Raw genomic sequence first — 72,089 nt, forward strand, 5'->3', positions numbered from 1 at the left:
CGTTGGAAAGGATTATGAAGCCCCTTCTAGGGCACCAGAAGAGCTCCCCTGTGGTTAATAATGTTTACCTTGTGTCAAGCATGGAGGGTTGATAAATTTGCTAAATCAGGAACTGTAACTCTAATTTATTTGGTCCAATTTTCTGATATACAGATCAGAAGTAAGACACCGTTTGGATATTCATCATAGTTTTATAGGAGGATAGAAGTGTCAGGAAAAGCCAATCTACATTCAGATTCCTTAAATGAAAGATGTGGACTTTGAAACCAGGTTTCAAAATCCAGTGCATTCAAGCAGAAACATCAGACTCCCTCATTTCTCTAAACTGTTCTCAGATTTCACACGCACTCCTTCCTTCCAAGTTTGTCTGGGACTGGCTTGTAAACTCATTTGAACTTTACACTAAAAAAATATAAACAAAGTTTGCACCACTAGTCAAGATTGGTTGTCTGATTTTTTTTTTCCAGCAAATAGAAATACTCTTCTGGGATCAAAAAGCTTTCAAAATGTACTCCGTTAAGTGATAAAGTGAAGGCGGATGGTAGGGAGAGAAGACAGTAATGGTATTTCTACACGTAGAGAAGTCTCCGCAGGTGCGGCAGGGCAGGTGGCATTGCTGTGGGAACACACTGCCTGTAGTGTCAGCTCCTATCAATGATGCAAATACTGGTTAGTGGTCCCAGGAAGAGGGCAGGGTGCGGTTGGGACAGCAACCCTCTCATGTGCTTCGGTGCCTCAATGTAAACTGGAGATAGAAATTAGTTACAGGAAAGAGAATCAAAAGGCCCGTTATTTCATTAGAAATAGTTGACAAGGAATAGAAATATTCATCTATTTCTTGAGTGTAATTAACTTTTTGATTGGCATTGTTGGAACTAATTTCTGTTGTCAATAGTTGCATTCTTGTTTTCTATACTTGTGTTATAAAATTCCTCTGCTATTATGTAGTGCATTGTTCATGTGAAGCTGTTTTTAAAGGAAACACAGTTCTGTCTTGATAACTATCAGGAAACTACCAGATGTTTCCTACTGTCTAAGCCAAACCAGTCAACACCATGATCATGCTTTCACCGACAGTCATAAACTACATACCTCCCACAGCCTGCTTTAGAATATGGAATCCTCTGCTTTAAGCACACAGCAAAATATGCTATTTTAGTAATTAGAAAAATAAATAAATAAATAAAAATAAAACAAAAGGCCCTGGCCGGTTGGCTCAGTGGTAGAGTGTTGGCCTGGCGTGCAGAAGTCCCGGGTTCGATTCCCGGCCAGGGCACACAGGAGAAGCGCCCATCTGCTTCTCCACCCCTCCCCCTCTCCTTCCTCTCTGTATCTCTCTTCCCCTCCCGCAGCGAGGCTCCATTGGAGCAAAGAGGGCCTGGGCGCTGGGGATGGCTCCTTGGCCTCTGCCCCAGGCACTGGAGTGGCTCTGGTCGCGACAGAGTGACACCCCGGAGGGGCAGAGCATCGCCCCCTGGTGGGCAGAGCATCGCCCCCTGGTGGGCGTGCCGGGTGGATCCCGGTCGGGCGCATGCGGGAGTCTGTCTGGCTGTCTCTCCCCGTTTCCAGCTTCGGAAAAGTACAAAAAAAAAAAAAAAAATGAGGAACATCATTCTAGTATTTTACTTTCTTACAAGAAAGAAGGGAGTAGTCATATTCAAACTCTTAATCCAAAAAAGGAACACACTTGCTTTCTAGTATCGTGTGACACTTCTATAGGTAGAACAGTATTTACAAGTTTTCTCTTCCTAAAGTAGAGGATTATTTAAGGGATTGGAGAGAAAATAATTTGTTGTTTAAGAATAATACATTAATGTTTATGATATTTATTGTGCAGATAGGGGTCTTGTCTTTATCTAGTCAATTTATTAATCTTTCTTACCAATCTTTGCTTTTGGTGTTCACACTTAGAAATATCTTTCCTACCCCAAGAATATATCTCTGGATAACATTTTAAGGAAGGCTAGTTGCTCAGCAAGTTTCTTATTTGAATAACCCAGAAATAGCTGTAGTGCTCAGTGAGCAGTCGACCCTCGGGCCACCTGGCGAGGGGAGAGGCAGGGAGGGAAGAACGGTTTTAGACTGAGTGTCTGGCTTGTGCAATACAATGATTTGGAGGCTGAAATACTTAGGGCTCACTTAGCTACCAACCAGCAGTCCCCTGGATGGGTTTATGCAGAAGATAAATGGGAGACAACTCTAACAGGGTAGATTCAAAGTGTGTGGTATAGAACCTTGAAGCCTCTCTGCGTAGTTTATACTCATATCAGTTAGCAGGCAAGGTAGGCCAATGAGGTTTTATGAAAGGGGAAGTGTAGTTCTGGACCAATAGTGAGAGTCCTCATGGGAGGGGTCAAGAGAGAAGTGTGAAGGGTAGGGGTCATGGCAAGTCTGTGCAGAAGAGCCTGGGAGGTGTTGCTATCAAACAAGTTGGAAAAGCTCCAGGAGGCCAAGGCAGGCAGAGAAGCCTGGTAGGTGAAGTTTCAAAGCCAAAGTAGAAAAGAGCTTAGAGTGGAAGACAGCTTCCAAGAGGTCCCAAGTGAAGGAGGATTTCAATGCACCGGGTTTGACAGTTGGAAAGTCATGCAGAGAAAGTTAGTGAGAGGGGAAGGGACGTGAGACTGCAGGGTTTCAGAGGGTGAGTAGTTAGTAGGGAATGGAGTCGGGCAACAGACGCGGCCGTGCTCTGTGAAGTGGGAACAGGCTGAGTAACAGCATGGAGGGCATTGCACCGTGCAGAGCAGGGACAAGGGAAACTTCCCTTCTGTTTCTCTGTTATGACTCTTGTTATTACTGATTTGAGTAGAGAGCGCAAGTCACATTTTTAGGCAGAAAAGAGAATACCAATCAAGGGTGAGAATTAGCAAATCTAAGGGATCTAGCATAACCTGTAGCCTTATGTTCCAGGAGATCCTGGGCTACAAGAGCTGAAGGAGACAGGCGTAGCCAAAGGAAACAAAAACGTTTGCTTCTCAAAAAGAAAAGAGAGAGAGATCAGGGAAGAAAGATGAACATTTGACACATTCTCATGTAGAAAGGAGAAAAAAGAAAGCGTACATCTGATATTTCAAACTTCTGTACTGAGTAAAAAGGTATGGCATTTCAGCCAGCAAGATGTCAGGCTGGGCCCTGGCTGGTTGGCTTAGCGGTAGAGCGTTGGCCTGGCGTGTGGGGGACCAGGGTTCGATTCCCGGCCAGGGCACATAGGAGAAGCGCCCATTTGCTTCTCCACCCCCCTCCCCTCCTTCCTCTCTGTCTCTCTCTTCCCCTCCCGCAGCCAAGGCTCCATTGGAGCAAAGATGGCCCGGGCGCTGGGAATGGCTCTGTGGCCTCTGCCCCAGGCGCTAGAGTGGCTCTGGTCGTGGCAGAGCGATGCCCTGGAGGGGCAGAGCGTCGCCCCCTGGTGGGCGTGCCGGGTGGATCCCGGTCGGGCGCATGCGGGAGTTTGTCTGACTGTCTCTCCCTGTTTCCAGCTTCAGAAAAGTACAAAAAAAAAAAAAAAAAAAAGATGTCAGGCTGAAGCAAGACTGAACTTTTGAAGAGAAGAGAGGAAGTTGGTAACTGATCCAAAGGAGAGTTCCAGACAGAAGTAAAAGACAGGTGAAGTGACAAGGAAAACAACCCCAGCGCAGCGTAGGGCCTGGACAAGGCCAGTCGAGTTCCCTTCGTACCTGGTCAACATCCCCGAAGCAGATGAACTAGACTACCACGGCAGAAAGACTAATTTTAATTAAAAATTAACTGGAACTTGGAGGTGAACTAGAACAGAAAATAGAGGAAGGGGAAGAGAAATGTTGACTGAAGACTGGATAGCGAAACGTGGGCAGAAGTTACCTGAGATGACTGATTCTCATCTGGAGGTTGTTTCCTCTTCTGCCTCGTAAACTTCTTAAACTTCTTTCACTCAAGTGAAGAATATTTGCTCCATATGGACATGCCCGATGCAAAGAGTTTTGGGGAAATGAAGGAAAAGCTTGGGGAACATAATAGTGGCAGGAGAGGATGTGCGAGTGGGCTGGAGGGATGAGTTGTGTAGATTTAGAACCCAAGGTGACCTTGAAAACGTTTCAGGGATTCACACACAGAATTCAGGTTTTCACGGGACCTAACAACAGAAGTGCTGAGTGATTCTGCCATACTCTTCAGGGGTGGTGTGAAATGATTTGATTTGATACAGGGATGATGTCAAAATACTGACTACCTGGTCCAGGCTGGATAGAGGCAAAGAAAATCAGAATGAGGGGGAAATTAGAGAGTGGAGGGATCATGAAGGGGGATGTTCACAAGTTTGTGTTTGAAGATGAATTTTAAGATAAAACAGTGCTGACCGAAGTAAAGAGAGAAGAAAGATAATGAAACACAGTAGCAACTGCAATACTGAAGCAGATGAAGAAACTGATATTTTGATATTTAAGTTGGTAATTCATCACAAAGCAGGACGTGGTTGTCATAGTCTACATTCTGCCCCGGGTGCTGCTCCCCCTGAAAAAGGGTCAGGGTCCATGCCTGAAGTGCTTTTGACCTTCTGGCTCCGATGAGCCAGGAAAAAGGCCTTGGTTTAAATAAATCATCTAAGAGCACAGGGGTCAGGTCCCTGACAACTTGTCAGGCTTAGAATAAGAAGCGGAGGAGAGTGAAGTGCATGAGTAATCAGCCTGCAGAGAGAGTCTGGGAATTGGACCAGGTAGTAACCTCTGACCTTTCATTACTGTCTTCTATTCCCACAGTCCCCTTACCCCACACTCTCCTATCCTCCATTGTCCCACACCTCCTCCCCTGCAACAAACACACACGATTTTTAAGATCTTATCATAAACCTCAGAAAGTGCAGAACAAACTGGCTTTTGGGGAAATTACAAATGACTAAAATATAAGAGGCTCAAGTTCATTAGTAACCTGGGGAATTAAAATTAAAACAGGACACTATATCGCTTCAAAGGGGATAAAGAAAGTAGAATATCTTCTATGTGGCAGCAAGCAGTGTATGTATCATAAAAGCATACAGCACAAGGAATTTCACAAACTAAACACAATTGTAGAATTGGGGACCACCCCCAAGACCAAACATTACCAGCCCCCAGAAGCCCCATTCCTATTCTCTTTTGTCACACTGCACACTGAAGAGCAGCCACAGTCTTGACTTCTAACACCATGGATTTGTTTGGCATTAAAAAGTTTACTGTCATTTTGTTCACATTTTTAATAGCCTCTGGGCACAGCTCAAGATAGAAATGATTACTATCCCAAATTGGCAATACAAAAATACAAGTATTCTAACACTTTACATAGCACCTAATAAAATAGCGAGGTATAGTGGAATAGTAGGATGAGTAAAGTTACTATTGTAATCACCTGGGTTAAGGAGACTGAGAAATTCTAAGGTTGAAGCATTAAGAGTCATTTTATTATTTTAGAAGTTCTCGGGAGATTAGAGGCAAGGGTGGAGCCCAGTCTCGGATGTCCTCAAGGAAGCAAGGTTAATAGATGGCGACATCCAAGGAGAGAGGAGGGCAGGAGGAGGCAGCGTGAACTCTGGGGGTGTTCTGGAGGCATCCTTACATAGATGATCGATTAAATCATTGGCCATTGGCAACTGATTCGGCCTCCAACCCCTCTTCTCCCCAGAGGTCAGTGGGTGAAACTGAAAGTTTCCACTCTCATCACAGGGTGGGTTCTCCTGGCATCCCGCCTCCATCCTTAGGTGCAGGCTAAAGGTCACTTCATTAACATACAAAAGATACTTTTGTGGCTCTTCTCACTTAGGAAATTCCAAAGGTTTTAAGAGCCCTGTGCCAGAAATGGGCAGGAACAAAGACCAAATATATATTTATTAATATAAATCACAATATCCCAGGAGGTTTAACACTTCTATTGCTTACCCCTCAGGATCAAATGAAATAACGTGATGGGGCACAGAAAATGTCAAAGGACCATACAATTAGAAGTCATTATTAGTGTTAATGCTAATCAATTATTGTTGGTTTACTCATCCCCAAAATCAAGCTTTTTCTAGAATATTGAACACATGAGGAGCAGGAAAATATCCTTCTTGTTCCCACTGGTAAATAAACAAGGGAATCTCCTCATCTGTAATCTGTAATCGGAGTTGGCAAAAAGAAAATAAGTACATTTTTAAAAGGAGAAAATAAGATTCAAAAGGAAAATTTTTCTTTAGAAATTTTTAGTGGCCTGAATTATGAATTAGATAGTCAAAAGAGTTGTATTTCAGTTTTAGGCACATTACAAATGATACTAATATGAATTATACAGTGCCTATTTTTCCATTGCTTTTTAACTTCAGATTTCATTTTCTAGATACCCTGACTCTAAGTGTCTGAAGAAAAAAAAAAAAAGATAAATTTGGAATCCATTGTGCAGTAAACAGCTGTAAAACACTGTTATAGAAGTATTATAGCAAACATCTATTTATGCAAAGTCCAACCAAATCACCCATCTAACTGCAATTTTGTCTTAACTCAGTGTTTAAGAAATATAGGAGGTTAAGATTAGTCTATTTAGGTTTTGAGAAGAAGGAGGAGGAGAAAGAGGAGAAGGAGAAGAAGAAAGAAGGAAGGAGAAGGAGAAAGAAGAAAGGAGAAGAAGAAGAGAGAAGAAAATGAGGAAAGAGAAAAAGAGAGAGGAGAAAGAGGAAAAGATGCAGAAGAAAGCCAATAGGTTAACAGTGTGGAAAACCAAGGTCCATAGAATTCTAATCCAGCACCCTATCTCTTTTATTATTAATCATTATCAACCTCTGTTAAGGGTTAACTATGCCCTGTGCTGAGAGGAATGTGAAAGATGTATCCAATTCTTTGTTATATACAAGCATTTCAGATCACCTGGAGGATCCTCATGAAAGGCATTAAGATCAGCTTCTCCAGAGAATGAATGTACAACAGCCAAGAAATAATATTCAGCAATGAGAAAATGAGGTTCATGTAGAATCAGACTTTTGTTTCAAATCCTGGTTGTATCATTTAAAACCGGTATGAACCTGGGAAATTTATCTAATAATCCAAACCTCAGTTTGTCACAGTAAAATGGCAATAATATTAGTCTAAATTTTATAGGGGCCTTGTGAGGGTAAAAGAAGGTAACATATACAAAGCCCATGGTACAAAGTCAGTTAAACAACAAATGTTAGCAAGAAGCAGGAATAGGAACAGGAGGAGGAAGAAGCTTCTAAGTAAGGAGACTACACACCTGATAGTCTCACTGTGGCTTTGCCACTGATTTGCTGCACAACCTTCATAAATACTGCTGGCCATGGTTTCTTCACCTGAGAAGTTAGAAGGATGCAGTCCCCCAAATGTGCTTCACTTATGAACCAATTACAGGGTCAGGGGTCTTCAAGACCATCCTTAGAGTCAATAATGTGCTTGAAAGACTCACAGAACTCCTTGACAGCTGTTTTGATAACCATGACAGTTCATTAAGCTAAAAGAGACATTAAAGTCAGCCAGGGGACTTAATGCACAGGGTGGAGTCCAGGCAAGTTCCAATGAAGTTGTCAATTGCCCTTTCCTGAAGGATGGCATCAGGGACAGCACTACTCTCTCAGAAAAACTGTGTTACAATGTGCGTGGAGTGTTGCCAAGCAGGGAAACTCAAAGAAGCCTTGATATCCAAACTCTTTCCTGGGACTCCATGGTCAGTGGCCCACATGGCTTGCCTCAGTACAGCCTCTGCAGAGGGTCTTGATCCCCCAGGACTCAAAAACTCACCAGAAGTCACAGTGAAATACTTTGTCATGACCCAAAGTCTTCCAGTCAACAAAGGCACTCTTATCAAGGAGAGTCAAAGGTGTAGGGATGACCTCCCAGAGGTAGGTAGGAAAAGGCCAGTCCTCTCTATGCACAAAGGTTACGTTCTTCACTAAATACTATCAAAAGCTGGGCTTCCAGCTCTGACACTCTAGATCAGGAGCCTTTATACTTTTACTGACTGGAACCGATAAAAAAAAATGAATTTTACATATTGACTTGAACACATATTTGTTTTATAAGACAAATATCCTTTTAGTATATGGAATATATGCTGATAATTTAGATTAGTTGATTTGAATAAAAATATTGGTAACATTCCACTAAATTGACCACGAACATTCAGTTTGAAAACACTGATCTAGAGCAGGGCCCCGTGAGCCAAATCCAGCCTGCAGCTTGTTTTTATGAAAACGGTCTCATTGGAACACAGCTATACCACTTGTTTATGTATTCTAGTGTCTGTGGCTGCTTTCGTATTGGAGTGGTTGCCTCAGACATACCCAGCCTGCAGACACTAACGTCTTTACTATTTGGTTTACAGAAAAAGTTTGACAATCCCTGATCTAGTGTATCATTAGGATTTATGAGCTCAGGAAAATTCATGTATAATATTGCCTATATCCCTTCCAATTTATGACAAATGCATAACCTTACACTTACCTTTTTTTTTTCCTTTTTGTTTTATACAAATGCATACTAGTGACACAAATTTTAGATTCCGGACTCCTAAGTAAATTTTGTGAAGAAGACTCTCTACTCTTGTTTTGGGAAATGTTCTTTTTAAAAAAGGATAAAAGAATCATGTATTTCCAGGGTCAGCTACAAAATTAAGGGATGCATCTAGGCTGTGTAATAATACTTTAAGCTCATGATATGTGTGCCCTCCAACTTGTGATTATGTTACTAATTCATCAAAAAGTATTCGCAAATTTCTTACTTTCCAGATAAGCGGCACCCTTTCAGCTATAGCAAAGTATAAGGAATTATGTGAGAAACTTCTTGCCTAGTAAGAAATCAGAAGCCTGAGAAATAGTGATTAGGATTAAGGAGAAAGAGAAATGTACTCTGTCCTAAGAAAAAGACTTCCAACACAGATATGCACCTGAAGATATATCAACTGGAGTCCTTTTAAAGTCCAAAATCAGACAGAAGGTTGAAAGGCATTAAAACACGAGCAAATTTGGGTGGTGAGGAATAAATTAAAGAGCAAACCCAAATTCTCTGGACATTTTTCATCTCAGCCATCTAAGGCAAAATGCAAGGAAAAGACTAGAAAATAAGGGCTGCCCCAGAGGGTGAGTCAGGAGTGATATAATATATCGGTGTCTGAAATATTGACAGATTGGCTTATTATAGCTTTCAACCTCACTAGACCAAGTGACCAGTGTGGGAAACAGAAAGAAAAGCTTGCGACTTCACGGACTCCGGATTTATTGAAAATGAATCCTGCGTGAAGAGGCGACCCAGCTGTAGGAATCCGTTCTGTTCGACAACACAGGTAAAGGACATCATCAGACCCCGCAGTCTTCTGCGTCCCAGACATTGAGGTGTCTGGAAACTGAGTTAGTCAAGTTACTTTTCAAGAGGCTGCTCCTTTTCTCCTCGGTGCCATTGGCTTTCCATACTCACTGTGAGGGTTTGTCAGGTCGCTGACGCCCTCGCACATTCATCTCGATGCTTCTCTTCTCACAACAGATTCTAATGCCCCCCCACTTCACCTCTGTGAATTACAATCTGAGCGTGTGTCATGACCACCCCCACAGTTTGCCTTTAGAATCAGAATCTTCTGGATTATTCTAATGGAGATTCTTTTCTCACGGATCCCCAGTTTATTTCTATCGGCTTCCCCTGCCTAAGGTTGAAATCAAAGGCCTCATCCGATGACATGGATAGATTGTAAAATGTAAATGTTCTCAACTTTGTACCCTTTTTGCCTTGTGACTTTGTAGCTCCCTCACTCAAGAGGGGGCATTATTTTTCTCCCCTTTGATTCTGGGTTGGCCTTGTGTCTTGCTTTGCAGAATTAAATGCAGTGGAAGGGACGGTATCTACTCTCTTTTATGTTTTTACTCCAGGGGTCCCCAAACTACAGCCAGAGGGCTGCATGTGGCCCCCTGAGGCCATTTATCCAGCCTCCGCCACACTTCCAGAAGGGGCACCTCTTTCATTAGTGGTCAGTGAGAGGAGCAAAGTTCCCATTGAAATACTGGTCAGTTTGTTGATTTAAATTTACTTGTTCTTTATTTTAAATATTGCATTTGTTCCCGTTTTGTTTTTTTACTTTAAAATAAAATATGTGCAGTGTGCATAGGGATTTGTTCATAGTTTTTTTTATAGTCCGGCCCTCCAACGGTCTGAGGGACAGTGAACTGGCCCCCTATGTAAAAAGTTTGGGGACCCCTGTTCTACTCTCTTTGTAGACCTTGCCACCCTATGAAAACAGGTCCAGGCAAGACTTAAAAGATGAAAGACATAGATATAGCCCAGTCACCAACTTTGCCCCAGCCAGCAAACAGCCAGGCTCTTCTAATGCATTAGGCTGCAGATGAATCGTAAAACCAGCCAACATCAACAGAGCCACTCCCAGATACACCAACTGAGACTCATAAGCAATAAAACATGCATTGTTCTAAGTCACTGAATTTGGGGTAGTCTGTTACCCATAATAGCTGAAAAAATATTTCAAAGACTTTATACCAGAGACAAGAGACTGTGTTATCTATAGGTTCCCTAAGCTTTTGTCACATTAATTTAATAAATGCTTTCTAGGTCTGCCAAGACCAAGGAAATTTTTTCCTCTAAGGTTAATATTTCACAAATTATTTTCTTTCACTTAAGCTACGTTGTCTCCTTCCCTGAAATGTTCCATAAAAAAGGTGGGAAATGTCCTAGTCTTACTTGAATTATTCATTTATTACCCTTCCTTCTCCAAAATTCTTTTTTTTTTCAGAGACAGAGCGAGAGATAGGAACGGAGAGAGATGAGAAGCGTTAATCATCAGTTTTTCGTTGTGACACCTTAGTTGTTCATTGATTGTTCTCTCATATGTGCCTTGACCGCAGACCTTCAGCAGACCGAGGAACCCCTTGCTTGAGCCAGCGACCTTGGGTCCAAGTCGGTGAGCTTTGCTCAAACCCAATGAGCCCGCTCTCAAGCTGGCAACCTCGGGGTCTCAAACCTGGGTCCTCCGAATCCCAGTCCGATGCTCTATCCACTGCACCACCGCCTGGTCAGGCGTGTCTCCCAAACTCTTAATCCACTTATACTTTGTACACAAACATGGCTTAATTAATTGGACTTGATTAATGTTACTACCATTTGTTTTGACTGCCAGTTCCTAGAATGAGTAAAAATATTGGCTGAACTTGTCCATAGACTGTCATGTTTACAAGCTCCTAGTCCATTTGAAGAGTCAAATAAAAAAAAAAAAAAAAAAGGTTTCTAAATGTCTAAATCAGTCCTGGCCCCAAGTTGAAAAACCCAAATATTAATAAATATGAATTTATTCTAATTTATATATGCTTTTATATTAAAATAATATATGCAAATAACAGGTGAAAACCCAATTGCATACACTTTTTCAGATTAATTAAAACAAAAGAAGAGATAAGGTGATCCAGATATTGGCAATTAAAGAGCTTGCACATACAAGCTGTGATGTTTCTCATTAACATTTAACTTTAGTTATAAGAGGAAACATTTAGGAACAATTGCCTTTGAATGTTTTAAGTAATCAGTGAACTATATTAGTATTATAGTTTTTAGATTATGTTTTCAAATTATTTAATTGTTTCTCTTTTTTCTCTTTCTCTTAGATTGAGAAACATACAGTTTTTAATACTGTTTCAAAACACTCAGTAAGGCAAAACCATCTCTTTTTCTTTACTTCCCTACATTGTGCCAAATTGAGCTGTGAAAATTTGGGTGACTACACTGATTCTGTAGAATAGATATAGTTATATAGTTTTCATGTATTTCTATTTCATCTGATTACTTCCAAAAGGGATTTGAAGGTGTTCATTGATAAATATTGATCAGTGCCAATACACAAGGACTTTTTATGGATTTATGGAGCTCTACTCATAGCCTAGATAATCAACCCCGTTAATTCCCAAACCATCTCTGTGATGTAGGTTATTAACATCATATGCCTCAGGCTGACTATAAGAAAAAGTTGAGATGACACAAAAAGAAGTGTAGCCTGTGGTTACACTTTTTAGATAAAACATTTAGGTTTTTACAGAGACTGAGTTTGATCACTTCCTAGAAACCTTTGGTTAGTGCTTCAGGCAATTCTCTAGAACTGACTGTCACTTAATACTTTTGATATTTTCAAGACAGTTCTTACGGAGTCTGATTCATTTCTTCTAGGCATTCCACCATCATTCGTGTAGCTTCTAACAGATAAAATTCTGGTACTAAACTGAGAGATTGTATTATTCAGCAAATGAGCAAAAGCTATTTGATAGATGTTTAAAGTTCATCACTGTTATAATAATTTAGAGCTGTGATATAATTTTCATCAAGAAAGCAAAATTCATCCATCTGGTATAGGTTAAAAATGTGATATTAAGCTGTGATTATAGAAAATCAACCAACAAAAACAACTAAAATAAACAACTATAAAGCTCTATGTCATACAGCAGGGCTAAAAATTTCTGAGGCTAAAGTAGCAGGCTTATTTTACTTTATACCAAAGCCACTTCAGGAAATTGTTAATAGTTCTTTTAACTCTGCATACATGTTGGCTTCTAGAAGAGAGGTAGTAGTGCATAATGTTTAAGGCACAGTCTCAGTCTTGCCAGCTCTACTAGCTATATGACTATGTAAATCTTTTACCCAATACCTAAGGTACTTGTGAGACTTTAAGGACAAAAATCTACGTAAAAATCTTACTCCAGTGTCAGAAAAATGTTAAGCACTTTATATGCATAAGCTATCATCATCATCATCAAAAAATACAAAGAACACTTTCCTATTTATCCCAATATATGTATCATAACACATTCTATACTTTCCACTGATATGTGATTAATTATAATTTCTATAAATTCCATGAGGTGAAGGAATTGGTCTAATCCATCACTATATCCTTGAAGACTAAACATGTGCCTAGGACATACTGGGAGCTCTAGATATTTTTGTTGTCAAATGGTCTTCCCATTAAGATAGCCCTATGCACAGACTAAGGTATCAGAGTACATCCTAACAGGAGAGCTCCCAAAGCACTATTCTCCTGTCACTGTCCCACTCTCTCTATTAAATCAAAGACATCTCAGTAGTCCCTGTTCTTCTAGACTGTTATATTCAAAGTAGGAGCTTATTTCTTCTTGATTATCATCCTTCTAAGACTCAGTTAGAAGGGATAATGTGAAACATAACTATTGCTGACTCGATATATTTGTCTTACTCAGTAGGATAAGCTTAACAGAACAAAATATACTGCTAGTCAAATCGTGTGGACCATACAAACTTATTTGTGATTCATAGGACATTAATACCAAAATAAACTTACTCTCAGAAAGCTTAAACATAGCAATATAAATTTGTTTTTATTTTTTATTTTAAAATTAATTTTACTTTTAAAACCAGATAATATATTCCCAGAGTCCAAAGACTAAAACTTAATAGAAAAATATACAATGAGAAATTTCAGTCTCATTCTTTCCCACCTGGTTATACCCAACATTGGTCCTAACGGGTAGTGATTTTGATTAGTTTCCTGTATAACCTTCCAATCTTTCTTTAAACAAATAAAAGCAGACGCACAGAGGTACAGAAAAAGGTGCTTAACAACACTAGTCATCAGGGAAATACAAATCAAAACTACAAGAAGATATCACCTCACACCTACTATACCTTTTACATTATTATGTTATTTTACTGTTGCTGTTATGGCTATTTTTAAAAAGACAAGAAATGAAAAGTATTGGTGAGGATTTGGAGAAAAGAGAATTCTTGTGTACTGTCAGTAGGAACGTAAATTGATGCACCTACTGTACTATGAAAAACAGCATACAGCTTCCTCAGAAAATTAACAATAGAACTACCAAATGATCTGGCAATTCCACTTCTGAGAATTTATCAGAAGAAAACAAAACCACTAACTTGAAGAGATATATACACCTCCCTGTCCATTGCAGCATTATTTACAATAACTGAGATATGGAAAAAACCGAACTGTTCCTTGATTGATGAATGGATAAAGAAAATGTGAGATATATATATATCTCCACAATCGAACATTATTCCCTCACAACAAAAGAAGGAAATCTTGCCATTGCAGCAGCATGAATGGTTCTTGAAGGGCATTATGCTAAGTTAATTACTGTGTGATTTCACTTATACGTGGAATCTAAAGAAAAAGAAGGAGGAGAAGGAAGAGAGGAGGAGGAGGAGGAAGAGGAGGAGGGTGAGGGGGAGGAGAAGAAAAAGAAACCAAACTCATACATACAGAGTGGTAAGGGTAAAATAGGGGAAGTTGGTCAAAAACTACATGAAAATGTGACTGTAAAAATCACAGGAAATCAAGAAAATGCAAATATAGACAATAATGAGATAGCAGTTTGCGTGCAACATTCAAAATAAGCATCCTTAAAAGTATGGGTGAGCTTGTATAATTCTGCCTACAAATAGAAAATTCAGTTTTGCTAATATGAATTCCTGGAATCTACGTCTCAATATGCAAAGCACAGTAATTATTTTATCAGTTACCAAATGATTGCACAACTACTGTGTCTACTAGGAAGAAACTGAACACGTGGTTTAAATTGTGCTTAACAAATTCTCACTTAGTAAAGTTTACTTTTATAATATATCCCAATGTATAATGGGATTATAAAATTATAATATAATTTTTTTCATTTTCTTCATAATGCAAGCTAATAAACTTTTAGTAGAACATCAAAAGAATTTTATTAGACTTCTGTAGTTTGCTCAGTGAATATGATAAAACAGTAAGAAAGAGAATAGAATTAGATTTAGTAGAAACAGCTACACGAGTGGCTATTTATTAAAGAAAAACCGGAAGTGGGCTAATTTGTCATATAGTGGAAAGTACACGAAAAGGAAAAGACAGGACTCAGAGGTGCTCATGAATGGATAGCTGAATGTGGCTAATGGAAGTTCAGAGTACAGCCGTGTAACCCTCAACCCTCAAAAAGTTAGAGGATAAATGTATTGACTTGGCCCTCCATGCAGGAAGCACATGATTTAATCTGCTTTACCAAGAACCACAATTAACGTTTGCTTTCTTACACAACAGAAGAAAACTTTATGACTTGAAAGATATGGAACAGCTCATTCAAGTAAAACTCAACGAGCACAAAAGTATGGAAATCTCATGCCACCGAAATGTGAAATGACTCATACTAGCTGTTGGATAAAATGCACGTACCTTTACTGCCCTTAAACCTCATCATGCTCTGGGCTAAAATTATCCTGGGGCTCTCAGTAATTCCTATTGACGTCAGCACTTGGAAAAAGGCAGGAAACTGAAGGAAATAATCCCTGTTCTCATTTTGCTATAATCTGCTCTTTCAAATGCCGGAGTAGCCTGCTCTCTTAGGGAAAGAAGAAAGTAATTTCAGAGTGAGAGCGCTGATATAGCATAGGAAGCTGCTAGAGGTTCCAGGTGCCTCTTTGGCTTGATAAGGTATGCCACTCAGCCAATCGGGAGAAAAGACCTAATCAAGGAGAAGCCTGGGCTTCTGCTTCCACATTTAGAATTGCAGGATGAGTGAGTAACTAAGCCCATTTGAGCTGAAACTAACTTGCAAGGATTTTTGCTTGTCTTTCTTCTGGTTCAAACCCAGAGCAGACAGCATCCAAAAATCAGAGAAAGAGGGGTGAAATGCTCAAGGAAAGAAAGAGAGGCCCCTTTCTTTGAAGCCCAACCTGCAGATGCCTTCATAAAGGATCCCAACAGACCACACACTCTGGCTAAAACCATGGGAGCTGTGATCCGTGGTGAAAAGTTAAGCCACGCAGACTGGGAAAAAGGTTATTTGCAACACCTATTATCGACAAAGGATGATCAGAAGAAATGAAAAATTCCTACAAGTCAATAAGGAAAAAAGGCAAGCTAATTTTAGAAATGGGCAAAAGATTAACTGGTCCCTTTGGAGAAGAAGGAAAAGAGGCATGTTTGGCGCAGGCGTGCTGGACAAGGCTGGCAGGAGTGGGTGCAGAGCCAAGAGCCTGTGCCAGCACCACACAACTGGAGGATTGCTTTGCCCCAAACCTGAGATCATGTGAGAGATGCAGCTGAGCATACCAAGCTGGCCCCGAGGGTGAGCCTCCTGATCCCCAACCCCCTGCTTCGTCGAGGCCACCAGGCGACACTTGGAACAAGATCCGCGGGATGATAAACCAAGGAAGTGCCTCGTTCCTTCCTGACTCAGATCATCAGGCTCCTGCCCACATCAGCGATGCCATGCACTCAGTTCCCTGATAGTTAATGTTAGATCGAAACCAGCTGAAGTCTAGGCGGCTCAGCAATGTCAAGTTGCTGAAAGGATTGAAGCAGAGAGGACTGATTGGAGACCTGGTCTACCAAATCCCCTCAGCTTTTGATACATGTCCCAAACACCCAAAATAGTTATGCGAAGAAATATAAAAGTAAATGGAGGCCCTGGCCAGTTGGCTCAGCGGTAGAGCGTCGGCCTGGCGTGCAGGGGACCCGGGTTCGATTCCTGGCCAGGGCACATAGGAGAAGCGCCCATTTGCTTCTCCACCTCCCTCCCCCCTCCTTCCTCTCTGTCTCTCTCTTCCCCTCCCGCAGCCAAGGCTCCATTGGAGCAGAGATGGCCCGGGCGCTGGGGATGGCTCCTTGGCCTCTGCCCCAGGCGCTAGAGTGGCTCTGGTCGTGGCAGAGCGACACCCCGGAGGGGCAGAGCATCCCCCCCTAGTGGGCGTGCCGGGTGAATCCCGGTCGGGCGCATGCGGGAGTCTGTCTGACTATCTCTCCCCATTTCCAGCTTCAGAAAAATACAAAAAAAAAAAAAAAGTAAATGGAAAAAGAAAAGAAAGAAAGGGAGCCTTCTTAAATTGCCAACACTCATTTTCCAGAGGTAAAACTTTATTTGAGACATTGAGAAATATACTGAGAGGTGAGTCATGCACAAGTAATGTTCTTATTTCCATAATTGTACATTTAATACTCTCTGCCCTCTTAAAAGGGGTGGGTAGTGAGCAAAGATGAGAAGCATACAGCTTTTATACAAGACCATATCTATATAAGTGCTTAAGAAAGTCCGCTTAAATTTAGTTTTTCCTTCTATAAAAGGCATGTCGGTTTCATTTTGGAGAACTCTAACAAGCTAGTTCTTCCACTGAGGATCAAGTTTCTCCCCAGAGTTTTTTAAGAAATAATGCAGCTGCCTTTTTCTTTAAAGGGATTCTTGTCTTCTGGAATTCCTTTCACCAGAGGATCCTCTCCAGAACGTTCTTCAATGTAGTTTTTTATTTCTTCAGAACATTTAGACACCTTAAGGGAGGAAAAAAGATAAATTGGGTGAGGATTGTTCAAACTTTATTATTATCTTTTATGGAAATTAATATAACTGGGTACAACCAGCATATATGAGCCTAAAAATATTAGAGGGCAGCATGAAGCATATATGATGTAATAAATGATACCGTCTATGGAAAATATATTTCTAACTGACCACAGTCAAAGAGTTGGAAAGTCACTGTATTAAATAAATTACCATCAGCAATTTCTATCCCTTGTGCCACATGTGATTTCCTTCCTCTGCCAGAACAGTTATGACGTGTCCACAACATTTTAGGAACTAAACCATACCCTTTCAATTTTACATGCTGATGAACAGGTGCAGTAGTAAATGCCCAAGTGCCCTGGGTGTGTGCCATGTTCTGCAATTTCACAAAATGACAGAAGCCTGGGAGGAAGTCTGACTCTGGAAAGGCAGAAGGCGCTCAGAATTTCTTCTTGTTAGCTGTTTGAGGGCAATGATTATAATAAAAGAAGCTTCTTGTGCTAATCTGAGACTCTTGTGTGGATGTAATCATTTTAAACTTTGTCTGAAATGGAGAAAGAATGAAATAGTTTCTTTTAAAAAGTTTCTCCTTAAGAGACAGGTTGCAAGAATGAGTAAAAAAAAGGGGGGGGGACTAAAAAGGAAAGGAAAAAAGGACTTGTGTCTTAATGAAGGCTTCTATTACTAGTAAGAAATTAAAAGTGACAATTATAGAACTCATGCAAACTCCAATGGAGACCACTTAAAACTAGACAAAAACGTTCCCACTGAGTTTGTAATCTAGATTAGTAATCTTCACACTGTTTTAATGATGATCATTAAAACATGTTTGCATGTGTATCCCAAAATGTATATAATTATTTACTTATTAATAAGAGCAGCTACTACTGTGTCAGTATAGCATTTGTAATTATAAAACACAACCTGGAAATTATTTAAAAATAGAGATTTAAAACTAAGCAAAAATAGAAATTTTAATAATTTACTCCCACACCCCAAAGATAAGGCCATTGATCTAAAATTTAAAACTGGGTGATGTAGGCTGACCTGTGGTGGCACAGTGGATAAAGTGTCCACCTGGAATGCTGAGGTCTACAGTTTGAAACCCTGGGCTTGCCTGGTCAAGACACATACAAGAAGCAACTAATACAAGTTGATGCTTCCCACTCCTCCCTCCCTTTATATCTATCTCTCTTTCTCTTTCTCTCTCTCTCTCTCTCTCTCTCTCTCTCTCTGTGTCTCTCCCCCCACCCCTGCTTAAAATCAATAAATAAAATCTTTTAAAACTATTTTAAAACTAGGTGATGTAATTATATGCCTTAAAATGTGTCAAAATAAAATCTTTCAAGTACCATTCTTTCAGGTAACATCTGCTGCCCATTGCTGCCGATATTCTAAGTGTCTAAGTGAATTCTCAGAAGTGATGTTGCAAGTATTCATAACTCGGGGTCTGTGGCCCCAGAGAAGTTTATGGATCAGATATAAGTCTCCCTAAATTATATATGTTCTTAATGGGGCTTCTTCATTAGATTTCCAAAGAGATCTGTCATCTCCAAAGTACTCCCTGGTGCATTTCCTGCCATAATCAAGGGGAAATGTTTGAACAATAATTAGCTGGAGCCAGAATCCAGCCTGTGAATTTTGTGTCTTTGGCCTGAGCAGAGCACACAGTTCAGACATAAACAACTGATTGACAGAATAACAAACCGACATCAGAAGATGTCTTAGTAACTGCCCCAGCAGTATCTAGGGCCCTTAATGAGGAGCTAGTCAGCCTCTTTGGGGTTCAGGATTTTTGTTTTGTTTTTTTAATTCTTAAAAATAAGAGGGTTGAGTGATCTCTAAACGCCACAGTATTTATCTAGCACTAATACTCTATAATTCAAAGAGTATTATAAAATATGTTTGACTATTATTATTAGAACTTTGATGGCTCTCCCTCCAGCTCCTAAGCCCGCCCTTGAAATTTCCTCTCCCTGCGGCCTATAGTTGGAGTTTCCGACGTTGGAAAGTCGATCTAGCAGGGTGTGTCCTAGACATGGATGTTAGGGAACTGGCAGAGAGGACTTGCTAATGAATGATATTTCCATGGTCAGCTGTGTCCAGGCCCTGCCCAATTTCTAATTGGAAACTTTAAATAACTAGAAAACATTTGTCTCTCTTTCCCCCTATAACTTCTACATAGTGATACCAGATATTAAGATGTTCCAACTTTTCAGACAACGCTTTACTTCAGTATATGCAACTCTGTTTCGTATGTAATCTCTAAAGGTTATTGTGTGAAAAAAACTAAGAGGCCAGCACAGGCTCTACTGCTGGGCTTTGCCACCCACAAAGTGGGTCCCTTCAAGTTTCAAAAACAAGAAACATTGGGTCTCATAACTTTGTTTTTGCCTTTAAACACAGCAGTGTTTTTAAAGTCACAAAAACTTTCAACATGGATAGAAAGAACTTTGCACTCCAAAATCTAGAAAGTGTAGGGTTTGGGAAGGGAAAGATTAAATTTGAGAAACGTGTTAAGAATAAACCTCAAAAAAGTCTGCACTATTTCCAAACATCGCTCAAAATCTGTATCCTGAGTAACAAGACTCTTGGCATGAAGAAACTATACTTAGCAGGGTGGTAAGTGAGCATTTTTACCATACCTCCTTAATTTTTGTTTTTCTTCATTTTTTTTCTAAAAATAAACCACAGAGAAATAAAGTCAGTTTAATTTTTTTTTCTCCTGTATTGGAAAGACTAGATCTTTTCCCTGAAAAAAAAAATCACCAATTCAAAAACAACCTATTCCCAGACTTTGTTGGTTGCCTGATTGAGGAAAAAAGGAAAAAACAAAGTTCCCCTATTACTGTAAGAAAATGAAGTAAAAATTACAAAATCTCCAACAAATTTCAGTGTAGACTTCTGAACACTGGGGTACTCTCACTGAATCTGTCATCCATTCTGGGGGCCTCTACACTATTTCATCACGATCACCAAAAAGAACTTTCATATGCACCTCAGGATATGTGTAATTATTTATAAATAAATAGATACTATCGTATTAGTTCATTTCTTATAAAACATAAAGGGGTGAGAGATACAAATAAATATAGAAATTGTAATGTTTTGCTTCCAAGCCCCCAATGATACGTTCGTTGCACAGCTCTGGAGAGTCCTGGTGAAATTCCAAACTAGGTATTTCAGGACTTTAAATTATGATTAAAAAAAAAAATCTTTTTGATACCATTCTTGCCATAATGAAAAAGATCAAGGAACTTTCTGCCTTCTTCCTATAGCTTGAGTTTTTAAAACCAACTGTCTTAACAGCAGCCAAAATTTCTTGCGTGTTTTCCCCAGCTTGGGCCCCTCAGGTGTTCTGACAGTTAGCTTTAAATTACATTGCTGATCAGATCCTGCCTCTCCTTTACCTCCTAGGACTTCCCCACATCAACTGGAAGTTCCCAGGCACCACCAAATCCCTACTTTAAGGGAAGCTGCAAAAACAAAACAACCACAGCAAAACGACTTGTTATAGGGCCACAAACCCAGAAAAGCTGGCCCCGGTTTATTTCACCGAAGGAAATGTTCTGGGACCGCCAACTTACCTGTTGTCTCTGCAACTTCACTTCTTTGCGAAGTTGCTCAACTTCCATCTTCAGCTTTTCCTTTTCTGGCAAATCTTCGATGTGCAGGGCAGGCATCTTCGCCCCAGAACTGGGCCCAGGGACAGCTCTGGAAGTGGAGCGGCTGGAAATGCTGAGAAGCAGGGCGCGTCCCCAAAATAACTGCGGTGCCTGCGCACCCCGCCCGCGCGCCCGCGCAGCACGGACCGCCTCCCCACGCGGTGGTCCCCAGCGCCCCGTGCACTCAGCTGCCTCCCGGCGGTCCCTTCAGGCCAGCCCTGCCCAGCGTCCCGGAGTCTGAGAACCCTGACCTCTCTGAGTCCCCACAGCCCAGGAGGCCTGTCCCAGGGACCTGGGGAGGGGTCAGCCCAGGGACCCTGGAAAACTGCGCTGCCGGGTCTCCCGTGGGGATGTTGGCCCCGGCCCCACTCCCGACCCCGCCACGCCCGCGCGTTACAGCCCTGTGCTGGGGTCTAAGGATCGGGTTGCCTTAGCTAGCCCTCTTCCCAGGAGAAAGAACAAGTTTTACTTTTTGTTCCTTTTTTTTTTTTCTTCTTTCCCAAGTCATATCCGGGTTTTGTTTGTGAAACAAGAAAAGGAGGACACTACTCGGCAGGAAATAACGGACCTTCACTTCTCCAAGAGTTTCAAAAATATACAGCATGGAACTTTCCCCCAGTTACACGCGCATTTATTGTGGAAACTGTGGACGCTTTAAGAAAAGAGCCAGATGGAAAATAAAACTGAGCTGTGATCTCACAAACACCCTCCACATCTCCTGATTTCAGCCATCCAGTGTTACGCTTGGGAAGGAGTCACACACATTCTGGGATAAAACAGAGATCAGGGTATGAATACAGTGTTATTGACAACTCGCAGGGGCATTTTCTGAGATGAAATAATCGTCTGCATCCTCAACAGCAGAGTTCGTGTTTTTTCTTCAGGGGAGTGTTTTGCAATAACTGCAGAATAAGCGGATGAGGATACCAGAGATGCGAGAGCAGGAATCTTAACATTTTTCCCCAAAAGATTTTCTCCGTCTTCCAATGTTTGGGTGACGCTTGACACCAAGGAGTTTGAGTTCCTTATTCACATAGTAGTGGTTGCTCCACTTTCTGGAAAGCACTGTTCATCTAGCGGACTCTGTAAAGCCAGAAAAAGTGAGGTGAAGAAAGTTGTGTGCAATATACACTTTCCCTTGGACTATAAAGTAAAACCTTGGTAGTGATGTTTACGAAAAATAAAGCATGAATGCAAGAAACCTTCCCGAGTAGTCAGATATTTCTCTTTCTCTCAGGGCGTTACCTACTGCTTACAGAGTCAAATTGAGGTTCAGAGTGGAGGCACTAACTGAATATTTCAGGGCACTTGCCCTTAGACACCCTACTTGCCCCCCATTTTGTAAGCAGGGATGTTGTTTGTCCAAAAAACAAAACAGTGATCTACTTGCTGAGTACTCCTGGGTTCTAGTCCCAGCTCTGACACTGGCCATCACTGAAAAACTTAGCTATTTTTTCTAACTTGTAAAATATGTAATGGGGTAGGGGAGAGGTGAATTAGCCAAGGTAGGTTTTGTTTCTAATCATGTTTATGTGTCTACATCTGAAAAAATCACTTTCACAAAGAAAAATTTTAGGAGGTTCTTTTTCTGTATTGGAAATATCAAACATTTCAGGGTCTCCCAGGCTCAAAGAAGTTAGATCAGCTACTGGAGTTTTCCTTGTTGGTAAGCAGTGAACCAAGACAAAAACTCGCATGTTTTCAGAACCCATGCAGTTTTGTTTATTTCTTATTCTCCATTGCTTGAATTTGAATTGGTTAAAAATAGCTTTAAAAATTAGTGAAATAGTTAATGTGGCCTAAAATAAGTTCAGCATCCAAATTAAATCAGTTGGTTAAGTAAATGAATGTAAATGTGTCTGTTCCAAATCATCAAAATAGAATTATTTGGGTCTGGAAATTTCTTTCCTGTGAAATCATCTAATTGCATGTAGGGAAAAATATTTATAAATGTATAATGGTTCTTTAATTTCTTCCACAGTGTTATGAGACTTAGAGATGAAATAAATATTATTCTATTTTCTTTTAGGTTTTATCCTTACCAAATAATTCACATGCTAATGTCATATTTAAGTAAGTTGATTGAATTAAAATAAACTGGGAAATGCTAAAATCTCATGATCACACAGCATTTTGAAAAATATTTAGTTAATTAGTTTTAAATGGTAAAATGATAGTATACACTTAAACACACACACACACACACACACACACACACACACATGCAGTTCCCTATTCCTAAGCATGGAATTTACCTTCTAGAGAGCAACCATCGTAAGCAATTTTTCATGTATTTTTGCAGAAATATTACATCAACAAATTTTTTCAACAAACTTAAAAATTTATGTCAATTATCCAAATGTACTTTTAGCATCTTATGCAGCTAGTGCTTGACTTACGACCATGATCATTCCAACAGACCAATCGTAACACAATTTGGTCGTAAATTGAGTAGGCTATGTGTACAGTACTGTAAAATGATGTTATAAAAATCTTTAAGTCATATTTTATCATAATTTTCTTTGTGTATAAGTGCATGCTGGCATTCATTTCCAAAATAATTCAGTTTCATCAACATTGAAAATCTGTTCTGCTAGATATCCTTCACTGTAATTAATTCATCCAGACTATCAACAAACTTTCGTGCTCCTTCCTCATCCGCACTCGCTGCTTCTCCAGTCACTCGAACACTATGCATTTGGAATCTTTTCTTGAATCTCTGGAACCAGCCAGTGCATGCTACAAATTCTTGACTGTAATCTTCTCCAGCCCGCTCCTTCAGCCTATTTCAGAGTCTGAAATAGACTTCTCGCCTTCATCTGCACAGTAAAAAGACTTAATGGTGTCAGTTTTTAAATTTGATCTTCCATCCAAATATATAGCAATTTCTCCATTTCGTGGATGGGCCCGCTTTGTTGCACTGTTATAACTGTTGATGGCATGGGTGCAGAACCTTTCACAGCTTCACGAATTCTTTCTTTATCTTACAAAATCTTCAACACAGTCAAGTGTGATAACTTTGTATCACGTGCATGCGATCACATTCACTTTCCTTCCTCCTTCGTACTGCTTAATTATCTTCGTTTCCGTGTTGAGATCGAAGGCCTTTCTTTCCTTCTTGGCAGGCTGAGGTGTACACAAAGACAATTTCCTCTTGGTAGACATCTTGGGAGGGGTTTGACGAAAAATATCCAAGACACAAAACACGAATTGCTGTACCGAGTCTGGGATAACAGTTGAAATGGTGCACACGGAGATGGTAGTGCTGCCGGAAGCTGGTCCGCACTGTCATTCGCCCACCCGCACTATCATTCGCCCACCCGGGCAATGCTTGCGCTGCCAGACGCAGAGCAGTTGTGGCTAGCGATTGTGGTCGTAAAGTCGAATGGTCATAAGTTGAATAGGTTGTAAGTCGATCAATACCTGTATATAGTCTACATATTACCCCTGATAAAAATTAGTGTGCAAAATAATATGTGTAGAAACTATTCTGCAGTGAAAATGACAGGTGTAATCAGAAATGAACTTTCATTATCCCACCATCTTGTGACAAATGTTTTAAAGAAATTGCTAGTTATAAAAGCAGTCACGGGGATATAAAGTACAGCATAGGGAACATACCAATAAAGTTGTAATAATTACGTATGGTGTCAGATGGATACTGACTTATCAAAGTTATCACTTCATAAGTTATATAAATGTTTAATTACTATGTTGTACACCTGAAACTAATATAATATTGTATGTCAACTATAAATGAAAAAAAAATTTAATCATTGGTTATATAATTTTTTTACAAAAGAAGTAATCTGATTAATAAAAATAATATTAACTATATGATTATTTTCACTTTTCAAATACAAAGGAGCAAAAACCATGAAATATTTACCTTGAATGCAAAGAAAAAGAAAGAAAAAGAAAAACAATTCTTTGACTATTTGATGTATTAAATATGTTGTTAAAAATCCACATAAAGAAAACTATAAAAGAAATTTGAACCAGTTTTATCAGTTTTGATTTTATACTAACTAGAACTCAAAAAGACCTGGGTTCTTATTTTATCTTGTAATTTTTCAAGTCATAGATTGTTTTCTGCCTCTGTTTTGTTAATGTTAATAAATTAGGTTACCTCCCAAATTATGCTCCTCTAAAATTTATAAAGTAAAAATGGTGACTGTTTAGGCCATTAAAATGATGGTTTTTTAAGGAAAGTTTTTAACACACATTTTATGCACTCTTGGTTCATTTGATATTTGGTTCAATTTATTAAAACAACCACATGGAAATTTGTGGAGATAATGAGAAATCACAGATGACAGGTATCTGATGCTTCAGTTACCTTAACGGCTCATAATTCATGATATCAAAATGATTTATTTTATCAATTATATTTGTACAAGACTTTAATTTTCATGGAATATAATTGGTCATTCTTATTATTCAATTTATTGTTTTCGTCTTGTTAACATATTCTTTTAGGAATTTAGAAAGCTTGATATTAGCCTTGTTTTGAAATGTTGTTAACATCAATCAATCCAAAAGATAACAATGGTGAGTTGTTTTATTATTTTTTTTACCGAAACTTAAACTCACCTATGTATACAGAACACCCTGAAAGTGTGAGTATCTCAAATGATATAGTAAGTATGGATAGGTTACACAGTCTCACTAATGATATCAGGAAGTTTTGTTGAACAGCCAAATGCTAAGGCTATGCCTAAAGTATTTTTTGTTTCCCTATAACTTTACCTCATTCCATTTAACCTAGTAGTCAATGTCCCTGAAATAACAACTTCTGGGGAATAAAAGAGTCATTCTCTGCCACTTGTAGCTGTGTAGGCAGTGAGATGGTCATGATTTCATTTCCTTCCTCCTGGACCATCTTTCTTTATACTTCCTTCCTATGATTTTGATCTTATTCAAAATCTTTCTGACAATCTGTATTTTTAAGCAAGAGGAATTTTACTCTACTGCTGACTTCACTAATAAGACAATAAGTATTCTGAATTATTCAATATAAAAGTACTGCTTTGCCTCCTTTTAATTGAATCAAACACATAGAATCAATTAAATTGTAGAGACAATTTATTGGTATGGCAGTTTCAAAGACAAACAGAACTTCTGGCTTGGGAAATTTATAATATACTATCAAAATTAAGACAACTATACCAATTAGAGAGAGCACAGTAATGTTAAATGACTTATGAGATATACAGTACTCTTGGGATGGAGTGAGAGACAGAGGAGATCATTTTTACTAAGCCTCCAAAGAGAGAATTTTTTAAAACTTTATTGATTTTAGAGAGACAGAGAAAGAGGAGAGAGAAGAGTAGAAAGCATTCATTTGTTGTTCCACTTAGTTGTGTACTCACTGGTTGTTTCCTGTATATGCCCTGACTGGGGATTGAACCTGCAACCTTTGGGTTTCAGGACAACACTTTAATCTAACACTTCCATCTAACCAGCTGAACTAACTGGCCAGGGTGAAATAGAATTTCAAAAGGCTGAAATGAGATGGAGTGGAGGAACATATCAGGTAAAGAGAATGGTATGACTAAACTCTAAAAGATGGGAAGTGGAAGTGTCATGTCAGGGATTATTTAAGTTTGTTGACTACAGAAAGTCTACAGTGTTTATAATAATAGAGAATATCTATTAGGTTTTCTTCTATATGCTCATATCTTTGATCTAGTGATTTTAAATATTCATACAATGGTTCATCCTAATCCCCCATTTTATACATGAAAAATAAAACTGATGTTCAAAGAGCTGAAATTACTTGTTCAAAGCCCTTAACTAGAATGTATGTGAGCCCGGGTATTAATTTAGAATAGTCTGGTTCCAAAACGAAAGGGAGAAGTGTTAGTTAGGACTATATATGTGTCTAAATTCCATAACTAAAACTTTGTATTTTTTTTTAGTTAGAAAAAAAAGATATGGAACATTTAATTAACACTAAATTGCACATGGAAAACCCCTAGAGACAGACCACAATTAAACAAACAAATACAGTGGTACCTCGAGATACGAGCAGACCAACATACGTTTTTTTTGGTTTTTTTACATACGAGCTGCAACTTGGTCCGTATTTTTGTTCGAGATCCAAGCAAAATTCTGAGATACATGTCATGATTCGGGAAGCTGCTGCTAGTTGGCGCATTGGTGCACGGGTCCAGTATCAGCAGCACAACACAGCATCTCGTTCTTTCTCATGTGTTACCCACAGAATCAAGTCAAATCTTGTGCACTGTACTCGTTCTTGCATCATTTTTGCATTTTTTACTAACTTTTTTTGTGTGCTATCATGGGGCCAAAGAAAGTGAGTGTAAAGGACAGTGGTGAGAAGAAGAAGAGAATGATATCAATAGAAGTAAAGCAAGAAATAATAGAAAAACATGAGCATGTTGTATGAGAGACTGAACTGGCAAGGCTGTATGACTGCAATACATCTACAATTTGTACCATCCTTAAACAAAAGGATGCTATCAAAAGCACAAATCCAGCGAAAGGAACTACAATTTTGTCCCAATTAAGAACGAATATCCATGAAGAAATGGAGAAGCTTCTGCTGATGTGGGTGAAAGAGAAAGAGCTGGCAGGAGATACAGTGATGGAGACTGTAATATGCGAAAAGGAATGTATTATTTACAGCGACTTGAAGAAGAAAGAACCATCAACCTCAAAAGAGGCAGCAGAAGATATGTTTAAGGCAAGTCACGGCTGGTTTGAAAATTTCAAGAAGAGATCTGGCATCCACTCGGTGGTGAGGCATGGTGAAGCTGTGAGTGCTGACGTTAAGGCAGCTGAGGAGTACATCGCACGTTTTGCTGTGCTTATTGCAAAGGAAGGCTACATCCCCCAACAAGTGTTCAACTGTGACAAAACAGGATTGTTTTGGAAAAAAATGCCCTGGAGGACTTTCATCACTGCAGAGGAGAAGAAGCTGCCAGGCCATAAACCCATGAAGGACGTCTGACCCTTGCATTGTGTGCAAATGCTAGCAGTGACTGTAAAGTAAAGCCACAGCTAGTGTATCATTCCAAAAATCCTCGAGCCTTTAAGACTCACATGATTCTTAAAGAAAAACTGCCAGTTATGTGGCGTGCCAATACTAGGACATGGGATACGTGGCAGTTTTTTATTGAATGGGTAAATCTCATCTTTGGTCCTGCAGTAAAAAAATATCTTCAAGAAAATAAACTCCTAAAGAAAGCGTTACTAATCCTTGAAAATGCTCCAGCTCACCCACCTGGTCTTGAAGATGACATTCTCGATGAGTTCAAATTCATGAAAGTCCTCTACCTCCCACTCAACACGACTTCAATCTTGCAACCTATGGATCAGCAGGTCATTTCCAACTTTAAAAAGTTTTACACAAAGCACTTGTTCCACTGCTGCTTTGAGGTGACTGAGAATACAAATCTAACCCTTCAAGAGTTTTAGAAAGATCACTACAACATCGTGATATGTTTACACATTATTGACTTGGCATGGCAAGAAGTTACAAGAAGAACCTTGAACTCAGCATGGAAAAGTTATGGTCTGATGTTGTTGCAGACAGGGACATCAAAGGATTCGAACCAGAGACTGAGACTTAGGTAGAAGCATTGGAGGAGATTGTGTCCCTCAGAAAGTTGATGGGTCTGGAGGTAGATGAGGGTGACATAAACATGCTCGTTGAGGAACATGAGGAGGAACTCTCAACTGAGGAGTTGAAGGAGCTACAGATGATGCAACATACGGAGCTTCTGTAAGAGATTAGTAGTGAGGAGGAGGTGGAGTCGGAGGAAGTGATTTCTACAAGTGAAATTAAAGACATGCTGGCAATGTGGGAGAAGCTTTCAAGTTTCATAGAAAAGAAACACCCAGAAAAGTTTCAACTGGTCGTGCTTCAGCACTTTTTAATGACACTTGTTTGTCACATTTCTGTAATATTTTAAAAGGCAGGCAAAAGCAAACCTCTTTGGATAGATTTTTATTCAAAAGTCCTGCAAGTGAAAGTGCCGAAAGTGCAGCCAAAAAGGCAAAAACAGGTGATGATTAAATGAAAAATATGTAATGTTAAGCTTAGGTTAAGTTTAAAATTAAGAAAGTGCATTTTTTTACAATTAAGTTTTTGTGGTTTCACTTTAACTAAAGAAAGTGCAGGTTTGGTTTTGTTTAAAGTAAAGAAAATGCAGTTTTAGTTTACATTTAGTGTTAAGAAAGTGCAGTTTTAGTTTACGTGTCTACAGTGCCTGCATCCCTTCCTCCCTCCCTCCTTTTCCGCCATTCACCTCCATTAGCCGCACTCGTCTGTCTCCAAGGTAAGAATACAGTACTAAATAACACTTTTTCTTTTATTTCATATATTTTGTTATGCATTAGTAAAGTATACATATGCGTTTCTTAATTAAAAATGTCTTTTTTTATAATTTAGGATGGTTTGGGGATGTTTCGCAGGGCTGGAACAGATGAAATCTATTTCAGTTTATTTTAAATGGAGAAATTTGTTTGATATATGAGTTGACTGACTTACGAGCTCGGTTACAAAATGAATTAACTCGTATCTCAAGGTGCCACTGTAAATAAAACATCTAGTATGCTAGATAGTGGTGGGCGCTATGGAGGAAAACAGAGGAAAGGGAGATAGGAAGGACTGGAATGGGTGGGGGTTAGAGAGGGTGTTTGTAATTTTAAACAGTGGAAAAAGAGCCTTTCCTAAGGAAAAACAGATGGGATTCTGGTAGTATACCCTAGAATAGGGGTCCCCAAACTACGGCCCGCGGGCCGCATGCGGCCCCCTGAGACCATTTATCCGGCCCCTGCTGCACTTCCGGAAAAGGCACCTCTTTCATTGGTGGTCAGTGAGAGGAACACATTGACCATCTCATTAGCCAAAAGCAGGCCCATAGTTCCCATTGAAATACTGGTCAGTTTGTTGATTTAAATTTACTTGTTCTTTATTTTAAATATTGTATTTGTTCCCGTTTTGTTTTTTTTATTTTAAAATAAGATATGTGCAGTGTGCATAGGGATTTGTTCATAGTTTTTTTTATAGTCTGGTCCTCCAATGGTCTGAGGGACAGTGAACTGGCCCCCTGTGTAAAAAGTTTGGGGACCCCTGTCCTAGAAATCCTTACTACTCAAGCATGTCTGATATGTGGTAGTGTGTGGCTCACCATTCAGCCAGAGATCCAGAGCCTGATCTGAGAAATTCACCAGTTCCTCTCTCTGAGCCTTGATTTTCTTCATTCCAGAATGAGATAGTTGGACAATAGTCAATAGATTTTTGTTGAGCATTTACTAAAGCCAGAGTGTGAGAGAACTGTGACAGGAGCCAAACTTGGGATGACAAATCTTCCTAGTCCCTTCCGGGCCAAATAATAGATCATTCTTATTCTTTTTTTAAGATTGATAATCAATTAGCATTTCTGATCGCAGATATCCAAAAATAGCACTGTAAATGGGCCAGAGAAGCAAGGAAACACTAACAACAAAAATAATTGCCCACTTGGGGTCATGAACACTTGTCATTTGTTACAGAAGCAGAGGTTATTAGTCATTAGCACTGTAGTGAAATTTGGCTTAGGCAACTCAGTGTAATGCAGGATGATGAAGATGATAGCTATTTTTCTATCGTCTTGCGTTTACACTGCTACAGAAAAAAGAACGGTGCTGGTGAGAGTCATCATGGGGATGGGATGGAATAGCAGATATTTTATTAAAGGATTCTAGACATTGTGTCTAGTTCTATTATCATTCCTGCAATAATGCTAACACTTAATAGGTCTTACTATGTATGTGCCAGGTATAATAGTTCATCCTCATGAAAACTGGGATAGTGCCATTATTATCCTTATCCTACAGTCGATGAAACTGAGATTCAGAGAGATTACATAATGTATCCAAAATCCATTAGGCAGTCAAGTGCCACAGCCAGAACTCTCTGGCTCTCATGACCTTTATTCTGCTGCTGCTGCTGGTTAAACCTACTGTGCTCTGTGACCAGAGACTGAACCTTTAATCTAGTTGGCATTCTGGGAAAAAGTCACATCATTGGTGACAACTAGAACTGCTAAGAATGTAGGAAGAGGTTATATTAAAACCATCACTGCTGCTTGGGGTTTGAGAAAAAGGAACCAGAAAACAACAACAAAAATTTTCACAGTACACATCCTGCAATGATAAGTCTTCCATGAATCAAAAGAATAGACTCCTAATTCAAGCAAGAGAAAGGCTGGGAAAAATATAAGTGTGACCATGAAATTTCCAGGCAGAATATTATGGGTGCGGAAGGGAAGTGAAGAAACATAAAACACTAACTATATGCTGGCAACCAAAATAATACAGACTCATTCATAAAACACAGTAATTATTGTTAAAGAAAGGGGCCAATTGATACTTATTGTCAATTATGTGTTAAACCCTGTGCTAAATATGTTTAAAAAAATAGACTTTACATGATTGTATCCCAATTTTTATTTTTGTTTGTAAATTTAAAATTATGTATATGCTTAATAATATTATACAGGATCAAAAATTAATATTGTCATTAAAGCTCAAGACATTCCACGGATTTTTATTTTATTTTATTTTATTTATTTTTTTATGAAATCACACAGCCTCCTTTGAGCTCCTTGAAGGGATTTTTGTCCTCTGGGATGCCCTTTACTAGTGGATCCTCCCCAGATCTTTCTTCAATATAATCCCTTACTTCTTCACAACATTTGGATACCTTAAAGGAAAGGAGAAAGAGATGACTCATTTAGTTTAATATACAATACTGCGGAATTCAAGAGTGTATTTATTATAATAATTTTTGTGTGTTCTGTCTTCTTCATGTGATTCTGCTTTCTGCCCACGCACATGTACTTGTTAGAAGAGAAGGGGAAATAGCCACTCTCTCCCCTGTCCTCCTGGACATCTCAAGGCAAAGGATAAACATCTGGCCACACTCCAGCTAATGGTTTCCAGCAGACACTGCCTCCAGCTTCTTAAAAGGAGACAGGATCCAGGGATCAGAACACAGCTGGCAATGCAAGCCAAGAATGTCACTGGAGGGAATATTAATTAAATATTTTCCTCATTCCAAAAATATGTGACCTGTAAAGTTGGAAGGGGATGAATAATTTTTCAATTCCAGTCTTATCATCACTCCTGGAATCTGAGAATTATACACACATAATTTTGGTAGTCCATGAAGTGGCAATTCCATAAGTTACCTACCCAATTTATTGTTTCTTTTTTTTTTATATATAAAATCTTTTGGCCAATTTGTATACAAATTCCAAGCAACATTACTCATAAGGCTTAAGATTACAACTCTGCAACCTAATTTACATATTAGAACAAATTATTCTAACTGGGGCAAGGCATTGGTTAGGCGGCCCATTCACAGGATGAAGTAAACACTTTTAAAATATACAGTCATTCAGAGTCACTTTTTTTCTACTTCAAAATTTAAAATTGAGATTTAAAGTCACCGCCCCCCTCCCTTCCAAATACCATCTCTTTTGGCCCCAACCAGATGTCAGGAACAGAGGTTTAAACTGCTGTCCTAATTCAGAGTTTGACATTATCTGGCTAAGATCTCAGTACACTAAGAGCATTAAATTGTCCTATGTGAGTGTATGTGTTGAAAATTATTTTAGTGAGGCTTCCTGTAAGCAGCTATGGTTTCATTCAGGATTACATGGTTTGGTGGAAAGCATCAGGCTACTACTCCAGGTTTGACTTTTGGCTCTGCCCACTGGCCAGCTATGTATCTTAGTTCAAATTTAATTATTTCATCTAAGAAATAGCAATAGCAACACTGGCGCCATTAAGTGCCTGGTATGGAAAGATGCTCAGTCAATGGGTAGCTATCTTTAACCATTACTCCAAAGATTATCTTTAGTCTGCCTATCACATTGTTTTTTAATCATTACAAATATATTAGTCAGCTTTAGCAACTGGATGCAAGAGTTGTCTGATTCTGACAATACTACTGCATTAACAAAGTAGGTTGAGGCATATTATGAACCAGTTTGGTCCATAGATATCACAAGTAATTTAAAAAATAATAATTGTAGAAAGTACTTGCTATATACTAGGCATTGTACTCAGAGCTTTGTATATATTATCCTATTTATTCTTCCCAATTACCCTCTGTATTAGATGTTGTTACCATACCCATTTTACAGAAGAAGAAATAGAGGCACAGGTAAGTTTGATAACTTGGGTGAGTGTTATACAAGGAGAAAGTTATAGAGTCGAAATCTGAACCAGAGATATAGTTCAAGAGCCTATGCATTTAGCCAGACTAATGACATCATGATGTCCTATGTCAGAGCTGTGGGTTCAGGACCTGGAAATTCCTGTGTATTTGTGTGTGTATTTGTGTGTTATTTGTGTCTGTTTGTGTGGCTTTGACTGTCTGAGATTAAATTAGTTTGGTTTCTAAAAGCCAGGCGATGTTTAATAATAGAAAAAGGAACCCACAACCTATGTAATGTTTACTCAAAGTAAAAATTCCCAGGTGAACTTCATGAATAATAAACATGAAGACAGCCAAATTACTTACAAGACCACAATCCTGAGGATATAAATAATAAACAGCTTTCTGGATGTTTCCAGTAAAGAAGAAAAATAGCTTTTACTCCAAAATTATATTTTATATTTCCCAAATTATAAAGATAAAGATTTAAACTTTTTCGATGTGTGTTCCAAGCTTTCTGCTATTTATAGATTTAATTTTATCTCTACAGCAAAATATTTTTTGCCTTTATGGAAAAGGCAACAAAGAAGTTTGAGATAATTGTAAAAAGCAAGGAAACCAAAACTTCTATTTTTATTGGGAGTAAGAGTTTTGAGTAAAGTCTAAAGATAATATACTCCCTTTTTTCACTTTGGCCTGATAAAATAAGTTTTTTAAATATATATAAAATATATTTTTATAGTCCTGGCCAGTTGGCTCAGTGGTAGAGCATCAGCCCAGCATGTGAAAGTCTCAAGTTCAATTCCTGGTTGGAGCACACAGGAAAAGGGACCATCTGCTTCTCCACCCCTCTCCCCCTATATCTCTCTCTCTCCCTTTTTCTCTTCACCTCCTGCAGCCATGGCTTGAATTCTGAGCAAAGTTGGCCCCCAGCACTGAGGATGGCTCCATGGCCACAGCCTCAGGCACTAAAATAGCTTGGTTGCTGAGCAATGGAGCTGCAGCCCAGACCAGCAGAGCATTGCCTGGTAGGGCTGGCCGGAAGGATCCCTTTGGAGGCTCTGCCTCCCCACTTCTCACTTGATTTTATATATATATACTTTTATCACTTGTGAAGGAGTTTTTGTTTCTACTAACATTCCTAAAATGAACACATCTAAACTACATATCTATATTTTCCAACCTTCAGCCACTGTTTGTTTGGTGGAAACGTTTATATCTTTGCCATTTACTCTTCTTTTATAGCAGAGAATTCTTGGTAACCATTTCCAAGACCTATCAGACATTTCTTGGGAGGTGCCAGTGAGTTGTTGTGCTTGAACTAATTTGTATTTCCAAAGAAGGAATAGAATGTACTCATTCATAACTGGACATGACATGCTAGAGGGGATGAGGTCTTGGCTAAAAGTATTTGAGCAATATCAAAGCATTGCATCAAGTAAAGAAGCAGCTTATCAGTTTAGAAAGATAGAAACACAAAGCCAATATACATTGCTTTATTTTATTACTTCGCTGAAATCTGGTCTCTGTCTCTTATTCTTTTCTTTCATTTTTAAATTTTTCTTTTTAACAATTCTAACAATGTAAAAATGTAAGACCGCTTTTAGCTTACCAATCACATACAAAACAAACAAACAAACAAACAAAACCCAGGCAATGGCTGGATGAGGCCCATGGAAAATAGTTTGCCAATTCTTTGATTTAAAATCTAAATCAAGAGATAATTGTGATGATTAATTTTCTTAAGCGCTGATAAGTTTATACCTGCACAATTTATTTTTAAATATATTGAGCCTCCCCAGTGAATGGTGTGGGGCCAGAAAGATAATTTTCCCTCTAACTTTCTAGGTTCTTGGCCCAGAACCCCTTCTAATTAAAAAGCAGATTAACAGGAAGAAAAACAAAGAGAAGTTTAATACCATGTATGCCTTCTGTATACATGGGAGAGAGCCAGGAAAATCAAGTAACTCCCCAAAAGGGCCCAAAACAAAAGAAAGAAAGATGGTAGGAGGGGTGGCCATGAGGGCTATTGATGAGAGGTTCCCAAGCAAAGCACAGTAAGCAAGGGTAAGCTTGCTAAGCAGATTTGTGTTCTCACCTTCTCTCTTGATAATAGTTTCTAGAGACTTAGTCACCCTTCTTTTCCTGGTACAGACAGGGAGACATACTCGCAAATGGAGATTTCTCTTACAATGTAAATGTCTCTTCGAAAAGGGCAAATTCTACTAGGTTTTCAGAGTTTCTACTGTATCTGCTGTTTTTTATTTTTTTATTTTTATTTTTTTTAATTTATTCATTTTTTTTTTTTTAGAGAGGAGAGAGAGAGAGAGACAGAGAGGAAAAGAGAGGAGAGACAGAGAGAGAGAAGGGGGGAGGAGCTGGAAGCATCAACTCCCATATGTGCCTTGACCAGGCAAGCCCTGGGTTTCAAACTGGCGACCTCAGCATTTCCAGGTCAACGCTTTATCCACTGCGCCACCACAGGTCAGGCTGTATCTGCTCTTTTTTAAAACTAATCAGACTAAAATAATCCTTATGCTGAAGAGGACTATTCGAAGATAGCAAATTCTGCACCCCTTTAATGGTCTCTAATCTGTTAACTACTGCAGTCTCTCTAGTTTAAAATAGAATTCAAAAGAGAACAGCAGCTTACCAGCATTCTTTCCAGTGTCACTTCTTTCTTGAGCTGGTCAACTTCCATCTTCAGTTTGTCCTTCTCGGTCAGATCTTCAATATTGATCACCGGCATCTTTTGCCTGCTTAGGGTGGAAAGTTAGTTCATACATCCAAATTGCTGGACTTGCTTCAGTCAATGTTGGCCGACCCTTCCCTCAGCTCTACACTTACTCAGTGAACTGTTTCTTTCTTCGTGTGTTTGTTTTAATGTCTTATGATAACCGATTCCTCATGAACGCACTCTGAACAGCTCTAGCACTGAACACTGTAGCCTTGGGATTTTAAAGCTTCTTTATAATCTTCCCTAATGTGATTAAAGCAAGCACTGGGCTCAAGATCTGCTGGTAGGTTTGTGAGGGGTCAGTGTAGTCAGTAGGTGATCTTAAATAATGGAAGCTCCTCCTTGTTATTCTCATTTTTTTTTACAGTGTAGAACTTTGGATTTCCTACCTTCATCTTCAGCTCCAAAGCCTTCCACCATATGATTTTGCCATTTAAGTTAATTTAAGGTCATTTTGAGGACTATCCATTAATCTCCTAAATTGCTAGAGTATTTAATCTGGTATTAACAGAGAACCATACGAAAAGGATCATTATAAGTTCTTTATAAATATTGGGTTGAAATATGCATCAATGAAATAGAAATAAAGCAAACAAATAACATAGTTAATCAAAAATAATTAGCATGTTAATTCAAAGTATTTCTCCAAACAATACCCAGAATTTGTATGTAACTGTCATAATGAAACAGGCAGCAATGATGAGCTAATATGCCAGATAAAGGGGACTTAATGAGTCTGACCTACCAATATCAACATAAAAGAATAAAACTTTTCTCTGCACTCCCAGCAATCTCTTCTCTTTAATTAGATCAGTGGGCAATGGGAAAGATGGCTCAGTATCTTGGTAGTTCCCATACTGAATAGCCTGGAAAATATTTAATTATTGCCAACTGGAATAATTTTTATAATCTCTATTTTTTTCTCTTTTGTTTCTGTGGTATAATTTTTATGACATATTTATATGAAAGTTGTCATAGTCAGGTCACATGCTATTCAGAGAATAACTTAATTACATTAAAAACAATCTAGCCTGACCAGGTGGTGGCATAGTGGATAGAACATTAGACAGGGATGCTAAGGACCCAGGTTCAAAACCCTGAGGTCACCGGCTTGAGTGCAGGCTCATCGGGCTTGAACGTGAGCTCACCAGCTTGAGTGTGGGGTTGCTGGCTTGAGCATGGAATTATAAACATGACCTTGTAGTCACTGGCTTGCGCTCAAAGGTTGCTGGCTTGAAGTCCAGGGTTAAGCAAGGGGTCACTAGCTCAGCTGGAGACCCCTGATCAAGGCACATATGAAAAAGTAATCAATGAACAACTAAGGCACCACAACTATAAGTTGATGCATTGATGCTTTTCATCTCTCTCCCTTCCTGTCTGTCTGTCCATCCTTATCTCTCTCTCTTGCTAAAAAAGAAAAGAAAAACACCCTGCTAAGCACGTATCAGCAGTTAACTTATTTCCTTGTATTTATATAGTGTTTTTATTTCCAAAACCTTTGAGGAAATATTATTTCCCTTCCCAATTCTATAATATTCTGTTGTTCTCTAGGAAACAGGTAATTTCATGTATTTTAAAGGGTAAATGCCACATAGGGCAGCACAGAAGTACAAAGAATACCTTGTGGGTACCCAAAGTCAGTGTTTCCTATACTTTTTATTTTTCTTGTTTTGTTCTTATTTTAAGAAACAATGTGACAATAAGAAGGTTATTCCCTCCTTAATAATTATTGTTTGGTATTCAAGAGTCCATTCTCAATTTTATTCTAACCTTCCTTCTTACTTCCTTCAAACTATCTACAAAAATTCACAAGCACATTTATGTCTGCCAGTCACTTTTACCTATTGATATTGTCCTTTATATAACTTTTCTCCAACTTGGAAAAACCTTTTTCACTTGACAATGGCTCTGACATTTCAGTATAAGAATCACTTTAGGAACTTGTTAAAATGTAAGCCCAAATAAACTTTTGATTTGAAGTAGGGCTTAGAATTTCATATTCTCTGTTCCAGAGAAGCCCTACAATATTATTGCTAATGAAGTGATCATTCACTGGCACTTGACAACAGTGTGGTCCTGACTAGGTTACCTAACCTCTCTGTGCCTCAGTTTACTAGCAATAGAAGCAATATTACTGGCATTCTACAATTTTCCTTGAGAGGATAAAGGTCACATATTAGTGTGTAGCGCAGAGCAAGCATTCAGTACCCATTGGCTGGGTTACCCACTCACCTCTAGACATTCTGACTGTGCTGACATGTCACTGACTGATAGGTGACTTTATAAGTGCTCTTAAAGGATATCATAAGGACATGATTTGGCTCTTTTAATATGATGCATAGTAGATACTCTTGGTGCCCTACCAAGATTCTCCTTTCCAGGCTGGGTACGCATCCTCCCAGCAGCTGTGGTTTTATTTATTTATTTATTTATTTATTTATTTATTTATTTATTTATTTATTTATTTATTCGTTCATTCGTTCATTCATTCATTCGTTCATTCATTCATTCATTCATTTTAGAGAGGAGAGGGAGAGAGAGAGGAGAGACAGAGAGAGAGAAGGGGGGGAGGAGCAGGAAGTATCAACTCCCATATGTGCCTTGACCAGGCAAGCCCAGGGTTTTGAACCGGCGACCTCAGCATTTCCAGTCGACGCATTATCCACTGCGCCACCACAGGTCAGGCCCAGCTGTGCATTTTGTCTGCCAAGGGCAAACCTTTTGCACAGGTTTGTCCTTGGCTGACATAAACCTGTTCAACTGGTGATGTCTGGAGCTTAGGTTCCCATCTGACCCCTGCAGGTGACTTGTAGCAAATGGCTGACTTAAGTGGGGTTCTAACAGCCCAGACCACTTGCCTCTGGGATGAAAACCCTTGGTGTTATTGAGAACCTTCCAGAACCCCCCTCCCAGGGGATCAGAATCAGAATGGAGCTGGACTTCTGAAACCACGTCTTTCTTTACCTAACTCCTCCTGCTTCATCCTGCTTTCCTCCTTCCTTCTGAGGTTTCTCCTGAGAGCTCCCCCCCACCCCATGAATCACTCGGACAAGAATCCATCTTGGCTCTGCATCTAAGAAATCTAAGACATTATGGATTACAAGGACCTTTACAAGAGGATGCATATCTTATAAATTTTATGTCCTTAATACTGCCTATTGTTTTGTATATTGTTTGGTATACAGAAGAGGACCATGAAGTGTTGATAAATCACTTGCAATGTCACATATTTACCTAGACATAGAAAAAAGTTCCAAGGTATCAAATAATTTTTTAAATTTCTTAACTCTGAAGTGCAGTGATTCACCATGTCTAATAATATTTTAAGTAAAACACACTTGAGTCTTAGATTCAAGAATGCTTGCCAAAGTCAATGCCATAGGTCTTGTGTGAAAATGTTTAAAGAGCAGATCAACATGCTCACCTTCCTCAAAAACACCCAGACACACAGAGAAGGGCGGTGCCTACTGTCAGTGTAGAGGGACCAAAGGCTCAGAGTTGTGTTAAGTTCAAGGGTTTCAAGGATTCAGAGATAACATCCTCTAATTTACTCTCTATCCATTTTCCAGATGAGTCAAAGGTTGTCTAGAGAATAGAGATACTCAAAATTACACCATGAGTGGCAATGGAGCTGGCACTATAACATGGGTATTTGTATTCTGGCCTGGAGTGTTTTCTACTCCAGCACACTTCTCTCAGTTACCCTTCTTCAAACTAGTGTAAAATAGATTTGTCTTTTTATACTCCACAATTACACACACACACACACACACACACACACACACACACACACACACGCAGAGTTCACTGCCCCACCTCAACCCTACTCTATTCCTACCCTGCTACCCAGGCTGCTCGTATTCTACACTTTCAGGTTAGTCCGCCTATCAATGGAAGTCCTAAGTGGAGCTAGATGAGATTACTGGTCCTATCACCAAGCATTCCAACCCGACGTTCACCAGAAAAAAGGTGAAGACTGACGACTTCTAGACCAACAAGCTAAGGTAGCAGTTCCTGCTAACCCAGGGGAGAAACATACCCCCGTTAAGTAGAAGATATTTACCTTTTACCTCTTTCTTCATCCTATCATTGGAGGAGCTGAGGTTCAAAAGAAAAGAGGAAGGGGAGGATAGATTTCACAGTCCTACCCTATTCATGGAGCAGTGGTTCTCAATGGGGGGAATACTGCCCCCTAGAGGAACTTTTGAAAATACGTTAGATAGTTCATGGTTTTTGTGGATGTGAGTGAGGGGACATTGGGAGGACAGAATTATTATGTACAGTAGCTTAGTGTCTCACCAACATCTTTCAGAGTTTCTACTATTATAGGTTTCTTGCTAATTTATTTTATATATTTTTAAAAGATTTTATTTATTTATTTTAGAGAGGAGAGAGAGAGAGATGGTGGGGGGGGGGAGCAGGAAGCATCAACTCCCATATGTGCCTTGACCAGTTTAGCTCAGGGTTCTGAACCAGTGACCACAGTAGTTCAGGTCAATGCTTTATCCACTGAGCCACCACAGGTCTCTTGCTAATTTATTTTAAAATTAAAATGGGCTAGTGTAAAGTTCAAAGGCTGTGTGTTTTCTGTTTTTACACATTATACATGAGCACATTTTGAAATAAGAGAACTTGACAAATAAAATATTTAACTTATAAAGGCTATATCAAGGGAAATTATTCAAATTATTTTTCAGAGTCCTTTGTTTTATACAGAGGGTCAACCACAGAATCTTTGAAATAGAATTATTGCTAGCATACTTTAAATATTTTGAGTTATAAACACTAACTTGGACACATTTTTCAGAAACAAATTCACTGTGTCATGTATAATAAACTTGTAATTATGTGGGTATAAACTTTCTGATCTCATACTATTCTTTTTTCATTCTGACATTGTACTTGGCACTATAAAAAAATAACAGCTAACATTCTATTTATTTAGTCAACAAATATTTACTAAGTGTTGTTATGTGCCAGACACTATTCTAGAGAGATGCTTGAGGGTAAAGCAGAGAAAAAAAATTAGAAAACTTTATCCCCAAAGAACGTCCATTCTAATGAGGAAGACAAAATAATGAACACAATAAAAGAATAAAACATACTATGTATCAGATTGTGATAAGTGCTAAGAAGAAAAATAAAAAAGGGAAGAAATAGGAAGAGGAAATGTCAAGAGAGTGTTTCAATTGAGAGAGAGGTCAGAGAAGACCTCTCTGAGGCAGATGTTAACTGGGAGAGGAGCTGAAGGAGAGAAGGTGTGAGCCATGTCTGTATCTAAGAGAAGACTGTTTCAGGAAGCAATAACTACAAAGGGAGCGGTGAGCCAGTATGAATATGAGGAGCCAAAGTGAATATTGGCTAAAAATAGTATATGATATCTCTAGTACTCCAGCCTGCTGGGAACTACAAGTGTCACATGGAAGAAACCTACTCAAGACACAAACTTATGTCAAGAGGAAGAGAGAGGGAGGCCTGCCCAGGGAGGCAAAGAGGACCTCCTGAATCTCCTTCTCCCTCAGCTTTTATTATCAGAAGCAGAACAGAGGTAACAGGATTACAGGGAGGGAGGCCAGGTGATAAGGGGAAAGAATGACTAATGGCCATTTTGCTGACATGGAGAAGAGGCTAATTTGGTCAGAACATTCTTTTCTTTTGCTAATTAACAAACACAAAGGAAGGGGCAATCCAGAACCTCTAGGCCAGTGGTCCCCAACCCCCGGGCTGCGGACCATAGAGAAAGAATAAATAACTTACATTATTTCCATTTTATTTATATTTAAGTCTGAACGATGTTTTATTTTTAAAAAATGACCAGATTCCCTCTGTTACATCCATCTAAGACTCACTCTTGACGCTTGTCTCGGTCACGTGATACATTTATCCATCCCACCCTAAAGACGGGTCCATGAAAATATTTTCTGACATTAAACCGGTTCGTGGCCCAAAAAAGGTTGGGAACCACTGCTCTAGGCTAATTTTCTAAAGCCCCTTCATGTTCACATGCGTTCCTTTGTGTCTGCACAAAGGTCACTCACTCACACTTTCTTGGTGTTTGCATCTAAAAGACATTCACTCGGGGTTTTTACAGTAACTAAAGTTCCCCAATCCAAAGCATAGAGGGTTCAAGATTAAATAGGTGATTCCCTACAGATATCAGTGATCATAGAGGTCTTACAGGCCATTGTTAAGACTCTGGCTTTACACTGAGTGACTTATGGAATGTTGGCAGCTTTGTCTAATAGAATGACATTATTTGTAGATATAGACATATATTTCAGTGGCATTACTTTGGCAACTGTTTAGAGAGTAGACCATTGAGGGTAAGGGTGGAAGCAGAAAAGAGGCAATTTTAATAGTTAAGATGAGACATGATGGTGGCCAATACCAGTGTGACAGGAGTGAAGGGGGGGGTGAGATAGGTGGTGAGATTCTAAATATATTTTGATAATAGAGATAATAGGATTCTCTGAGTGGTCAGATGTAGAATGAAAAAGAAGGAAAAATCAAGATAATCCCAATAATTTGGGCCTTAATAATTGGAAGAAGGAATATGCTATTTCTTGAGATTGAAAAGATTGGGATGGGGGAATCTCAAGTTTGAGATGTCTGTTAAACATTCATTTGAAAGTGTAATCTGGTCTTTAGGAGAGAAGCCAGAATTTAAGGAGAGAGCTACAAAAACAGGTGAGACCAACCAGGGTAAATATTGAAGAGAAGAGAATAAATGATTAAATGCTGGAGCATTCCTAAATTAGGAAGATGAGAAGAAATTAACAAAGGAAAATGAGTTTGCTATGATGAGGGTTGTTGGGCAGTTAAAATATATTATGCTCACTTTGTTAAATATGGCGTTGCCCACATGGAAACCCGTCGCCCAGGTGATTACTTGGGATGGGCGTGATTTATTAATGTGTGTTGGGGGCGGGCTGTGGGCAGGCAGGATCCTTGTAGCCTGGAGCTTGGTTTTAGGACTAAGCCTTTCCCACCCTTTTTGATGTGGGGTGGTGCACCTCATGAGGAATCCCATTATGCCTTAGATAAGTGACTTTGTATCAGAGACTTCCTTATTTGTATATTGGATTAAAGGTTTTGATTTCTACACTATAAAATGGGGGCAGACCTGGAGCTTGCTCTCTCTCGGTTCCTGAGATTAGCATTAGAGAGGAGAGCAGAGAAGGGACACGTGGAGGAGGCCAGGAGAAGCAGCCAAGATGGCGGAGTGCTGAAGGAAAAGCCAGTTTGTGCAGAGTTTGTGCAGGGAGAAGGAAGGAGATGGGGAACAGAGATGAATAAGTCTGGTGAGCTAGAAACTTTTGATTCTAGGAAAACTCGGATAAGTCAATAGCTTTATGAGCACTGAATGAGTGGGTTTTGGAGCCCAGTGTGTGTTTTTACTTGCCCGCCAGGTGCAAGCTAGGATTAAAGATGATGGCCTACCAGTTCATGGCTCCGTTGTTTCATTACCATCTGTCCGAATCCAGTGCAAACCTGCATGGGCCAGGCGGCTGTGATGATGGCCGCAGCAACTGGCTTAACAAGGGTTAAAAGAGATGCTGTTAGATAACAACTTCTGAGCATGTATGTGTGCCAGTCACTGTGCTTAACACATGTTTACAATGCCTCTCTCACTTTATATTATGTGTCTATTCTTTCCTTCTCTCTTTCTAGTTGGACCAAATAAATGATAGGGGGTAACAAGTATTCATTCCATCAGCAAATATTTATTAACAACCATGGGCCAGGCACTCTTTTGATTGCTAGGGTTTGCAGGAATGAAGAAAATCAACTTTCTTATTTCTTACTATGTTTACACTTTATCACTATATAAATTATTCTTTCCAGTTGAGTTTTTTGTTACATAAAAAGTAATTTGCATATTTTTCTATCAAATTATATTGATCACACATTTTATCATATTTGGTTTTGAAAGCAAGTTTCTTTTGTATCTCTTGCTAGTTTATTACATGAATACCATTTTCTCTTAACCTATTAGCTTAGTCTTAAAGTATAGGTGACTTATGGACATTCAAATATATTCTATCAGTCACTTTCTTCCCCAGAACAGCTCCATTTCCATTTCTATTGAGCCAGTTGGGTTTTCAAGACGCTTGAAAAGAAGAGGGATGGTGGTAGTGCTAAGTAATTTGTTCATTCCGTGGACATTCACGAGATCCCACTTTTCAGGATCTTATTTGTTCTTAGCGCTGGGATATAATGGTGAATGACAGGTAAGTTCCCTGCTGGCATAGAGCTTATATAATAGTGAGAGGATCAGACAGGTAAAACAAAGCTAATAAACATAGTGACATAAGACAAATGCTATAATGATTGTTTGAGAAATCATAAAGTCACAAGGAGGGGCTGGAATGTGGAGCAACATCATATAGACTGACCAGACATAGTGCCAGTGAAAGCAAAACTAAACCACCAGGAGATGGTGAAGCTCAGGAGATGAGCATTTTAAGCAGGGAGACGGGCTAAGCAGAGGGAACAGCTTATGCGAAGGACCTGAGGTGGGAACAAACTTATTGTTGTAGGATAATAGGAAAAATAGTGCAACTTGAACATAGTAAGACCAGGGAAAGCGATGGGATGAGGTCAGAAGGGGAGGCAGTGGTCTGATCACATAGAGTCCAAGTGAGTAACCTTGCAGGGTAAAGAATTGAGTGAGGTGCTAATGGAGGATTTTAATGCTATTTTGAAGGATTTAGGTGGTATGATATGGTCTGATATGTAAAAAATACTTTGCTGTGTGGGGTTACGTGGAGAACAAAAACGGAAACTGGTATTTCAATAAGAATCTAATGGAATGGTACTTTAAGAATAGATAGAGTTGAACTTTATTTGTGGTTATGGATATAAAGAGATAAATAAAAGCTAAAAATGTTATTGGGAGATAGAACTGACAGGATTGTTGATGGATTGGGTGATGAAGGATGGGAGGTGTTAAGAATGATTTCAAAGTTTTGGCTTGAAAATCTAAGTAGAGAGGAGGAATATGACTAAGACTTCAAATCAGGACAGATAATGTTTGAGATGTCTATTGACATCCAAGTGCATATAATAAGTAGATATAAGTATTTGTATGTGTATGAATGTGTGTGTATGTAAGGTTTATGTGAGTATATATACTTGTAGTCACATAAGAAGAGAGAGCACAGTTAGAAAAAGAGTTCTCAAGGTTGATCCTTGAGTCACCGCAACCATTAATGGGGCAGGCAGAGGAGAAAGGCTGATTGTTTAAGAAGTAGTTGTCCCTCCCCCCTTCCCGTCAGGTTTAATTCTGTTCCTCAGTTCACATTGTTCCTTGGATTCCTCAAATGAGTGAATTTTATGATATTTTTCTTTCTCTGCCTGGCTTATTTCACTTAACATAATAATAGGGGGGAGGGAGCTGTTGAGAGGGGGGCAAGGGAGATGTTGAGGGGAATACGGGGGAGGGGGGATGCATTCGGGAGACACTAGAATCTATGTAAACACAATAAATTAAATAAAAAAACAAAATACTCATAAAAAAGTAATTGTCAACTAAGTAGGGGAAAACCAGAAAAATATGGGATAAAGATTAAAAGAAAAGTATTTCAAGAATGAGGAAATATTTGAAACTGTTAAGTATTGCTGAGAAGTTAGACAAAATGTAGATGGGAAGATGTGGTCTTCGGTAACCGTAGGAAAAGCTGCTTTGATGGCACGTATATTGAGAGGGCCAGTAAGATGTGGCACATCCTTGACAAGATCACTTCTTGTTCTTCCTCTTCTTTATATGGAAGTTTAATTGCAGTGGAATGCGGAAAAAAGAGAGATGAGGAAATGGAACACATAGTGAAGGCAACATTTCTGGTAAGTTTTATAGGAAAAGGAAGCAGTGGAATGGGGACCTAACGAAAAAGAGATGTGGAGTCAGATATGAATTTTAAGTTTGGAATGAAAAGAATCAGAGCTAGAAACATCAGAGCTAGATCACTCCAATTAGAAATTTTTAAATCCTGGGTGATGAAGAGTAAGAGATGGGCAGAGCTGATATTACAAAGGAGTGAGAGGAATGAAGTCCTTGAGAAGGCAAGAGGAGAAAAGAGCCAGAGGAGTAGGCAAAGGGTTCACCTCTGATTGGGATAGGGCATGTAAAGCCAGCAGGTACGGCCAGGGCCACCATCACAGCAGCCTTCTGGCCCATGCAGGTTCGCATTGGATTCGAACAGTCGGTAAAGAAACAACGGAGCCACAAACTGGTGGGCCATAGTCTTTAATTCTAGTTTGCATTCGGCGGGCAAGTAAAAATACACACTGGGCTCCAAAACCCAATTACATTCAGTGCTCACAAAGCCACTGACTTATCCGAGTTTCCTAGAATCAAAGGTTTCTAGCTCACCAGCCTTCTTCTCCTCAGTTCCCCATCTCCTGCCTTATCCCAGATACAAACTCTACACAAACTGGCATCTCACTCAGCACTCCGCCATCTTGGCTGCTTCTCCTGGCCTCCTCCACGTGGCCTCCTTTAGCTGCTGGCTCTACTCTGTCCGCTCTCTCATGCTAACCTCAGGAACCAAGCGCCTCAAGTCCCGTTCTGCCCCCACTTTATACTGTAGCTTCACAACCTCTAATCCAATATACAAAATAGGGAAGTCTCTAGTAGAGTCACTTCTCTGAGGCATGATTGGATTGTACTGCCCCACATCAAGACGGGTGGGAAAGGCTTAATCCCAAAACCAAGCCCCAGGCTGCAACGATCCAGGGACACACATTAATATCACCTGGGCAACGGCATCCACATGGGCAGTGGCGCCATCTTTAACAAAGTGAGCATAATACATTTTATCTGCCCAACAATCCACCCCTATGCTCACTTTTACTACCCACAATCTATACCACCAGTATCCCTGTGCAAGGAAATTAGAACATTACACAAATTACAACAGCAAAAATCATACAGTTTCAACAATTACAAAGGTACACTTCACCAGTCTCTGAGCACTTAGCCCAAAATGTCCTCGGCCTATGGGAAGTTTCCCGGGGCAGGGGAGTGCTTCCAGAAAAGCCACCCTCTACCCCCATCAGGGTATTTCACATTGTCCAAAATCCGTAATCCGTAAGTCCATCCAACAAAGGAGCCAATGCCCACTCCGGTCGTAGTCCAGGAAATCAGTCCACGCACATGGGTCATCAGCCACCCCCCTCATTCCTGCCGTCCTGGCAGGTTTTACACTGTCCCAAAGAGGGGCACATGGCAATGGCAGTCAGCATTTCCATCTCTGCTCCGGAAAGCATGTCCAGCCCTATTTCCCAAAATCGCAGACCTACCAGGGCCGAAGTAGGTGCTCCTTCCAGCTGCGCTTTCACCTTCTGGAGACTGCGGATTGCAACTCCAGTCCGATTCTCCTCATCCTCCAAAGAGGAACTGAAAACACCAGCTCCCGCTGCCGGTCTCGAGCCCCGGGCTGCCGCAGCCTTCTGCTCCGCAGACCTTGCAGCTCCGGGCCCGGCCTCAGCTTCAGCCTCAGCCTCAGCCTCAGCCCCAGCCCCAGCCCTGGCCTCCTGCCGCTGCTGGCTCTCCGCAACATCCAGGGCAAGCTGCAACTCACGAACCTCTGAATCCTCCTCCAGCGTTTGCTCCATTTCCAGGCGAATCTCAAACACCTGGTTAGCCTCCTCCTCCAGCATTTCCTCCAGCTCCAGGGTCAGCATCGGTTTCTCCTGCGTTTGCTCCATCTCCTTCCACTGCTTGGTAGGCAGGTCCTGGGCGGCCTCTTTCACAGAGCTCTCAGTTTCCTCATGCATGGCTGTAAAAGTCAGCCAGCCTACGATCCCCAAAAGGACAGCCATGGGGAACCCTAACACTAGCCAGTCCTCTACTCCACTGCTCAAAGGCTCCTTGCCGATCTGTATCGAATCCTGCCACAGACTACGCCAAGTGTAAAGCCAGCAGTCAAGGCCAGGGCCAACACACATTAATATCACCTGGGCAACGGCCTCTTTAACAAAGTGAGCATAATACATTTTATCTGCCCAACAGGGCATGACTTCTACTATAAGAGAAAACAGGATAGAGAGTTGTAAAGCCAGGAGCCATGGCCTGGGCCACCATCAAAGCAGCCAGTCCCATGCAGGTTCGCATTGGATTCGGACAGTTGGTAAAGAAACAGCAGAGCCAAAAACTGATGGGCCATAGTCTTTAATTCTAGCTTGCACCCGGCGGGCAAGTAAAAACATACACTGGGCTCCAAAACCCACTCACATTCAGTGCTCACAAAGCTACTGACTTATCCGAGTTTCCTAGAATCAAAGGTTTCTAACTCACCAGACTTATTCACCTCTGTTCCCCATCTCCTTCCTTATCCCAGATACAAACACTACACAAACTGGCATCTCACTCAGGACTCCGCCATCTTGGCTGCATCTCCTGGCCACATGGCCTCTTTCTGCTCTCTGCTCTGCTCCCTCTGCTCTCTCATGCTAATCATCCCAGGAACCAAGAGAGCAAAACTCTCGTTCTGCCCCCATTTTATATTGTAGCTTCACAACCTCTAACCCAATATACAAAATAGGGAAGTCTCTAATACAAAGTCACTTCTCTGGGGCATGATTGGATTGTACCACCCCACATCAAAAAGGGCGGGAAAGGCTTAATCCCAAAACCAAGCCCCAGGCTACAAGGATTCTCAACACACATTAATATCACCTGGGCGACGGCCTCACGTGGGCAGCGGCCATTTTTAACAAAGTGAGCATAATACATTTTATCTGCCCAACAAGAGTTCAGGAGATTCAGTTGGCCAGCTGGAATAAGTCTCCCTTCTCTGACTTGGTTCGGTATAGCTAGTCCAGGACGCTGTACTCAACTCTCCTCTGATATGGGCCTTTTGGTTCAACTCCAGTTTCCCCTCAGCTAATAGTCAATTAGAGGGTAAAAAATAGTGAGTCCTAGGAGATGTATGCCCCTTTAAAAATGCAGCTACTGCCTCTCCCTACACTCAGATGGCAGGTTGTCCCTCTCATGTGATTTAAGATACAAAAACTTTCACACAAAGCTAGAACAAATGAACACTGGGAGGGTTTATGACACTTTAGTAGGCAATCTAGAGCTGACATGAACATTTGGGGTTAAGTATACAAATGACAGTGTTTTTGCAATAAATATCCAAGAAAGTATTTTTGCAAGAAAGGATATCTTTACACTTGGCAAGGTCGAGATACATTACTTTATTCTAAATATAACCCTGAGAATAAGGACTTTAGTATTTAACTCTCTCAATCCTCTAATCTGATTATCAACTTTGGCAGATGTCTCTCTTAGAGCATTATAGCAATATGTTTAAATTATAGCTACCTGTCTGTTCTTAATGATGAACTTTATGTTTGAGTGTAAACGAAATCCGAGATAGAACTATCCAGGAACTGAACTAAGGTCATGAGAACATATTGTATATAATAAGCTTGATTTTAATCCCCATTAATGTAAAAGGAAAGGATGTGTACACAGTAAGTGAGACCAGGGAATCCAATTCAGACAGCTTGTGATAGCTGTATAGCTTTGGCCAAGTCACTCTATCTAGAACTTAGCTTCCCCATTGGCAGAATGGGGAGGATAAAGTATCTCCCTTAAGTGGTTCTCATGGGGGATTTAATGTACTAATAAGTGCAAAATACACTGCAAACTCTCAATGCACATTACAGTGTGTCCGTAAAGTCATGGCGCACTTTTGACCAGTCACAGGAAAGCAACAAAAGATGATAGAAATGTGAAATCTGCACCAAATAAAACGAAAACTCTCCCAGTTTCTGTAGGATGATGTGGCAGCATGTGCACACGCGCAGATGATGATGTAACACCGTGTATACAGCGGAGCAGCTCACAGCCTTGCCAGTCGAGATGTGGATGGTACAGAGGAAAGTTCAATGTGTTCTGTGGTTCACTAAATTCGAATCCGTGACCAAAGTGCAACATGAATATTGGTGAGTTTATAATGAAGCACCACCACATAGGAATAGCATTACTCGGTGGGATAAGCAGTTGAAGGAAACCGGCAGTTTGGTGGAGAAACCCCATTCTGGTAGGCCATCAGTCAGTGATGAGTCTGTAGAGGCTATATGGGATAGCTACCTAAGGAGCCCTAAAAAATCTGTGCATGAGCCCACATCGAACTGCACTGAATAGGTATGAAACTGGGAGAGTTTTCCTTTTATTTAGTGCAGATTTCACATTTCTATCGTCTTTTGTTGCTTTCCTGTGACCAGTCAAAAGTGCACCATGACTTTATGGACACACTGTATATTCATATTATAGTTACAGCTATTGAGGTTTTTACATGGTATACAGGAATTAGAGGACATTGTCTCTTTTTTTCCCCATTCCTGACATGTCACTTTCCAGTGGACTGGTAACCCAGGCTAGATAGAATTCTGGGTAGGTGTTGAGGCTTCAATGTTCAGGAAAGGTTGGATTTAATAGTCCAAAATTTTTCCTGACTTTCTGGGTGCTCAACATAGTTAAGTGCAACAACCTGGGCGAGAGAAAAGATAGCCCGCATCCTAAGTAAGCATGACATTTGAAGGAACATGCATCTAAGAAGGAGAGAAAAATAGTTCAGATATTCTGCTCTCTAGCACAGGCAATGCTTTGCTAGAACCATAGCTCCTAAAAGAACCAACCAAAGCAACTAACTGATGAAGGAATGAGTCTGTGTCCCTCAGATGTTTGATATATTTGTATGGATTGGCTTTTATGTTCAATCGAGCCCTTGCTTAAATTTCACTTATTTCCTCCTGTATGGTCCCATCAAACCTAATAATACATATTTTTAATATTAGACTAAGAACATTATATTGCAACTGGCTTATATCATGTTCATCTGTTTACCCTATTATTCTATGAGATTCCTAATGTACTTATTCACCTTTAATACCTAGCACAATGTTTGCCACATTTAAAGTATTTAACCTGCTTCTTCTTTAAACAGGTGAATGAAAGAATGCCCTTGGAAAGAAACACACTATACGCTCCATCATCTCGTTCTTCCTAGGGAGAGGGAGAGTAATAAAATTAGACATACACAACATCTCATCCTTTTATGTAGCACCAACTTAGTATACAACAACACTCACAAATGCACTCTGAGTCGAACAGAGGGCTCATTAGAGTAAACATTTCCTGCCTTGCTCAATTTGCTAGAAAAATGCCTACTTGATGAAGTAGTTACCTAAACTTTAACAAGACCCTCACGACCCCTAATCTCTCAGACAAGATTAACTGGCTTTCTTAGGAGATAACTCCTTGTTGGTGCCAGCTGGACGCATTTCAGACTTTATTTTGACAGGGTTTAAACTAACAGGCAGAAAGAACTTTTTTAAAAGGAGTTATCTATGTAACTCCTTAAGGGACTATGTTTTGTATAATATGGATCCCCAAATCATCAGGCTCGATGAGCTCTCCTCGTCCACTCATAAATTAGACATGCCACCTCTCTCTAAGTGTCTGAGAGAAAGAAGATCACCTGCCTCAATCCTTTCCTTACATTCATGGTTACCTTCCAAACCCAGGAGGCCCTCAGAGGATAGCACAACAAGCTCAAGCGTTGGGAATTCTATAAGTGAGTGTCTTCCAAATCAATATGAGCAGCCATTTTATCTTCCTAGACCTCCATCCTGTAACTCTGTCAAATAAAAATACTGGAACATGGTATTTAAAGTTCCTTTTGCCATTCTAATTATAAGAACTCCATGTCTTATTTTACAGAACTCCAACCTATTTTGAGCCTCTGTCTTTAGCTGCAGCCACTCGAGCTGTCACTTGGTATTGCAATGACAAATCAATCTGGATGACTGTTCTTTCCAGTTCTCTCCAGCCTTGCATTTCCTGTTGACTTTGGATAAAGGAATTGCTTTCTTCAGCTATGTTGTAACCTTTGGCTTAGACACTGGTTTAAGGGGATAGAAGTACAATGACATTCTTATGGAGGCTGATTGAGGTGCTGACATGGTTCCTTCTGCGTGGTCCAAAGGACAAATTCAGTAACTTAAAGTAGTCCCAAGAAATTTAGATTTCCCCTTATATTGGAAGATATGTTTTCATGGATATAAAAATACTCAAGCGATTTGCAATGAGAAGACAAATTTCTTTTTATCATCTTGCTTGACAATCTCAAACTTCTAATTACCCCACTTGTTTCATTCTTCTTTCTGTCCCTGCCCTGCCCTCACAGAGGGGTTAAAGATGCACCCTATTTGGCGTAGGATAAGGGAAGGAGACTAACATTTCTAGAATACCTCTAGACATGGATTTCAACCTGTGTCTACAGGCTCTGCACCACAGAGGGGTGAAAAGCCTAAATTTGGCCCCTTCCTATCCTTCCCCTTTCCCTTCATGTGCTTACAAAGCAGGCCTGAGTAGACTGAGTACTCTGCTCTGGCCTCAAAAACCCTGAAGCTCATTTCTCCAGAAGAGATTACCAGAGAGTGACGTCTGATTGTGTGACTCCTTTTAGGCAGAAGGGAGCTAAGTCACAGATCTTAGTCTCACAAGGACAGTCTGTGCGGTTCCGTTTCCTGATTGTGGCTGACGCCAAGGCCCAGTGGGAACTGGGACATGAGGTGATCTGGGTAGATTCTGCACCTGCACCTGAGTGTGAGGCACTGAACCACATCTTGTTGAGTGCCTAGGCACTTCCCCTGTAATCCTCATAACACACTTCTAAGGTACAGTTATTATACCCATTTTACCAGGAAGGAAACTGAGACACAGAGAGTTTATAGAACTGGTCCGAACGAGCAGGGAAAAAAATCCAAGTCTCCTCTGAGTCTCAAGTCTATTTTCCTATCACATCATGCAATTTCCCAAAACAATCTGCCCTAATTCAAAACATTCCTCATTTTACGTGAAACAAGACATGATCAAAAAAATGCCAGCAGCTAAGAACGAACAACAAAAGTGACAATAGTCAATGCTGAATGACAAGTTTAACTCAGTCAGTCCAATAATTTTAGTCCATTTGGAAGATACAATTATATTCAGAAGAATGGAAATTGGTAAGTTTGAAGTTGAATTAGCTTTTCTCCTGAACATGATCCTGGCTAAATATTTGGTAAGAATTTTCCTCTCATAGTAATATTTGGGAGGTACTGGGAGAGTCTAATGTGATTCGCCTGTGAATGTGTCTTTCTGAAACCAGCTGGCTGTCTCAGTGTTTGGTGTGTGAGAGCCAGCTTACGCTGGCTCTGACGAACTGATTGCTGAAACTGGCCGCAATGGAAGCATGTGCACCATGGAAATCAGTAAACTATACAAACCAGCCCCATTCCTCTTCCTGGAGAGCTGGTTGTTAAACATCTATCCTGTGTCTCTGTTATTCTTAATCATAGCTATCTGGGAATCTGACAGCATAGATGACACTGAGTATTTCCAGACTGAGTTAGTTTTCCTAGGAATATGATTCTAGGCCACGACATCAGGATAGTTGAAAACTGACACCAAGAGGCTACGGTGTGCAAAATATCCCAGACTATTAATCCACTGAGCATAGGAATTCTCAGACACTTGAACGAGATATCCTGTAAATTCCCTTCCATATACTCAGGAGATGCCATGAATAATTATTCTCTTGAAAATATTAAATAGAACAAGAGGAAAAGGAGGAGGAAGAGAAGTCATATTCAAGAGAAATCATTAAAATATTCTACAAAATATCTAATATTTCACATAAAATCCCAGAATAGATAATTTGTTTTGTATACATATGAAGTTAGACTCAGGTTAAAATGCCAAAGGAGCAATAGACTTTAGTAGATGCCTGACATTGTGTGGGGAGGGGCTAATCTGGTCAGAGTCTCAGGATCTCCCAGAAGCACCTCTCTTTGGACTTTTGTGTTCCTGCTCAAAAAACATGGCTACAACTCTTACACATGCCTGATGGGAGTGAAAAAATAGTATAATCATTTTTGGAAAACTGTTTGACAGTTTCTAATCTTTCTAAATATTTTCTCCAAGAGTAATAAAAGTTGTATGTTTTTTTCAAAACTATACCAAATTAGAAACAACACAAATCTCCAGTAACAGGATATTTGTGCTATGTTCATAAACTGGAAGTTTTCTTGGCGTTTAAAAGAAACAAACTATACACCAAGTGGGTGTGTCTCTACAACAGTAGTGGAAGGAAAGAAGTTCAAGGCAGTACTTACTTTCTGCCTTTATTTGCGTGAGCTTCAAGAACAGGTAATAGCAATCTACGGTAATGTCAACGGTGGTTGCCCCTGGCCCAAGGATGGAGGGATTGTCTAGAAAAAGGGTATGATGGGACGTTCCGGAGTTATGGAATGTTCGGATTCTTGATTGGAGTGATGACTACAAGGGTATACACTAGAATTTTTCAACTGCGGGTCCTCCAAAGAGTTAAGCATCCTGAATATTTCTGGTGGGCCATCACCTGTCCTCAGACCTGCGGTTGAAAAGCCAGTATACAGAGTTGTGAAAAATTCTTGAAATTGTACACTTAAGACCTATTATAGGCCTTTTATTAAATGTAAAGTGGACCTTGACTGACATATGTATGTACATACGTATAAATGTAAATAAGTCCCCATATCCTTAGATTTCTAATCTAATTAAAGGGCATATTACAGTGAGTCTCAGTACAACGAATGTCACACTTTGTCTTTTCAATCCGTGGACTTCATGCTTTCAAAATGTAGATTGAGACTTCAGGGGGATGCTACATTTTGGAACCTTACGCAGTTACTTCCCTTTAGTTTGCCAATTTCCCATCACTGACACAGAATGTCCCATTCGGTCATCCCTGCTGGCCGCAAGAGAAAGTTGGAGCGGCAGGTTCAACTCGGAGGGGAATTCCTCTCCCTGGCACACACTTTTCAGGGCCGGGCAGCGGCGGGATGGGGCCTGCGGGCGTGAATCAGCCTCCCCGCCCCGCCCCGCCCCGCCCCGCCCGGGGTCGGAGGGCGCCGGCGCACATAAAGTGGACACCCCCCGCCGGCACCCAGGCCGCCTGCAGGCTGGGCTCAGTGCGCTCTGCCCGGCCGGCGCCTTCCGGGGACCCCTCGTGCCACGGGCGCTCCAACGGGACACCATGGACCCTCTTCGCGCCCTGGGGCTGTGGCTTCTGCAGTTGCTCCTGCTGGGAACCGCGCTGGGCAATGCTGCTCTGGAGCCGCCAGGTACCGCCCCGCGCAGGACCCCCTTTCCGGGCAGGCTGGCTCCTGGCCCGGCTGCGAGGGCGCCGGCAGCCCCGCTCTTTCGCGCCTTCCCGGGCGCTGCGGGCAGTTGGAGGGGGCACTCGCGTCCCTCGGCGGAGGCCCCTCCGGCCCCGGGAAGCTCTCCCTCCCGGGACGGGGCTGACCTCTCCCCCGACCCCCCGGCCCCTCCTGCAGGAAACAACGCGGAGATCTGCCTCCTGCCCCCGGAGGTCGGGCCCTGCCGCGCGCGGGTCCCCAGTTTTTACTACTCCAGGTACACCCAGAGCTGTCGCCAGTTCATGTACGGGGGCTGCGAGGGCAACGCCAACAACTTCGAGACGCGGGAGGCCTGCGAGGAGGCGTGCTGGCGCATCGAGAGTGAGTTGTGCGCGCGCCCAGAGCCCGCCGCTCCCGGCCCGGACTGGCTGTAACTAACTTTCCAGGTCCCTTTGTCTGCGGACGGTGGTGGTAGCTTGAACGGTCTCAAATACTAAGTAAGGCTCACTGGGTTTCAGTTTCCCCGAAAGTCATCCCAAGTTTGCAAAGCGTTTTCTGTCTCCTCACGGGCATGATGGACAATTCCGTGCCTGTGTAGACTCAAGGAAAGATGTCACCTTAGGGCAAAATAATGCAAGGAATAATATAATGTGTTAGGTGCGACATAAGTGTTTTCCAGCATGGATCATCAGTTCTAAACTTATGGGATTGACGCCTCTTGGAGAACACCCTTTTCTGAAACACTTTTAGTGGATGTTGTTATTTAACTGTGATTTAACTCATGATAACCTTACCTTTGTCCACTCATAAGCAACCATGTTTTTGTTAGTATAGGGATATAATTGAGGTTCACAATACTGTTTTCTGTCTTATTTTAATTGTGTTCATCATACCTGCTAAGGCCTGTAAGGGAACATTGGGCTTTACCATTCAATGAACTGTGCTGGGGGAAAAAGAAAATACATATTCCTATGAATAACTTACGTAACTTCATGTGTAGAAACAATCAGAACACCCTGACAGGACAGAGTCTACTGAATTTTAAAAATCACAGCTCAGTCAGGTCTGGGACACTGTTAAAAAACAAAACTAAACTAAATAACTGGATTAATGGACAGATTGGGGGATTTACTATCCCAGCACGAAATATGATTCATATCTGCCACCCCACCCTCCCTTATTTCTGAAAATGCAGTAACGTTTGGAAACAAATACTAACAAGGCCAATTTTTGAATTGCTTTTTGTCCTCTTTTTCCTAGAAGTTCCCAAAATTTGCCGTTTGGAAGTCAGTGAGGGGCAGTGTGGGGAGCCCCGAGGAGATTATTTCTTCAATCTGAGTTCCATGGCGTGTGAAAAGTTCATGTCTGGTGGGTGCCACCGCAGTGGGAACCAGTTCCCGGATGAAGCTACTTGCAGGAGCTTCTGTGCACCAAAAAAACGTAAATGCTATTTTTAAGGTGTTTCTATTTCATTTCTTTATGAAGACTTTAAGGTGAAAAAAAAATCAATTTGATATGAAATTCACATGGCTTGCGTGGTTGTGATTTTTATATATAATATGACATCAATCTTCACACTACTGCTCTGAGAGGGAATATCATTGTTTCCATTTTCACCTATGAGAATACAAGCCAAGAGAAGTTAATGACCTGCCAACTTCTCAGGGTTGGGAAGCCACAAAGCCATGATTCAAGTTTTTGCTTCCTCCTCTGCATTGTTTCCTTAGATCTATTCTTCCTCTATTCAATTTACACACAAAATTATAGTAAATATTTGTTAATGAAGTCCCTGACTTCAGGTTTACATGGATTCAGTTGTATACATGGAAGAGTGAAATGTATAAACTTAAGATAATGAAACTTTAAAATTTCTAAAGTTTATGGTTTGATTTCTGTATCCTTTAGAATTGCAAACTGCAGAGCATAAAGAGATCTTTATCCCTCTTTTCTCTCCTCCCTACTTCTTATCTGTTCTTCCCCCCCTTACACATAGTCCCTAAAATGGTGGGTTTCTTGGGCACTAGTTAATATTTGTAGAAAGAGACATGTGCAGGCATTTTCTCTAGGCATGGCAGAGTACATACACATAGATAAATAAATTCCTCAAGGAAAATCTGACTTGGCAAATTTGATAAAGCTCTACAGCAATAATAATAATAAAGTGTTGAATATGCAAAATCTTTAATGAGGAGATGGTTGTTGCTGGTGTTGTCTTAAATTGTTTGTGTAAAAATAACTGTTTCAGTGGCTACCTGGGAATTAGATACATGTATTCTTGATTAGTAATGGAAGGAGAGTTGATAAATACATTGAAAACTGCCGACACCAGAAAGTTTACAAAGCCTGTCATATATTATCACTTGAAGTGTAGCCCATTTTTACTTGATCATATCTGTTTTTTAGGTTTAATTTCTTTCCACCTTCAAATGACACAAGGACATAGCTCCAGAAGAAATTCTGTTTAGTTTATAAAAATTTAAACTTAACAAAATATCCCAAGTAAAGCTGTCTTGAAATTTGAGGCACACTTTTTAAATGGTTGAACATGATATTTTAGATTTAGCACAAAGCCAAATTTTCTTCACTTACTTTCGTAACCACCACAGTTTATTAATTCTGGTATTACTGTATTTCTAACTTTCTTTTCTTTTTTTTGTAAAGGTCCATCATATTGCTACAGTCCAAAAGATGAGGGGCTATGCTCTGCTAACGTAACTCGCTATCATTTTAACCCAAGACACAAAACCTGTGAGACCTTCACCTACACTGGCTGTGGAGGGAACGACAATAACTTCGTTAGCATGAAGGATTGCAAACGTGCTTGCGTGAAAGGTAGTGACTCTTGCTACCCAGTTTTTAAACTAACTTTAGAAATAATTCAAAAGCAAAATTATATTTTATGTATCTATTTTGCTAATAGCATGTTTCCATTTCTAGACTACTTCTACAGGAACAGTACTTTAGTACTGATCAGTTTTGTAAAAATGCATATTCTAGCTGGCTATGATCAACAGTTGCTATATTCTTATGTTTTAAAGGTAGAATGGTATTAACTGAGTGGATAGTGAGTAAAACTGACTTTATGATCGTTAAAAATAAGATGAGGTCAGTTTGTGAGCATATTGGGAATGGTGATTTAGTGAACCTACAAAGTGATGTGATGTTTATTTTTATTTTCTTGACTTTAGCTTTGAGGAGGAAAATAAATAAGAAGATGCCAAAGCTTTTCTTTCCTGATAGAAGACTGAAACTTCGGAAGAATCAATTTTAATCCGGGTTGATGTTGTTGTTTTTTTTGAATGTCATCATGCCTTATGATTATATCTGAAGAATAATGTGATAACATGAGTAAATGAATTATCAGTGATTTATTCACCAGTTTTTATTGATCAAAGTTACATTTTAAAAAGTTTCTCCACGTTTTATACATAACTAGCTGCTACTCAAATGTGAATCTGTTATTTTTTAATTTACCATGTAACTGGTTTTTTTATGGGGTTGAATTCTTGTTCTGCATAAGATAAAGATATGACTCACCCAGTTGTTGGGGTTGTTCTTTCGATTTCAGATGATGATAGGAACTGAAAAACAGAAGATAATGTAATCATGTTCTTTTAACCCATGTGATTATAAAAAGGACCAGCAAATATATTTTAGTTTGCATTTAAAAGTTGGATTAGGCCCTGGCCGGTTGGCTCAGCGGTAGAGCGTCGGCCTGGTGTGCGGAAGTCCCGGGTTCGATTCCCGGCCAGGGCACACAGGAGAGGCGCCCATTTGCTTCTCCACCCCTCCCCCTCTCCTTCCTCTCTGTCTCTCTCTCGCAGTGAGGCTCCATTGGAGCGATGGCCCGGGCGCTGGGGATGGCTCCTTGGCCTCTGCCCCAGGTGCTAGAGTGGCTCTGGTCACGGCAGAGCGACCCCCCGGAGGGGCAGAGCGTAGCCCCTGGTGGGCGTGCCGGGTGGATCCCGGTCAGGCGCATGCGGGATTCTGTCTGACTGTCTCTCCCCGTTTCCAGCTTCAGAAAAATACAAAAACAAAAAAAAAAAAAAAAAAAAAAAAAAAAAGTTGGATTATATTTTACTCCCCAGGTGACAAACTTGCAGATTTACCAACAGTTTAAAAATATTATAAGTGCTATTATGTAAACACTGCTACCTTAATTTCATTTTTGTTGAGTCTTTTAAAAGATAATAAATTTGTGACTGAATTAAAAATAGTAAATTTATCAAAGCCAGAAATGTTCTCAGGGGAAATTTTCTCTGTCTCTCTTTATCTATCTATCTATCTATCTATCTATCTATCTCTCTATAATCTATCTATCATCTATCTTTCCATCTATTCACTCATCCCCACTCATATGTATATATTTGTGTATAGATATAGATAGATGGCTATGAATAGTTTCCCTGTTATTACACTATTTCCTAAGACATAATAGATTGGGGACCACTAAAGTTAAAATTTTCGAACTGTTCAAGGTGTTTATTTACATTACACCATAGACTATGTATAAATTTGATCATTTAAATCCCACTAATAAATTATTCTTGATAAATATGATTATTTCAGTTAAGCAGTTTTCTCTTTCTCTGAAATAAAAAAGATTTTTTTAAAATCCTACATGTTCTGGGCAAGATTAATATGTTTCAAAATATGCCCTTGATGTAGCAGAATTATAAATGCATCAGCTCTTTGCTTGAGCAGTCACTCTTTTAAAAATCTATCCCAAAGGTATTGCGTCAAAAATATAAAACGGTATGTGCCTGAAGACATTCATTGTTTTTTTTTTAGAATAACTGAAAACTGGAAACAAACCAGATGCTCATCAATAGGGGATTAGTTGAAGAAATTATGGTTGAGAAATGAGTAAAATAGATCTCTATAGATACCATTTGATCCTCAGAATACGTGTTAAAGAACAAGGTTTAGAACAATATGTGTAAGTACACACACACAAATCACAGAAGATATAAAGATAATAAAAATGGTTGCCTATAGAGGGAACAGAGGACTAGACAGATATGGAGATAAAATTTATGTGAATGTACCTTGCAAGTCTTTATCTTAGAACATGTAATTATTTTACATAATTAAATACCAAAAATAAATCAAAGTGAATAAAAGCATTCCTTCTAAAATTGGAAACAAATGAAAATAATTAAACCCAAATGAACATCAATAGTAGCACGCCACAAAGGGAATACAATCCTTTTCAGTGACTTTTAAAACCAGTATTTTGACTATATACTTTTAAGGGGATATACTCTTAAGGGTCAAGTAAATTCTGAAGGAATCTGAAAATGCATTTAGTAGCCATTTTGAAACTATCATATATAAAATACTAATATAGTCTGTAAGAAAATATAAATATTTACATTTCTTACAAAGATTTTCAGTTTAGAGAAAAGAGACATAAGTATAAAATTAAAAAATAATAAAATTTCAACTTTTAAAATGAAATTGGAAATATTAGTATGAACTCAATTTATTTTTTATTTTCAAAAAATTTATTTTCTACCCTTCCATTGGAAAGTCCTTGAAACAATGACAACCCCATAGCAAGAAGCGCACCTACCACTCAGATTTTGGTCCCTAAACATTATTTCTCACTAAAAGAAAGGGGAGGCGGGGGTTAAGAAGATTTGTTGAGTCCAATTTTAGAACAGAGTATATGAGGTAAATCTGGGCAATCATGTTTCAGAAAGCAAGGAAGCTATCAAAAACGAATAAATCATGCCATAAAAAACAGGAGAGTAACTGACCTAAAATATGACAATCTGATCATCAAAACAAGTAACAACCACAACATATATATTTAAATATGAATATAAAACAAGTTCATAATTACACTCACACCTCCTTGGTCACTTTTGAAGGTTTCTAGGGTACTCTTATTACTTTGAAAACTTATGAACTAACAGAAAAAAAAATTATCCTTTCATTTATCTTTTAAAAGTTGTACTACAAGGAAATTAGTGTACAAGAGAACGTTACTCATAAAAGAATCCTACCTAGTACATGCATTAAAATATTAGAATATAACCTAATGAAAGTATGCATGTAGGTAATGATTGTGGATGCAGAAACCACAGTATGACAGGTTGATGGGAAACAGTGTCATGGATGAGTTAGAAGAATGTCTCTGATCCCATGAATAATTTAAACATCACTAAAAGTGTGTCAACAGGCATTATTTGCTGTCTAATAAGATGTAATAAGTGCACACCCTCCCCATGAAGTAACTTTATAGAAAGAAATATAATTTTGAGCCTTACGTTAATTAAGCCTCTAGATCTTATTATCATATTGTCAGATTATAAGGCAGCATTGAGGATAAAGGAGCAAGCTAGAAGAAACCAGAAACAGTCTATCAGCCAAGTATAATGTTATACATTCTACTGGACAGATAGCTCAGTTTCTCCAACAAACCAATGAAACTTTAAAACGGAAAGGGAGGAGGGGGCAGTGCTTTCAGAGACAAAAAGCAGCATGTCATTGAAGGGTTTTTGGTTGAATAAGATCACCTTATTCAACAGGAATAAGGTGGTGGTTTTTGACAGCGATTACAGTGGAAGGATCTTGTGTGTGCTCTGGGCTTGTCAGGTGAGTGGTACAGAGCCTACGGGGATGGAGGGAATTCCTCGTGATACAGAGAAGCTTGACTGGTACTTGCTGCCTATAATCCTCCTATAATCAAAACCCTTTATGGACCCCGCTCAGCCTATACCTGCTGCCCTCTGTTCAGCATGGGTAGGAAGGAGATCCTTTTGATACAACTGTTCTAATATCCCAAACCTCCGTCACTGTATTTTAATGAAGATTGTTGCATAAAGCTGTTACAGGATATTCTGCTATCGAAGGGAAATTCCTTTTTGCCACTATTAGCTGGAAGACAAGTCACTACTGTGGTTGCACCAGACAGCCTGATTAAAAGGAATGTCTCATTCTGTAACACCAAAAGACAAAGCAGGAATGAGGCGGCTTTAAACAACAGTCTTCTACTGAAAAAAAAAAAAAATTACTCTGGACTACCACTCATGACTCTTTTGTGCACACACATTGTTACATGGTCAACCATAGTAACTGCAGTGGAGACTTCAGGATTGCCTGGCTCACATACCTCCAAGAGTACGTGCTCTCTCATCTCCTCCAACAGCCTGGTGGGCATTTAGCTAACAATGCTCTCTAAGGAATGAATGTTTGCCCTGTGTTGTAATAGGGCCTGTAGAAATTCCAGCTGTGGTGGATCCAGAGATAACCTTTTGCCTGTCCCCAGGGAGTACAGTGCAAAAATCACAGCAGAAGGATGTCTGTTGACCATTGTTTGGGCTTCTTATGACCTTGTGGACTCCACAATAGTAGTGGGAGCTCGTCTTTATGAGCTTCACGTTTCTAGTAAAATATAGGTGCGTGATAAATACAAGGAAAAGTAGCTAGCTGCATAGTTGTAGCTTTAAAATATTCTTTGTCTATATATTCTGTTATAAACTTAGTGATAGAGGCAAGATTCCATGTGAGAATTAGAATCATCCAAAATTATTTCTTCTCCCTTCACCATCTGTTCAATTAGTGGCCAAGTGTATCAGTTCAAGTCTATTCTAATATTCTTATCTTATTCAAGGAAAATTAAAATATTCTCCCAAGTTTCCTTCCTGCCTACATCTGTTTTCTATCCACTCATCCACTCTGATGCCAGCATAATAATTCTGGGGGGGAAATAACAAACAGAATCTTACCAGGTTATTCCTTTGCTTAAAACTCTTTAGTGGTTTCCTATTAAACCTTCACATTACTGTCCATGTCCCTAGAGTGTCACTTAAGACTTCTTACAAGTAGACCATGACATTCTTCTCTGGATTTATCTGTGTCATTTTACCGTCACCTGTAACCTACAATTCAGTTACACTAAGTTATGTTCAGTTTCCAATGCATGTCTTGCTGCTTGATTGTTTTATAACATGTTTATCAAATTTTGTGCATGAGAAAAGCATCAGGCCAGCCAGGCACCCTGTAGCTCCATTGCCCCATGCCTGGGGGTTTGATTTCGTGGGTTTGTGTTGGGACTCAAAGATGTACATTACAAACAATGTCTACAGACGACGAGGACGTATGCTTGCATCATGCTTTGTGGACCACTGTCTTACGCCTCAGCATAAGGTCTGTGGGTGTGTTTTCCCCCCTCACTGCCACCCTAGGCAGTGAAGCTTGTGGTTCTACAACTTCCATGTCTCTTCTCCCTCCCAATCCCCCACAAAGGCATTGACCAACAGGCCTCAGATTCCAATGGGGGTAAAACCTCTTTTGGTTTGGGTAACATTATATTTCACCAACTGTAGGATCCCACTACACACTCCTGGTTTTTTTGGGTAGTCTTTAAATTATTTCCTTTAGTTACATGTATATTGAAATTTGTGTGTTCCCTTTCTCTTTAGTTTTGCCCTAGGCCCGTGATGGCAAACCTTTTTATAAAAACCACCCACTTTTGCAGTGCTGGTCAACCTGGTCCCTCCCGCCCACTAGTGGGGGTTCCAGCTTTCATGGTGGGCAGTATCGGGAGCAACCAAAGCAACCAAGGTGCTGCGATTGGCCCACCAAGAAAGCTGAAATGCCCACTAGTGGGCGGGAGGGACCAGGTTGACCAGCACTGCAAAAGTGGGCGGTTTTTATAAAAAGATTCACCGTCATGGCCCTAGGCAGAAGTATGGGTAGTTTTATTCAATCTTCTGTGCAGTCTTTGGAGGGTGTGTGGAGAGATTACTATTTAAGTATCCAAATTATCCCAGGGAAATCTGAAATCCCAAACATTATGTTATAATTAAAATAATATTTTGAGTTTTAAAAACCATAGATCGATTTTTCTTTTCTGTTTTTAACTTACCTTAATTTTTATATTCATATTTCTTAATGCATACATAATATAAATGATATGTTGACACTACCTTCAGAGCCTAAGCTCCTTAACTCAAGAATGCATTTTTTACCAATCTTACCTAGTATTTCATGCAAATAAAACCTTTGGCAAAGACACAAATTGACGTGGTCCTAAACTAGAGTTTTGTAATTGAGGCTAGATACTCCCCTTTGAGACTAAAAATAAAAGTTATTCTTGTATCTTTTGCTTAGACAAATCTTTTGATATTTGATACTGAAGAGGTCTGCCTCTGTTCTTAGCTGTCCCTTCCTGGAAATTTTTCAACGGAATCACAGCACTATAATCCTCACAATAAATTGATAATCTATATTATGTTTAAAAGTTAATCTTTTTGGATAACTTTTACTTGTGAAATACATTTTTTTGATATAGAGGATTTGTTCAGCTATAATTTTTAAGACTATATTCTTGGTCTTTCTCTATTTCTTGAGTATATTACAGCTAGTTGAATGATGGTATATCATGTTTAATTATTACCTGCTAAAAAGAAATTTTTGTTTCAAAGATAGTCTTCAATTTAAGTGGACAAATAAAGCTACTCACAACTTTTTAACAAATAATGCTATCTATAATAAAATGTGGTAAATGTTATTTTCTAAATCAAATTTTAATATGCAAATATCATTTTTCATAACAAATAATCCAGGCTAGCCTAATCTCAAGTATTATGCTTCAAGGAGAAAATTATATTTAAAGTCAGGATATTTCTAAGTTATTAAATCACTAGAACTAAGATGTGTTAAAACAAATATTCAACTACTAAACGCCCGGTATATGCCCTTCTTAAAATTTTAGACCAGGGGTCCCCAAACTTTTTACACAGGGGGCCAGTTCACTGTCCCTCAGACCGTTGGAGGACTGGACTATAAAAAAAACTATGAACAAATCCCTATACACACTGCACATATCTTATTTTAAGTAAAAAATGAAAACAGGAACAAATACAATATTTAAAATAAAGAACAAGTAAATTTAAATCAACAAACTGACCAGTATTTCAATGGGAACTATGGGCCTGCTTTTGGCTAATGAGATGGTCAATGTCCAGTTTCATATTTGTCACTGCTAGCCGTAACAAGTGATAAGACATGCTTCCAGAGCCGTGACACGTGTGTCCCGCATCACCAGAAGTAGTATTGTATGTGAGCGACTCCTTGCTTTGCGGTGCTGCCACATACAGTACTCCAATGACCACCAATGAAAGCGGTACCCCTTCCAGAAGTGCAGAGGGGGCCGGATATATGGCTTCAAGGGGCTGCATGCGGCCGTGGGCTATAGTTTGGGGACCCCTGTTTTAGACAAATGATTATTTCTGGAATTTTCTAAGGAATTGTATAGATTTATATAATATATATAATGATACCACAGTATTTTTTTTAAAGTAATTTCTTTAGTATTTGGATACATTTATTCTTCAACTTAATTTTAAAATCTATTTTTCAAGTTAAAAATAATTCTACCTCATTAATTGGACTTTTAGAACATATACACTTTCATTTGCAATAAAATTATCATCTGTGAGGTAAGAAACTTATCAATCACACAAAGAATACAGTGAGGGTCATATTACCATCTTCTTTATTTTATCTAATCATATGACTTTTTTCTAGATCCCACCATCAAAGCTTATGGAAGTTGTAGTGCCAGTCTAGGAGAGTTTGTTGGCTTCACTTGGATAGTTTAAGATTTTGGGGAGCGGGGATGCTTCTTCGGTCACAATGACAGCCCTAAACATTCAACGTTAGAGTCAGGAAGATGTCTCCTCTCTGTCCATGTTCCCTGCTTATCCTTTTACAGAACAGGTTGTACTAGCAGCAATCACCTGCACCTCTGCTTTGCTTCTCTGTGCAGTTAAAGGTTATTTGACTTGTCCCAGTCAACTGGTCCTACAAAGGAATTTAGGCTCACATGGAATCTGTATTGTTGGCTAGTGCTGGAGCCAGGGACATTCCTTTCAGGCACACGCAAGCCTTACCAGCTCATTCATACCACCTCCTTCTAAGGGTGTTCTTTAGAGGTGCTGTGTCTAGAGGACTCAGACATGATTTAACTAGGATGTCTGTAACCCTTGCCCCTTCGCCTACACCAGTAATTCCTCAGCATTCTATGCTTTATTTATTGAGCTCTACGGAAATAAAAGGGCGACAAAACAAAATTAGGTCCAACAGCGAAAGAACAACTACTATAATTGCGTGCATTTCACTCATTTCTAGGGATGGCAACCCTAAAAATCTACCTGTTTTCTTAAAAGATGAGCTATCTTTACTATCTTAAAGATGAAGAAAGGAGTGAAACAGACAGGAACCTCTCTGGTAGGGCATCATATCAGGATAACAAAAACCATTCCTTGATACATCATTATTTATTTAACTATTTTATATTTAAAGTTTGCTTTTCACTTTTTTTGAAGTTTTGCTGTTTGTTAGTGGAACTGATCTAACAGATATGGGCTTATCCGTACGCTCTAAAAAAATAAACCTTATTTGAACATTAAAACTTTTAATTTCATCCTGAATTAAAATTATAATTTTTAAAGAAACTGGCCTAAAATCTGTAGTTTTTCTCTTTCTGACGCTCTGTCAAATTTTGGCAGTGTTGTACTTAATAAGTATATATTAAAGTAGTCTAGCTTTTTTAAACTCTGGGATTTTCTACTATAAAATTTATTTAGTTTTTGGAGGGTTTTAATAGCTTGCACATTAAACCTTCTGAGCCTAGGACTCTTTTAAGGGCTGCTTTTTGTTAACCTTTTTGTTTTACTTATGACTTTTCATTTATTCAGGTTTTCTATATCTTCCTGGGATGATTTTAATAATCAATCTTACTTTAAAGCAATTTGATGGCGGCTTTGAACTTTTAGCATTGAATTTGACATCATATATTTTTAAGAATAATTTTTAATTTTACCCCTAATTATAGTTTTGTCTGCTTTATTATACTTTTAAGTGAACAAATATTCAATTAAACATGGGTTCCACTTTTTGTATGTGTCATAATTTTTGCTTTTATCTTTATTAATTCCACCATTTTGTTTTTATGTTTTCACTTTTTTCTTATATGACATGGATTCATATGGAAGGTATAAAATGTAATAAGAAATGAACTAAAAAGTAGAAATCTGTGGTTACATTCAAATGAATCCATGATAAACCCAAGAATACTAATTTTAGAGGGGGGTTAAAATATTATAAACTTTTTTTTTTCAATTTAATTCTAAGTGGAAAAGAAACTAATTGCAATGAAAGTATTCTAGGAAAGTAAAGGTTTTTAAATAACATTTGATTTTTATTAGGTTAAATATGATCACCAAAAAGGATAAGAGTATGTGGTTTCCAAATTATTAAAGAATAAAATAAAGCTAGAAACAATAAATTCAAATGAAGGTAAGAAATGAGTCTTTCTTAAGACTCAAAACATACAGAAGCCAGGACAAATGGAGAACAAAATATAAACCAATAGACATAAATTTAACAACAACTATATATTAAATGCACTTGGAAGGAATTCTAAAGAGGGATTATTTTCCTGGAATAAATAATAAATTCTAGGTTTTTTCTGTTCAACACAGATAAATATAAACAGAAAGATTGGCTATAATAGGGTTGAAATACATACCAGGGAAATTTTAAAAAACTTTTATATCTCTATTAAAATAATGCCCAAACCTCCCAATGTTGAAATTAAAAAAAAATTAATTTGCCAAGAAAATGTAACTATTCTGTGTATATAAGAATAGATAATCTATTTATCTCTTTATAGCAAAACTTTAAAACTTAAAATTACAAGGAAAAATGAACAAATACACCACCAGAGTGGCAAATCTTGATACACTTTTCTCAATTGAAATATCAAAACAGAAAAAATTACTAGCATATATAGGCTATTAAACAACTTAAAGTTAGTACAATATCATTGTAGTATAAAAATAGCCATCAACAATACATAAATAAATGGGTGTGCTTGTGTTCCATTAAAACCTTATTGACAGAAACAAGTGGCTGGCTGGATTTAGCATATAGGCCATAGTTTGTTGATCCCTATTCTGAAGCATACATTGAACATTTATGAAAATTATCACCTAATCACAAAACAAGGCTCAATCAACTTCAAGGTATTAGTACCTAAGCCAGACTCTGAAAACAATACAGTTCAGTTAATTAGCAATTATAAAATGTTAACTAAATAATTGCTTTGGAAATTTAGTAAAAACCTAATGGGTCAAAACAAATAGTTGGAAATTAGAAAATATTTTGAACTGACAATAATGAAAATATTACTGTTCAAAACTTGTAGAAGGCAGCTTAAAAGGTTGAGAAAAATTGTTAGCATTTAATGCATATATTAGGAAATATGAAAGACATTAATGAGTTGAGTATCCAAGTTAAGAATTGAGATTTTTAAAAAAAGATTGACAAATAAGACTCACAAGTAAGAGATCAAGCTTTATTAATCATATCAAGGATGAAATATAAGGTCTACCGGAAAGTTCTGTCCGTTTCTATCACAAGTTTCAACACGTAAGCACGTTTATTTGGCGCATGTGTGCCTCTCTATTTTTATCACTTAATGTATACATACTGATGTAGCAAATTAACTAAAACAAAGTTGATTCACGTTAGTCTTATGTGTGAAGCGATAGTTTACCCATGGCTACTGATAAAGTTCATTTACACCACTGTAATTTTTACGAATTTCTACAAGGAAGAAATGCTACAGAAGCATGTCTGTCGCATTCACCATATTCCCCAGACTTAGCACCTTCTGACTCTCACTTGTTTTTGTCCTTACAAAATTTTTTGAAGGGCAAAAAATTCAAAAATGAAGAAGATATCAAACAAGCAGTGGTTCAATTTTTCACATCAAAAGATAAAACATTTTTCAAAAATGGGATATACAAATTGCCCTCACGCTGGCAAGAAATCATTAATAATAATGGCAATTATATTATTTAATAAAGTTTATTGACGGTAAGAAAAATTTGTATTTTGTTTTATTCCAAAAATGGACAGAACTTTCCGGTAGACCTTTTTAATTGAAGAGCCAAACCATGGAGAGGTCTAGCCCTTCTAGCTGGGCGTTCTCTTTTTTAAACTGTATTGGAAATTCTCTGGCCCAGAACATCCACATTGAAGGAGCCATTTAAGTCATAAACCATCTCTGTTTTATATCCAAATGGTTACAGCTTACATGATATTTTCCAGGCAATCATATCCCATAAATCTACAGATTGCAGGTTCTTTAAGCAATTCTAAAGAACTAGGCACACCTGCCAAAAGTCTTTCATAGATGAGGCCTACTCTACAAAACCATTTAGTTTGTTATGAAGTCTGTCATTAGTATGTGTGCAAGAGATTAGACTGAGCATTTGCATTCTTTCTTCTCTGGGGGCATCTCTTCCTCCGACCAGGAGAGTAAATACATTGCAAATCTGCTGCTTTAATCACTTATTGCCCAAGAAAGAGTCAGAACAATGGAATAAAAATAAAAACAACCTCCCCCAATCCAAAATCAGGAAAAATATCACAGCAGCATTAAAGAAATAGAAACAAAGAGAAATGGACAGAATCAACAATGCCAGACAAACAAGCAAAACCTGGTTAATCAGCAATAGTAGTAAGATGGATAAACTTCTGGCAAGATTAACAAAACAAAACAAAAACAAAGAAAGGAGACAAAAAATAATAAATATCAGTATGTCCAGCTGTGACTACAGAACAGGATAATAAGAGCATATTTACCACAATTTTTATAACGACAAAGCAGAAATCTTACACTGAACGGACACAACCGTAGAAGAGAATTCGCAGCCAAGCCTGCCCTTATGGAGAAACTAGAGGGCAGAGAATTGTTAGGAGCTACGCATGTTCTTAGCTGTGGCACTGAGACTAAAGTAAAGAAAAGATGGGAATAAGGATAACAGAATGAAATGGTTTTGTTGCATGCTCAGTGTGGAAATAAAACAAAAATCAGAAGGCAAAGGCAAGGGGAAAACGGAATCAGCTGTGAAAGCCAGAGTCAAAGGATATCCATCATTTAATAGCTGAGAAATTGAGTGGTTGGGATACTAACATTTTCACAAATGCAAACACTAAGAATGTGCTGTTGATGGAAATTATGCAATAACTAACCAGAGGGTAGTGGAGGGTACAGGTAATTTTACTGCAGTTCATCAAAGGGAACAGATAGTTTCTACTAAAGAAAAGAGGGAACTGAGAGCATTTTATAAAAGTAAAATTAGGAAGTAGCCAGTAGAAAAAAACTGACATATCACAGACCTGAAATAAAAAGAAGAGAAAACAGAACACCTAGTGAAATACATACATTTATAAAAACAGAAGAGACTTCCCATTTTCAATCTGGCTTATAAAGAGCTTGGGGCTGCCACTCCACAACCTGAAAATCAACCACTCATCATAGACATAGCAGAAAAGTGAGGCAACGAGAGATACTGCTGCACCCTCCAAATGGAAAAGAAAGGTGAATACAGAGAATCCCAGCTTACCAAGAGCGGAGACCCCAGGGTAGAAGCACACAGAGGAAGCCAGCAACTGGTAGAAATATTTACATAAATGGAAATTGACTAATTGCTGGAGCCTGAGCATGGGCTAATTTGAGATTAAAAACTCCTGGGGGCCCAGCCTGATAAGGTTAAACATAGTCTTACCATATGATCCAGCATTCATGTTCCTAGGTGTTTGCCCAATGAGTCGAAAATTTATGTCCACACAGGAACCTACACACACATCTTTATAGCAGCTTTTTACAATAAATACTAAAAATTGGAAGCTACCAAGGTATACTTCAAAAGGTGAATGGATAAAGAAACTGTAGTTCTATTGTATAGAATGGAATATTATCAGCGATAAAAGGAAATGATCTTTCAAGGCACTAAGAGACAAGGAGGAACCTTAAATGCATATTGCTTAAGTGAAAAAGCTGTTCTAAAACGGCTACATTCTGTATGATTTTAATTATGTGACAGTCTGGAAAAGACCGAACTATAGAGACAACAGAAGGATCAGTGGTTGCCAGGAGTTCCAGGCTGAAGGAGGGGGGGATTTTTACGGTAATGAAACTGCCCTTTATGGTACTCTAATGGTGAATACATGACACTGCGTATTTGTCAAAATCATAGAACTGGACGATACAACGGGCAGACCCTAATGAGGACTCTGGAGTTCAGTTCATAATGCACCAGTGTTAGTTCATCAGTTGTAACAATTAATGCAAGATGTTAATAAAAGGGGAAATTGTGTGCAGGGAACTCTCTCTACTGCCTGCTTGGTTTTCCTATAGCTCTAAATCTGCTCTAAAAATTTACTTTTTTTTTTTTTTTTTAATAACTCCAGGTAGACAGAAAGAAATGTTAAGTATCATTCTGTTCAGGAGCTAGGTGAAGAGGAGGTAAAATGAATAGCTACTTCATTCTTAAGACCCATTTTCCCCATCATCTCCTTAAAGTTATAGGATCCAATTCCATTCCCCCTTGTCTCCTCCCACACCGGATCAGGACTGGTCTGACAGACGTCAGCACACAAACGGAAGTGGTGGGATTCCAAAAGCTGCCATCTTGTGCATCCTCTCTCTCTTCCTTCTCTTTCCTGGGTTACTCTTTCTGGGTGAGACCAGTTCTCACATTTTTCAGACACTAGAGTAGCCCATGGGGAGAACCATTTGGTGAGGAATAGAAGCCTGAGCTTAGAAGTGGATTCTCTAGTACCAGTCAAACATCAGATGCCCTGGCTGCCATCTTAACTATAATGGTAGAAGAGATGCTGAGCCCAAAACACCCGGAGGAGCTGCTCTCAGATTCCTTGACACTCAGAAATTGGGAGAGGTAAGAAATGATTGTTGTTTTAAAACAACATGCTTCTCAATTTTGAGATAATTTCTTATGGAACAATAGATAACACATAGGATTGAAGAAAAATATTTTTCTTATTTTAAAGATTAGCACTTACCAAGTGCTAATTGGGTGATATTTTGTGGTGGTTTAGACAAAAAATTGGTTTTTTTGTTCACTGGAATACAGAGAGTAAGGGAAGAATAAAGAATCTTTTATTCAAAAAAGGAAGCTTTGTTTTTTCTAGCACTGCTGCACAAGTGGGCAGGAGTTCATTTTTTAACCTAGATCC

General features: G+C 39.3%; 3 protein-coding genes across 4 annotated transcripts; 1 reads left to right on the forward strand and 2 right to left on the reverse strand.

Moving 5' to 3' along the window:
• Positions 1 to 16,824: 16,824 nt before the first annotated feature.
• GNG11 (G protein subunit gamma 11) lies at positions 16,825 to 21,387 on the reverse strand. The gene is made up of 2 exons (XM_066353838.1): positions 20,854 to 21,387; positions 16,825 to 17,253 (listed from the first exon to the last, which is right to left on the reverse strand). The coding sequence occupies exons 1-2, from the start codon at positions 20,947 to 20,949 to the stop codon at positions 17,128 to 17,130; spliced, it is 222 nt and encodes a 73-aa protein (XP_066209935.1). The 5' UTR covers positions 20,950 to 21,387; the 3' UTR covers positions 16,825 to 17,127.
• A 9,987-nt stretch (positions 21,388 to 31,374) lies between these two features.
• GNGT1 (G protein subunit gamma transducin 1) lies at positions 31,375 to 36,063 on the reverse strand. 2 transcript variants are annotated; one of them, XM_066353867.1, is made up of 3 exons: positions 35,957 to 36,063; positions 35,763 to 35,868; positions 31,375 to 31,648 (listed from the first exon to the last, which is right to left on the reverse strand). In XM_066353867.1, exons 2-3 carry the CDS (start codon positions 35,856 to 35,858, stop codon positions 31,520 to 31,522), a joined length of 225 nt encoding a protein of 74 aa, XP_066209964.1. In that variant the 5' UTR covers positions 35,859 to 35,868; positions 35,957 to 36,063; the 3' UTR covers positions 31,375 to 31,519. The 2 variants fall into 2 exon arrangements, with proteins under 2 accessions (XP_066209964.1, XP_066209963.1); XM_066353866.1 differs by having other exon boundaries at positions 35,763 to 35,865; positions 35,957 to 36,062.
• Positions 36,064 to 54,790: 18,727 nt separating this feature from the next.
• Positions 54,791 to 58,695, forward strand: TFPI2 (tissue factor pathway inhibitor 2). The gene is made up of 5 exons (XM_066353829.1): positions 54,791 to 55,007; positions 55,221 to 55,403; positions 56,283 to 56,462; positions 57,684 to 57,854; positions 58,211 to 58,695. The coding sequence occupies exons 1-5, from the start codon at positions 54,920 to 54,922 to the stop codon at positions 58,291 to 58,293; spliced, it is 705 nt and encodes a 234-aa protein (XP_066209926.1). The 5' UTR covers positions 54,791 to 54,919; the 3' UTR covers positions 58,294 to 58,695.
• The last annotated feature ends 13,394 nt before the right edge of the window (positions 58,696 to 72,089 follow it).

Source organism: Saccopteryx leptura, chromosome 12 (genome assembly GCF_036850995.1).
Source record: "Saccopteryx leptura isolate mSacLep1 chromosome 12, mSacLep1_pri_phased_curated, whole genome shotgun sequence".
Taxonomy (NCBI): domain Eukaryota; kingdom Metazoa; phylum Chordata; class Mammalia; order Chiroptera; family Emballonuridae; genus Saccopteryx; species Saccopteryx leptura.

Bases quoted from the DNA above. Each gene is read 5' to 3' on its own strand.
- GNG11 (XM_066353838.1), bottom strand. From the start codon at position 20,949: ATGCCTGCCCTGCACATCGAAGATTTGCCAGAAAAGGAAAAGCTGAAG. The intron at 17,254-20,853 runs GTAAGTTGGCGG...TCCTCCCTTAAG, and splicing joins TGAAGTTGCAGAGACAACAG to GTGTCTAAATGTTCTGAAGA.
- GNGT1 (XM_066353867.1), bottom strand. From the start codon at position 35,858: ATGCCGGTGATCAATATTGAAGATCTGACCGAGAAGGACAAACTGAAG. The intron at 31,649-35,762 runs GTAAGCTGCTGT...CTTTCCTTTAAG, and splicing joins TGACACTGGAAAGAATGCTG to GTATCCAAATGTTGTGAAGA.
- TFPI2 (XM_066353829.1), top strand. From the start codon at position 54,920: ATGGACCCTCTTCGCGCCCTGGGGCTGTGGCTTCTGCAGTTGCTCCTG. The intron at 55,404-56,282 runs GTGAGTTGTGCG...TCTTTTTCCTAG, and splicing joins GGCGTGCTGGCGCATCGAGA to AAGTTCCCAAAATTTGCCGT. The intron at 57,855-58,210 runs GTAGTGACTCTT...TCTTGACTTTAG, and splicing joins CAAACGTGCTTGCGTGAAAG to CTTTGAGGAGGAAAATAAAT.